This window comes from Phodopus roborovskii, unplaced genomic scaffold, assembly GCF_943737965.1.
Source record: "Phodopus roborovskii unplaced genomic scaffold, PHOROB, whole genome shotgun sequence".
NCBI lineage: Eukaryota > Metazoa > Chordata > Mammalia > Rodentia > Cricetidae > Phodopus > Phodopus roborovskii.
This window is the reverse complement of record NW_026126482.1, coordinates 26,573,761-26,645,849: the sequence shown is the minus strand read 5'-3', so window position 1 is coordinate 26,645,849 and position 72,089 is coordinate 26,573,761. Positions and strand designations below refer to the sequence as shown.

Here is a 72,089-nt window from a genome sequence, read left to right as displayed (position 1 = left end):
AAAGGGATCCCTGGTTGCTGTTCCTCCACTTCTCTGACCAATCAGATTATTACCCCATATCTGACTCCTGAGTTTCTATTAATAGAATAATTTAGATAATCATTATCCCATGCTAACAGATGTGAGGTAAAAACTCATTATAGTATTGACTTGTTTGTGTTAGCCCCCTATCAGATATGTGGTTAGCAAACATTTTTCCCAATCTGGAAGGTGCCTTTCGTTGGACTGACAGCTGCTTCCTTTGCTGTGTGCGGCAGTTTGAATGTAATTGGCACCCATAATCTCACAGGAAATGGCACTATTAGGAGCTGTGGCTTTGTTGGAGTTGGTATGGATTTTTTGGAGGAAGCATGTCACTGTAGGGGTGGCCTTTGAGGTTTCCTATGGTCAGGACATCACCCAGTACTGCCTGCCATGATAATAAAGGTCTGAACCTCTGTAAGCTGCCACCCCAGTTAAATGTTTTACTTTATGAAAGTTGCCATGGTCATGGTATCTCTTAACAGCAATAGAATTCCTAAGACACTATGTGAAAAGGCGTCTTTTTCTTTTCCCTAGATGTAGTAACATTTGCCTCTTTTTATTTTTGTTGTCTTGAGTATTTATTGTCCTTATTGAAAAATTATCACAGACTTATGTCAGAAAGCTTTTCCTTTCATAAATTTTAGACTTTCAGATCTTATATCATTAATTCACTTTGAGTTGATTTTTGTATATGGTGTAAAATAAGGATCTAATTTCACTCCTTAGCAAGTAGATATACAATTTTTCTTAACATCATTTACTGAGAAGACTCTTCTTTCTGTACTGTTTCCTTTTGATATCTTGTTAAATATTAGTTGACTTTGGATAGTGTTCAATTTGTGTTCTGTGTCTGGTTTTATGCCAGTAACATATTGTTTTGATCATGATGGCTTTGTAGCAGATTTGGGAAGCAGGATGGGAACCAGAACTTTGTTCTATTTGCTCAGTGTTGCTTAGTCTATTCAAGTTCTTTTGTGGGTCATGTGAATTTTGGGATTTTATTTTCTATTTCTGTGGAACATATTGACTTTTTGATGGAGATTGCATTACATCTATAGGTTGTCTTAACAACAGTTTTTTTTTTTCTAATCTGTGAACATAGAATATCTTTTTTCATTTATTAGGGTATTTGATTTCTTTCATTGGTATTGTTTTTGTTTAAACACTTTTGGATAACTTCACTCCTAAGTATATTATTTTTTTAATATAAGTCTAGGTGAGAAATGTTTTTCATGTTTTATAGTTATCATATGGAAATAATATTTATTTATGTTTTTTAAACATTGATTTTTATATTCTGCAATCTTGTACAAATTGTGTATTAGTTCTAGCAGATTTTGGTGGAGCCTGTAGGTTATAGCTCATGTCATGCGCAAATAGAAATGACTTAACTTATTACTTTCTAATGTGAGCATGTTGTATTTATTTTCTTGTCTACCTTTCTGGCTAGGATCAGTATAATGTAGAACAGAACTTGCAAGTCGGGGATATCATTGTATCCACCCTGACTGACTAATCAAAGCTTTTCCCTTTTTCACAACTGAGTACAGCACTAGATGTTAGCTAATTATGTATGAACGTACATAGGGCCTTAGTTATGTTAGGATATGTTACTTCTATACCTCATTCATTCGATTTCAAATTGTGTTTTAGGGACAGGGTTTTTCTATATAAAAGTCCTGGTAGTCCTGGAACTTGCTTTGTAAACCAGGATGACCTTGAATGAACGTACATAGTTCTGCCAGCCTCTACCTCCTATGTTCTGGGATTAAAGGCATATGACACCATGCCTGGTTCAATTTTCAATTTTTTTTAAGGTTTTCTAAAATTTTATTTGTGTGTTGCCTACACATATGTATTGTACTACATGTATGCCTAGTATCTGAAGAGTCCAGAAGAGTTCATTGGATCCCCTGGAATTGAAGTTACAGATGTAAGCTGCCATGTGAATGTTTGGAACCAAGAGTAAAAGTAGTTCTTCTGCAAGAGTAGAAACTGTTCTTAACCACAGAGCTATCTCTTCAGCCCACATTCAAAATATATCACCCTAAAAAATTGTTAAATTTTGCCAAGTGGGTTTTCTACATCTATTAATATGATTATGTGGACTTCATCCTTCACTTGATTGATGTGGCACAACCACATTTATTGATCTGTGTACTTGAGCCATTCTTGCAATATGGGAACAATAGCCTTTTTCCAGTGCTTTGAATTCAGTGCCGGACTTGTGCTGAAAATTTTTGCGTTTTCATTCACCAGAAATAACGATCAGTAATTGTCCTTTTCTCATAGAGTCCTTGTTTATATTTGGTACCAGAGTAGTGCTGGCCTTATTAAACAACTTGGGAAATAGTCTGTCCTCCTTAATATTTTAGAAGAGTTTGAGGAGGATTGATTCAACAGTAAAATCATCAGGTGCTGAGATTTCCTTTGTAGAGGGTATATCAGATCCAATCTCTTTGCTGATTTTTAGTCTTTTAGAATTTGTGTTTCTTCATAATTCAGCCTTGATAAGTTATGTATTACCAAGAATGTATCCATTATGGATTGTCCAGTCATTGGCGCATCACTGCCCAGTTTCTCACGTTCCTCTGCTGGCTTTCATTTTTGTTTTCATTCACTTATCTTCTCTTTTTTATTCCCAGGCTTACAGTTTGTTAATGTTTCTATCTTTCTGAACCACTTACGCTTTTAAAGTATCTGTTAAAGTATTTTCTGGTCTCTACTTCATTTATATCTATGCTGATATTTCTTATTTCCTACACATTTGGACTTCCTTCATTCTTCTTTTTCTTGATCCCTGGGGTTATTGACGGAAATTTGACTTGATACTCTCAATTTGGGAGACCAGACCTGCAGCTTCAACTGTTCTAGCACTGAGCTATACCTCAGGCCTTTGAGATTTAACAGTCACTGTGATCTTTTTTTGCTTCTTAACTATCTGCTTGTTAGGATAGACATCCTTCTTAGAACTGTTTCCCTTAAGTCTGGTATGTTCAGTGTCCTTGTTTATGCCACAATATTGATTTCCCATTTGATTTTTAAATCCTTGTGTCGTTTGGGGCAGTTTTTTTTTTAAATGTCAATATCTTTGTGAATTTATTAAGTTTCCTCCTGATATTGAGTTACAGTCATGCCATCATTGAAAAAAAAAAAAAAAAAACATACAACAACAAAACAAAACACCCACCCAGAAAAGAAACAAAACTCCTGAAGTTTCCTGATTGACCCAGGCTCTAGCCTGCCAGGGTCATGGTGCTCTTTGAAGCCAAGCCCAACAGACAGACTTCCGTGGCTCTGTGAGCCTGAAAAAATGTTGTCTCCTCGAGCACAAATCTGCAGGTTCCTAGTGACCCACTGCCTCTGGAAAGTGGCCCCCTGCCAATTTTATTTTTCCACTACTTTTAAAACTCATGCCACAAGCTGGGGATCAAGTGTTCAATGAATGAGCCTCGCAGTAAGTTAAAGAGCACAAGCAAACAGCATACATCAGCCTGTGAGGGTCCTTTCACACTCAAGCAAGGACAGGGTTGCTCTCGCCCCTTCCTCTTTACCTGTCAGTATCTCTGTGTGTTTACTTTGCAGTTACTTCAAGGCTTCAGGACAATTTTAACCACACACCCAAAGCACTGCACTTTACATCTGCTCCCTCTAGTCTATGTTCTTAGTGTCACAATTTAATCATTATTTTACCGTATTTCCCTTAGTTAATTATTGTGATTATAATTGTTTTATAATAATAATACTAACAAAGGCAAAACAAAATACAATAAAACATTTTAAAGGCAAAATTAAGGAGAATCAAGACAAAGAAAAATCGGAAAAACAGAGTAAAAGAATTTTTAAGAAACAACAAAAAGCAAAACATATAAGAGTGAAGGACATGTTTTTGTTTTTGGTTTGTTTACAAAATAAGAAAAAGGAAGAACAGAGGAGTGAAAAGCAAAATAGATGTGGGGTAGAGGGGGAGTCTAAAGAAAAATAGTTGAAAAGGTCACAGTCTTTTGGGTCACCAAAAATCAGCTCTCCGGATTCAAGGGACTTCATAGGTGACTGGCCTCTTTAAGAGGCCAAAGACAGAGGGAAGTGTGAGCCTGCTGAGATGGATTATGGAGTAACTGTGCTCCCTGCCAGCCTGGTGGCCTGAGTTTGAGCCTCTGCATGATCTAAGTTGTTCTCTGACTTCCACACACATGCTGTCATGTACACACAAACACATACACAAACAGGAACACACACACACACACACACACACACACACACACACACACACACATACAAATAAATGTTATTTTTAAAAGGAAAAGGAAAGAGTCATTCGTGGCTAGTGAGCATTCACAGTGCTTCTCTCACTTCTTAAACTCCAGAATCTCTGCATCTCAGAAAGTAAGAACATAGGAACCCAAAGGGCATTTATCTACGAGGACTGTGGCATTCAGTACTCCCTGTGTTAAAAAATTACAGTCCACATAATGCTTTCGCTCTTTTGCATTTCTAACTTGAATTATTTTTCTTATAGCTTTTTAAGTAGTTTAACTTGTGTACACCCCAAAGTAATTCAGTTCCTTTGCCCCATTGAATAATTGGTCTCACAATGATGTCTGAATGTAACTGACATGGTGATATTACAGTGGGCATCGTGGTCATTGGCGGTGTAGCCTCAGGAGATTGTGGATCCCTGCTCCCTTCCGCTCTTACTCACTATTCCACCATGAAGTGAGTGGTTTTGCTCTGCTGCATATTCCTGCCCTGACACGATGTCTCACCACAGACTCAAGAGCAGGTCCAGTGAGGTTCGGTCTGGACCTCCACAACTGAGCCAAAGTTGACCTCTTCTTTTTTGAAAGTTCACAATCATAGACGTGAACAATACATAGTAAGGGAAAGATGGCCAAAACAATAGGTTTTGTCCTTCCTTGCATGGTTTCTTTGGAGAATTCTGATGTAATTTTCATCCTCACCTCCGTAAGTAACGTGTTTTCTTCCCTCTGCCTCCTTTTGAGATTTTTCCCTTTCTCTTTGATTTTCTTCTGCTTCTTCAGAACAAACCTACATGTATATACTTTTTAATTGTTTTCTGCTTTGTATTTTGTGGACTCTGTGGTGTGGTGCTTATTATTAACTATAGGGAGTCCTCAGTTGTTACTTCTAATCATATTCATACTTCTGTCAATTTCTTGCCCTTTGCTAGCCCCATGATGTATATGTTACCCATTCTTTTCATTGTTCTCTGGTTTTAAAATATTAACTCTGTGCCTTCTATTCTTTCCCTCTTTTCTGATTTAAGATGTTTTCAAGGAATGCTTTGAGATTACCACCTTTCCCATTGACGAGCTTAGACAAATCTAAGTTGACTTAAATTTAAGGACGTTTATTTGAGCAAGAATGTTTCTGGGGCAGCAATCTGGAGCATAACTGGTTCAGAATTCCTTCCATATGATTATATTTACAGTCTGAGGAAAAGAAATGACTTAGGGAAATAACTTTGGCTATAGTCAGCACTTGTCCTACATAGATATGGTGTGATCAATTGGTAGCCTGTGATTGGCTGGAACTAAACAGTTGTGATTGGCAGAGAATGAGCTGTTATAAGAGCATACTTCTAAATTAGCTTACAGTTGATTTACACACCAAGGCTAGAGTTTGTTACACATAGAGATGGTTTTTGGCCAAGTTTTAATGGAGATACAGACCCAAGCCAAACTTACCACCTTACCACTGTCAGAAAATAAACAGATAAATAGTTGATGGAAAGCATTTAAATTAGGAAATACTTTTTTGGCTCATTATTTCTGAGGTTCAAGTTTATGATCATTTCATTCTGTTGCTTCTTGGCTCAAGGTGAGGAAGAGAGTATCATGGTGGTAAGAACATGAACAGTGGGTGGAGGAGGAAGAGGAAGTGGAGGAGTCTGGTCATATCTTGGAGGCAGGGAATCATAGAGAGTAAGAGGAGACAGCCAAGGACTATAGTATATTCTTCCCGGGACCTCCAATAATTTGCACCAACCAGGCTCCACTTTCTACAATTCCACCAACCCCCCACAGTCTGTTCACAGTATTCCATCCACTAGTGGATTAATCCATTGCTAACAGCAGAGATATCAGGATCCAGTCAATTGCTAAAAGCTCCATTGTGGTAGGACAATAGAGACTGGAAAAACCCACAAGATTAACACAGGAAGGAAGCTAATTGGCAGAGAAAGATCGGAAGTCCTTCCCTACTTAGAACAGACCAAGTTGAATAAAAGCATGTCCCCATCATCACCCCACTCCATACCAACATACAGATGTGGAAGACGCTGTGGAAATTGCCTACAAAGGGAAAGGGTCATGTAGTTCGTGGCCCGGGGCCTTTGAATGTGGGCTTCTCCCTCAGCTCACTAGCCTACTCCATTCTCAGGAGTACTTTCCCCTTTCTTAGTAAACTGTCTCTGTTTCTATGTCTTCCTAGTACAGTTCTTCACCCTAGGACACAAGAGCTTGTAAAACATCAGCAGATGCTCCTGGGCCTGTACCCTTTGAACACTGCAGCACTAGGGATCAGTACATGGAATTCCAGAGACAACTCATCTCTAAAACCATCACAAAATGAATAAACAAACAAACAAACAAACAAACAAACATGTTTTCATATTGTTAGTGTTTTGGATTAGGGCAATTTCCTTTCATTTCTTTGGCAGGGTCTTCTTTTTACCCACCCCATCCCCCAACTGATCTGTATTTTGTTCACTTTTCCCAGTAGCACCTCTAGCATCCTGTGCTTGGTTATTTCAAGTCATAGATCTGATAATCCCAACCTTCCTGTCCTATTCGAACCTGGTCCTGGTACTTGTTCCGTCTTTTCCAGCTACATTTTTGCCTTGTTGTATGGCTTGTGATTTATTTTGTTAAGGCCAGATGTGATGAACTGGGTAACAGAAACGGGTAAATATGTAAGTGAAGTTGTGTTCATCTGTTTAGAGGTTAAACCTGTTTTTCTCTTTGTCCCTCATGTGGGTGTCAGAAGCTAAAACATCTTCGGATGCCACTGCTTTTCTCTCCTGTTCTCTTTGTGGTTCCAGAGATTTTATTAAGCAAGGTCTCAGGCCTTTCTTCCAGCTGTGCTCTGCTCTTGTAGAGTCCTGACACAGAGGTGAGGCAAGAAGTGGAGTGTTCTACAGATGTGGGATGAAGTCTGTCTTTGATAGAACCCGTGGCCCTGAACCATGACCTTCAGGAGGTTCTCAGCCACCTGCACTCCACCGCCCACAAGAAAGCACTGCTTAGGTTGAGACAAGGGCTGCAGCTGTCTGGCTTAAAGCAATAGACCCTAAAAAGCTGAGATTTCTCCAGACATCTCATGCTGATAGAAGGACAAGATTGAAGTCTCATATCAGCTGGAGGTGGTAGGCAAACTGTCTCCCAGAAAAAGAGTTCGCATGTCTGACAAGTTGTCTGAGCACCTCAGCAGGAAAGACTGACTCTGAGACTATGATGATGACACCTTCACTGGGACCCTGTAGCTATGCATACCTTTTGCCCTGTAATTGAACTTAATCCTCTGTGTCAAGGCCCCCAAAATGGTCTTGGGAAGGAGGGGTGGTTGTGGACCTCTTTGTTCCTCTGCCCGACGTGGCCACATTCATTAAATCCTCTTTCTACTCTTCACTATTACTCATTGAGGATGAGGATGGATGGCCAAGTCTGGCTTACTAGGGATTGCCAGTGCCAGGCTCTGACCCTAACTGACACCTATTAGGTCATTTTAGGGTTAGGGGTTAGGATTAGGTTTAGGGGTTAGGGTAAGGCTCTGACTCTGACACCTGTTACTATCTTCCTGTGTTCTTATCACTAATCTACAGCACTTTCTTTGTCCGAGACTCACATGTTCACAAACATAGAAGCCTGTGGGACTGTGGCCTACTGTCTCTTCTTGTTTCCTAATACTATAAATCCTGTGGCTTTATATTAAATGTCTGTATCCATAACATGAGCTCAGCTCTTTAATTCACCTCTTCATTGCTAAGAATTATGAGACCCTTTGCAGCTCTCATAATGTCCAGAATTGGATTGCCAGTTTAATGATAGTAATAGTACAAAAACAGTGCCTATTCATGAACCCTGGACTCTCAGGGTTTTAATTGATTGCAAGGGAGTCTGTGAGTAGTGACCCCAACCAGCAAATGTAAATCAGATCAGGAAGGACTGTCTTTACTACTGGTGGCAGAAATTGGTAACCTCAGGAACCTGGTAGCCTCTAAAGGATCTGAGGTTCCATCCTACAGCACTGGCTTATGAAAGTGTAAACACAGCCTATAATTAACAGGTCAAAAGCTAGCTGTTTGTTGATATTTTTTAAAATTCCTTTTAAGATAAAGAAAATAAGAGTCAGGCAACAGGGTCTCTAAATGATTGAAAATGTCACTGGGGCTGCCATGCCAGACACAATGAATAAATTAATTTCTTTGCACAATGTCAGAATGTGCTGAATAATGATAAATTTCAAAGTGTGTCAGTTTCCCTGGTAGCAATTTGACATGTTTTTTTTTTTTTTTTTTTTTTTTTTTTCCTACAATCATTTACTCAGAAATAAAATGCAACTGTTTTGACTCTTGTACTTCCTGGAAGATTCTGTTGGGATACAAAAGCTGTGAAAAAACACAAGAGGACAGAGAGAGACAATAAAGACAGAAATAATAAAGAGAGAGAATAAAGAGAGAAAGAATAAAGAAGGAAATCATCAAGAGAGTTTGCGAGTGCCTTTTTCCTTAACCCACCTCAGATAGAAAAGTTTAGCCTTGCCGATTCCATGGATTCCTGTCAAAGCCCTGTGCTTCTAAAGACTGGCTCCCCAGAGGTAGATTTCAAAGGCTGAAGGCCATTGGCAAACATAGCCTCTTTTATTCCTATGTTAATTACTTTATGATCTCTCAGATCATATGTTAGACACTACACAGTAATTACAGTTTGTGCATGTAGGCTACAGAATGGTTTCAAAGGGGCTACAGATGCATAGCAGAGTTCAAAGCAGCCTTACTGGAGGCAGAGGTAGAGCTGAAATAATAGAGTTTAAGGAACACAGCTGAAGAGCTACTGGAAGCCCACTTAGTCAAGCTGGGAAGTGTGGTTACAGGGTTGAGCTTGGGCACAACTGAGTTGAGTTGAGCTGCAGTTGATGGAGGGAGGGAGGATGTCCTTCTGTATGTATGTTTCTCCTACTGGTTGATGAATAAAACACTGATTGGTCAGTAGCCAGACAGGAAGTATAGGCAGGGCTATGAGATTAGGAGAATTCTGGAGAGAGGACACAGAGAGGAGTCATGTAGAGACCAGGGAAGACAGGATGTGCTAGGTGTTCTCTAGTAAGATAAGGTCATGTAGAAATACATAGATGAATAGTTATGGGTTAATAACTATAAGAGATAGCTAGCCAGTAAGAAGCCTGAGTGATTGGCCAAACAACTAGTAATTAATAGAAGCCTCAGTATATTTATTTGGGTCTGAATGGTCAGCAGGACCAGGCAGAACAGAACATCAGCCTACAAATGGCACCTACGCGTGGAGCAAGAATTCCCGCGTAAAACCTGGCAAAAACTTAAAGGATTCTAAACACAAAAGAACAGTTTCTAGGTAGCAGCATTTTCTCAGGAGAGCTCTGTTTCCTAGAGGCAAGCAGAGGCTCATAGCTCCTTTAAGAGAGGCTTCCTTACTCAGTGTTAGCAGCAAAAACTGTAGGGCTCTTTTAAGAGGTTGTGCTACCAAACAATTAAGTGGTGTTAACAAACAGCTGGGTGCATGCTTCTTGGTGGTGGCATGAACCTAGAAACTCTGCCATGAAGCTATTCTCAGAAAGCCAAGGGATAGATCTAGGCCAGCTGCTGCTTTTATTTTAGCCATGCTGTTTAGCAGATAAGACTCATGTAGTCGAAAAAGATAGAGATATACAGTAAAGACTGATTCAGCTGAAGAAAAACCTCTAAAGGGTTTGCTGTATATTTAAAACTATAGGTAGGCTTGGGACAGAAAAGAAGGATAAAGTCCCCATAAAAGAAAAGGAGTAGCTGGGTGTGATGGCACATGCCTTTAATCCCAGCACTTGGGAAGCAGAGGCAAACAGACATCTCTGATTTCAAGGTCAGCCTGGTGTATAGAGTGGGTTCTAGGATAGCCAAAAATACACAGAGAAACCCTGTCTCAAAAAACAAAAACAAAAAAATAAATAAATAAAATAAAATATGAAATTAAAGAAACAGAGTAATAAAAAAGCCATGTAAAGATGGAAAATATACAGAGAGTCTGGATACTGTATGTTATTGTGGTGTTTTTAAACTGTTTGATTGCTGAGGAAAGAGCAACAGCTGCTAACAGACATTTGATTATAAATGCTGCTGCATTAAACCAATTTATATATTTTAAAAATACTTTGACCTCAAAATTTAAGTCTAAGGACATGTTACTTTGAAAAATAGATTCTGCTTTTAGTACAAGGACCATGAAGGGTGTAGAGGCAAGTTAGAGGGTTTCTACTCAACTAGGTCAAAAGAAATAATCCCAAAGGATAAGCAACTCAGTCCTTGGGGATTAAGAGTGGGGATGCAGTAATTCAGTGGCCTTCCTAGGAAGGATTGACCTGACTCTCAACAACTTCTAGAGGAGTGCTCACGGTGTGGCATGAATACATCCTATGGCCATGGACCTTCAAGGAAGGCAACCCTGTCTTCTCACCACTGCTGATAAGGAGGAGACTTTGGCCCCAAGAGAGCCCACTTACAACATGACTCTCATGTTATGAAGAGGACTAATGGGAAGTCTCTGCCTGGCAGGATATAGAATAACTGCTTAAGGAAATAGGCTCCTCTCCAATGGGATTTGAATTTGGGTTGATGGGATGAAAGTATAACATCCAAACTATGCTGCATTGACACAAGAATAGTCTTGCTGATGAGAATTGAGAAACAGCAGTCATAATGAAACTTACTACCCTCCTACTTTCTGCCTAAATTCAGAGCATACATTTTTCTCTGTGAAAGAAATTTTGCCTGGGAAAATAGCTCAGCCACTAAAGAACTTGCAAGGTAAGTATAAACACTTGACTGCAGATCACTCAAAACTCATATAAAGTCAAGTTGTGGTAGGTGTGGTGGTTTGAAAGAAAATGCCTCCTCCCCCAAAGGGAGTGGTACTATTAGGATATGTGGCCTTGTTGGAGTAAGTGTGATCTTGTTGGAGAAAGTGTGTCACTGTGGAGGCAGACTTTGAGGTCTTGTATATGCTCAAGATATTACCCAGTGTCTCAGATCACTTCCTGTTGCCTGTAAGTCAAGATATAAGAATTCTCAGCTCCCTATCCAGCACCATGCCTGCCTGCATGCTGTCATACTCCCAGCCACCATGCTCCCGGCCATGATGATAATGGACTAAACCTCTGAACTGTAAGACAGCCTTTCTACCTCCCTGCTGTTGTTGTGGTATGTCAAGTACTCTTAGCCTTAGCCAAAACTGGGTGTACCAACATTGCTGTGAGACCTTGGGTGACTGTCTAGGTAGCTTGCTGTTTCTGTCCTCGCTGCACCTTTTGGAAGTTTCCCATCCACACTTCCTGTCTACCCTAGGATCGTTATTTTCCTTCTCATCACAACTATTATTCTCTCTTCCTAGTTAGATATATTAGGTACTAGACTTAAGTTTTCCAGCTTAGGACAACTCTATTGTAAACTCCGTTATGCCTTCACCCTAGGACTAGATATGTAGGTCATTTTGTTCCTGATTTTCCTTTTCTTAGAGCACACTTGTTATTCACTTTTTTGTATATAGTTTTGTATCAAGCCTAAATCTTTTCTTTAGACTAAAAGGGGAACTGTAGTGGGATATTTACTTTATCTCCTTCTGTGGCACTGACCATGCCCATTGGGGGGTGGAGCCAGGGGCCGAAGTGACCTATGGAACTAGGTCTGAGGAGGAGCTGGGGAACGCTCTCTTGCTGGCGGGTCACGGAGAGGAAAGCATCCGGTGGAACTTGCTGGTGTTCATCTGTCTAGGTTGTAAGTTATTTCTCCCTGAATAAATATCTATTCAGCCTATTTGTTTATCCTGATCCTTATTAAACCTCAATACCAGCCACCTCAATTAAATGTTTTCTTTTTCAAGAGTTGCTGTGGTCATAGTGTCTTTTCACACCAATAGAAACCCTTACTAAGACAGTTGGTATGTTGATCTGACTGTAGGTCCTGCCTCAGAAGGCAGAAATGGAAATCCTCAGAGCAAGGTGGCCAGCAAGAATAATGATATAATTATATTGGTGAGCTCTGTTTTGATTGAGAGCCTGCCTCAATGAATAATGTGGAAAAGTCATCACGAATTATTCTTGACTTTGACCTCAGGCTTCCACATATACATGTAGACACATGTATATGTATTCCCATACACATGTTCCCATGCACATTCAAAAATAAATAATAAATACATAAATGAATAAAGGATCACCCTTTCCTTGTCTACACCCCAAAGAGAAGATAAGCCTACCAGTAGGGCAAGCTTGAATTCACAGGGATGAACCCTACCAAATTGTGTCTACATATTACTTGGTTTTCACCATGTATATATCACTCACAGGTACCCCACTTGTTTGTTATTTCCCCACACATGTATCCTCTTTTTAAAGAATGGTACATATAAACTCCAATATTTAACCACATTCTATGGTCTTCTCTTCCTTCTATGAGAACCTCATTGTGATGGCTGTTCTTGGTTGTCAACTTGACCATATCTGGAATGAACTTCAATCCAGAAATGGAGGGCATACCTGTGGTCCTGATCTTGAGGCTGGAAGACACAGGCTTCTGATCTGGATCTTGAGGCAGGATGGCACATACCTTTAATCTAGATCTCAAGGGTGAGAAGGCACACCTTTAATCTGGGCCACACCTTCTGCTGGAAGTATATGGACAATGGAGAAAGAAAGGGTTTTTCTAAGTCTTCAGCTGCTTGCCCTGGCCTTGTAAGCACATCCATTCCTTCACTGACATTGCCTACTTCTTTGGGATTCTAGAATATACAGAAGATCAGGTGAGAAACAGCCTTGTGGAACAGAGCAACTACTAGACTCATGGACTTCGCATGTACAGCTAGCACCATTGTTGGATTGCAGCCTGTAAGTCATTCCAATAAATTCCTGTACACACACACACACACACACACACACACACACACACACACACACGCACGCACGCGCGCGCACACACACACAAACACACATACACACACACAGAGAGAGAAAGAGAGAGATTTATTCTGTAAGTTCTGTGATTCTAGAAAACCCTGACTAATGCACTCATATATGTGTAAAATCTTAAATACGGACATCAAGCAAAATGCATGCTTCTTTTCTCTTGTTCATCTGTCTTTAGCCAGATGAATTCATAGACACTGAATTCATGACGTTAAAAGGAAAAGTTGTTCTCCCTTACAAAAGCCTATTACAGTCTCTGTATGCCACCCCCAGTCTGGACAAAAGCACAAGGCAGACAGAGTGTGGCAACAGAAAGACTGAGCCAGGACAGACCATCTGCAAGAGAGGCTGAAGTAGCCATCCATGCCTTCATAATAGCAACCTTGGCTCTTACAGTAGCAATCATCAGTTTAATGAGTGGGGTAGCAGTGGTTTTTGAGTAAAATCTGTCAGAAAGCTGAATCTAGATCCAGGTCTTGTAATCCCAGTACTCAGGAAGTTGAGGGAGGAAAGTTGTGAGTTCAAGGCCTAGATGACCCAAACAACCTAATTAACAAATGTGATAATTCGGATCTCTCTGACTCATTTAATTCAATTGAATCTTCTAAATTTATCATTGTTCCAACTGGACTTTCTCTAATTTTGTTTTGCTCAGCAAAATTTTATTACAAATAATTTAAATTTTGTAAGGGGAATTTTTGAACTTTTTCATCTATTAAAAATGTATGATTCAAGAAACCAGTTATGTAAAATAATTATTGATAATTCTCATACCCCCACAACAAGTATTTACTGATTCTTTCTATGGTTCAGGCTCTATATAAAAGTAAAAGACCATGGAAACAGATGATCACAATGGCATGGTATACCATGTTTTCAATCCCAGCACTCAGGAGACAGAAGGCAACCTGGTTTACAGAATGAGTTCCAAGACAGCCAAGGCTACACAGAGAAACCCTGTCTCAGGAAAAGAAAAATACTTAAGGAAAGAAGAGTTTGTTTGGATATACAAATTAATGAATTAATCTATACAATCTATTAATCCATTATGTCTGGGATGCCATGGCCACAGAAGCTTGAGGCAGCTGGTCACGTGTGCATGATCAGGAAGCAGAGAAAGCAGTCAATTTACTTTTTTATTTTCATTCAATCCAGAATCCCATCCCATTGACCAGTGCTACTCACCCTTAAGGTGGGCCTTCCTGATTGAACTGATCTGATCTACACAATCCCTCACAGACATGCCAAAGGAGTGTGTCCCAAGAAGTTTCCATGTTGTTGATTCGTTGACATCGAGCTTGTTACCATTGCTCTAAACTTTTGCCTGAAGAGGCTTATCTGACACATCTGTCAGGCATGCTTCAGCCTTCCTGTACTGAGAAATAGCAGCCAGCACCTCAGCATGATGCTGGAGGCCCCTAGAAATAGTGAAACACCACAAGAGGAACAAAAATATGAAACTCAGTGCAGAATAGGATGCAGAGGGGACAGATGTTCACAGTGAGAGCTGGAACAAGGAATGACCATGTCATCCTAATTCAGCTTACCTAGAATTTACCCTGAGCAACTCTGTACATGTCTGCAAATGACTGTGATACACAGAGTACTGTTTTGGAGGTGCTGGTCTTAGGGTTCTCAGATGATCCTAGCCAACAAGCTCCAGGCAGGAGGAGCTCTGTGAGTTTAAGGCTCTAGTGTACATACCACGTTTCAGGCCAGCCAGAATTACAGAATGAGACCTTGTCTCAAAACAAACAAAAAAGTAATTGTTTAATAATCTCCTTCCTGTTTAGATTTTGAACTTATACTGGTTTTTATACATTTTTCCACTGTGTTGCCTGCAAGTGACACAGGACATTGTGTGTCACGTGTACTGTGATAAAACACTGGGAGTCTTGTCTGATAGTCAGAAAAGGCTCAACACTGCTTCATTTACTCCATGTTGAGTAGCAAGGCTGTAGAAAATATGCTTATAAAACCAGAAATAGCACCATAGGTACAGGGAAAATACTAAGGTCCTAACAAGTAAGAAATTACTTTAGAAAGAAATTATTTGGGGGCAAGGAGATGGCTGAGTGGATAAAGTACTTGCCTTATAAGCTTGAAGGCTGAAGTTTGGATCTCCAGAAGCCATGTATGTTGGGTGCAATTCTAGCACTCAGAAGGCAGAGACATGGAATACCCAGGACAAACTGGTTAGCTAAACTAGCCATACCCATCACAAGTTCCAAGCTCAGTTGAGAGATCCTGCCTCAATGAATAAAGTGAAAAGCAATCAAAGAAGACATCTTGTAGTTTGCTTGTAACTAGCCCCCATAATCTCCTAGGGAGTGGCACTATTAGGAGGTGTGGCTTTGTTGGAGTATGGCTATGGTCTTGTTGGAGGAAGTGCGTTACTCTGGAGGTGGGATTTGAGGTTTCTTATGCTCAGGATACCATCCAAAGTCACAGTTGACTTCCTGCTGCCTTCTGCCTGTGTACAACACCTGCCTGTGTACCTCTGTGCCCCCCATCATAATGACAATGAGCTGAACTTCTGAAACTATAAGTGAGCCACCCCAATTAAATGTTTTCTTTATAAGAGTTGCTGTGGTCAGCATATCTCTTCATAACAATCAATAAAAGCCCTAATTAAAACACTCCATAAGATGTCAGCATCAGGCCTCCCTATGCATGCCCACACATGTGTACCTGAAGTCATATACATATGTACATACATACACACAGAGAAAATTTCCTTTGGAAAAACAAGAATAATTTTGTTAGTGAGATACCATGTTTAGTGGTGGTACATGTGAACATGCTCATCCTAGGAAGGCTGTGTCTGAATCCAGCTGAGCTCTTTGCATAGCAGGAAGAGAATGGCCACCTTTGTCAAATTTGCATGAAAACTCTACAGCTCTTAAATTAATTTTCACTTAAAAGAAATGAAGGTATTTATCTCCTTTGAACAGAAAAAAAAACCTATTTGGTCATTCAATTTCTAATTTTTAAATATGTGTATGTGGGTATGTGCCATGGAGGCCAAAGGTTTTTAATCTCCCTGGGACTGGTGTTTGTGAGCTGCCCAACACGGGAAAGGGAATTTGTCAAAAGCGTTTGTCACAAGCTGTTGTAGGCCATGATACAATTACAGCTCCCAGCAATAGATAATTCAGATGTCAACCAATCAAACCAATGGATCTGTTGGAGGAAACCTACCACACAAGACCTAAAGGGCCACTGACTCTCAAAACTTGCTTTCATCTGTAATTTCACTTGAACAATAACAGCTATGATATCTCCCCATTACCATGCATTTTCAAGTAATGTGTACATGTAAGCTCACTATTACATGTCAATTTTATTGGCATATATATTTGGGGATGATCAGGAAGATTATTTCTCTCTATACTACATAAAAAAACCTCTCATAGTCCAGTCTTTATTCCATATTATGGTGAGAAACTTTGAAGCCTGTTCTCTGTTAATAGCCCGACTGACAGGGCAAATTGGCTAGACAGAATGTCCTTGTGGATAGATCACAGGAGGAACTTACACAGAGTGGAGTTGCAGGTGTCTGTCCTTGTTATATCATAGTCCTTCAAGAGATTAATAGCACCTATGTTGCTCTAAGCTTCCTTCACTGGAACCTCCTTCTCTGTCTCAAAATAGAAATTAACACAAAATAGCAATTAACACTTTGTAGCAGTTTTTTATGCTGGACTTTAGATTCAGTAGACTGTTTTTGTTTAGGTCCTGAAATTCAGGTGATAAGAAAAGGCTGTTTACTGACTAACTGTGTCCAGGTATTATTAACCACACTTAAGAAATGTAAATAGTGCATGTATTCTGCATGTATTCTTTGCCTTTTCCTTAGATCTCTCAATAGTTTAGTTTTCTCCCTTTGTAACCTGTAGTGGCCCCTTTTAGAGATGGCTGGAACTCCCCACAGCTGCAGCTGCAGTAGGCTGAAAACTAGTTAAGTTTTGCTACAAGTCATCAAAGAATGCCCTTGTCCCTGAGAATTTGCCTTGTAGGTTTTTTTTTTTTTAAATTATTATTAGCAAGTTGCTAATGAATGGATGTAAATATGCTTGGGATTTTGTAATGGCAGAGGAATAAGAATGTAGAATGTTGAGGAATAAGAATAAGGATGTAGAAGGATAAAGGGTGTAAGAAATTATGGACAATTAGGACAAGAGAATTAGAATTAGAGAAGAATAAAGGAAAAAGACCATTAGATTGTATGAAGTTATAGAAATATTTCAATCCCTGCTCATGAGAAGCATTCTCTGAGTTACTCTGGGTAGTGACCAGGGAGCTGGACTTCCAGACTGCTAAATGAACCGAACTGAACTTTTACAAGAGTGGAATGTACTCTTAACACTGAGATTAATATATGACTTTAAAATTTTGTTTTTTGAGACAGGGTCTTACCATGTAGCCCTGGCTGGCCTGAAACTTTCTATGTAGATCCAACTAGATATCTGCCTGCCTCTGTATCCCCAGTGCTGGAATTAAAAGCATGAGCTACCATTCTAGCTTTATGACCTTTTAAAAAATGCAATTATCAGCCAAGCATGGTGGCATACATCAGTAACCCCAGCTCTCAAGGGGCAAAGGCAGAATGGCTAAGATTAAGGCAAGGCATAAATAACTACATAAATAGAATAAAAATTTTAAAATAGAGAGGACAGGAGATATAGCTCAGTAGTAAAGAGTTGACAGTATGCAGGGAGGCTCTTCTAAAATTAATGCTAAATGCTTTGAGTGGCTCAAAGGTCTTCTAAAAAGTTAATCTTCAAGTGGCATTTGCTGGGCTAGTGTGTTGGCTCCACCCTCTGAAGGCACACGGCTTGTTCCGTGTATATGTGTCCTACAGTATGCTCATTTGAAACTTGCACTCACAATCTTATACAATATGAGTGACTCTTCAGATTGAGTGTTCCTCATCGTTTGGTCCTACAGTGAAGCACTGAGGACAGCAGCACAGATCACTTTCCACAGACTGGAGCTTGCCAGGCAAAGACAAGGTATGATGTCAGCATCAGAGCTCACTCTGAGCAGTGCCTCAAGCCTTCCTGTGAACCAATCACTGACATTCAACCCCAGCAGCCTCTCCTGCAAGCATTTCCTTATTTTTCTGCTTTGTTGGGTTAAGCCCCGAATAAATGGTCTTTCCCGGGTAGAGGAATGCTATAAGAGAACAAAAAAAACTAGAAAGAAGCTGAGAAGATGAACTAGCAATACAATACATTTTAGGGCTTTGGCGGCAACTGACCTGTATTTTATTCAGAAGGCCACATCAAAGGATAGAGATGTTGATCATGAGACATTGTAGTTGCATAACAGCTTGAAAGCCTACATTATTTACAGCCTCTGTCAAGTGGGCATGGTGTATGCCTTTAATCCCATGAGTAGGAGGCAGAAGCAAACCAATTTCTCTGAGTGCCAGGCCAGTATGGTAAATCCAGGGGGTTTCAAGTCAGCCAAGGGTACATATAGTAAGACCTTGTCTTGAAGAGAGAGAGAGAGAGAGAGAGAGAGAGAGAGAGAGAGAGAGAGAGAGAGAGAGAGAGAAAGAAAAAAAGGGAGGAAGAAACAAAAGCATGGGGGGATTAAAAACATTGATAAGAATTGGGCCATGTTGCATAGCTTTTCCTAATATACCAATAGTTTAAGGTTGAGACTGTCTGCATCTATGAAATGGAAAGATTCATCCTATTCATTAGCCCATAAAATGCTCAATGAAGTGAAATCCATGCCCAATTAAAATGATGCTATTATACCTTTCAAAGGAGCTAATTAAAGATCTTATGTTCCTGAAAGTATAAATGTGACAAATGACTAGCAACACTGCTATTGTCAACACTGTAGAATTATACATACAGCCAATGGATCACTGGAGTAAATATTTTAAGTCCAAATAGCTACACAAATCTTTCCTTCTAAATATCTGTCCTTCTTAATAGCCCAAAGACACAATATCACATTTTGTAAGAGAATAATGGAGCATATACCGAGAAGAAAACCCACATGGCTTCTTTTCTTGTGGTCATTGTGATAATAGGACAGCTTTCACTACCATGCAAAGACAAGAAATCATCCTCTCACAGACACACAATTTTAAATTTCATTGGAGACCTTAGATTAAAATTACAGTATCAAAATTGTTGACAATGTTCACACTTGAGTCTTCATGGTTTGAATGTGACATGTCCTCATAGAGTCATATGTTTGAATACTGGGGTCCCCAAGTGGTTTAGAATGGGTAGAAAATGGAACTTTATGAGAGAAAGTAGGCCAGAGGGGAATGGCCTGGAGATTTACAACTTGGTTCCGCTTTCTGTCTGGTCTCTACTTTCTAATCTGAGGAGGTGGGGAGTCAGAGCCACACCCTCTCACAGCCATGGAAATGATTGCCCCAATGCCTTCCCATATGATGAATCATATTCCCTCAAAATATGAGCCAAGGCTGGGCATGAAGATGTAGTCCTCTAATCCCAGCACTCAGGAGGCAGAGGCAGGAAGCTAGATATCTGTGAGTTCAGATCGAGCCTGTTCTACACAGTGCATTCCAGGCATCAGGGTTATGAGGTTGCCATTTTTCTCACTTATCTTTGCTTTAAGGAATATATATATATATACATATATATATATGTATATGTATATGTATATGTATATGTATATGTATATGTATGTATGTATATATATATCCACATATATGCAATAAATATTTACTTGCATAAATATATGTGAATCTCTCTATATATAAATATATTGCATATAATATATATTTCCCTAAAGGTTAGTTTAATATGTATATAATTTAATTTTATTTGTATATAATTTAATTTTAATATCTATAAATGCATTATTTAATTTTCATATATACATATTTGATATGTATGTATGATACACACACACACGCGCGCACACACATTTCCCTAAAGTTTAATTTTAAAAATATTTCCTTGGTCATTCCTTTCCATGCAAGTATTTGTTATCTCTTACCCCTAACATTTTGAAATTAGTTAATGAGTGTAAACTCAAGACTATCTATGTAAATGCTCTGCAATGCTCATGGAAGAAATGTATGGGTTTGACTGTGCACACTCTCCAACCAGACTAAGTAGAGCAGCAGTAAACAGCATTCAGATACAAGGAACAGTGTGAGCTTTACTGCTCTACAGGAGTGAAAATGCACACGCTTACTTTAACAGTCTCACATGAGATTTCTATTTAAAGTACTGGACACTATTTTTAAATACAGTATAGTTTTTCTGAACATACAATTCTCCACACATTTTTGTTTGTTGCATGGAGCTATAATTTAGTTCTGTTTCCCAAACAATCTCTCCCTTTATATACCATACCTCTAAATCTAACCTACACGAGTTCAGGTTATTTATATAACAGACCATTCCCTGTTTAATTTGCCAGTCTAAGCTTTGCTTCATTTAGAAGAAGCACCGGAGGGAATAAACTCATGGAAATGGAACTTTCCCCATAATGTCATGTGTGGGCAGACAGAAAGACATCTGTGTAGCAGTGATGTGGTAACTGGGGCATTCCACTTGCTCCCGTTTTTTCAAGGATGAAAGAAGAGATGAGTGTAACCATGGAAATGTTCCCTCCAAAAACACAGATCTTAAACAGATCTCCAAAGCCTAGAAAACACAGGAAACCAGGAGCTCCAAACTCAGCATCACTAAGATAGACAGTAGCTGGCAGGGATTCCGTTCCAAAACAGAGAGAAACACCTCTCTAAGATGCAGCCTTTGCTTCCAGTGTGGCCAAGATGTTTTTATTCTATTAAATTAAATGTTTGTTCACAACCATGGAGATGAACCAAATGTCTAATTTTTTCTTTTAAAATTATTATCATTATAGTTGGGGTGGAGGGTTTACTCATGCCATGGTACATGTGCTGAGGGCAGAGGCTAACTTTCAGGAGTTGATACTTCCCTTCTACTGTGGGATCTGGGGATCAAACTCAAGCTATCAGACTCATGAGGCAAGCACCTTTACCTGCTGAGCCATCTTGTTGACCCTCAAATTTTCATAAGAATTATTTAGTGTGTAGATCTAGTTCCGGTCTGTTGGATACATTTAACCCTAAATTAAGGTTAGGTATGTCTTATGGTTGAAACAGGAGTAATCCTACAATGGACATAGCTCTTTCTTGGTCTAGATATAACTGAAAACAATTAAGACTTGAATACATTCATGTAATTTTTGTCAAAAAAGCTAAAGTATGGGCTCCAAGTGCTGAAATTAATAAAACAAATATTTATCCTATGCCTGTCACGCTAAGTACTGTCAGATGCTAAGGAAACAGCTATCCGTAAAAAATAGACAAGATCCCTGATGTTTCAGCACTTACATCTAATTTAGTGGCCAGTGATTAAAGTAAAATAAAGAAATAACAGGGAAAGTGGATAATGATGTAAGTATGAAAATATAATTACAAAAATCATTCTTTTGTATAAACTTGTAAAAACTTAACTTAAAAAAGAAGTTATTTACTGTATAAGTAGTAAGTAGTATAAAAGAAATGAAACGGTAATAGGATGTTTGTAAGTTAAGAGTGGGAGGTGACTTTAGATTGGATGGTCCCTGGCAAGGGGTCTTTGAGCTAAATTGAGAGCCAGAGGGGTGAACCATGTTGAAAAAGAGGACTCTGGGCAGTGGAACAGAAAACACAATGGGTTTTGGAATAGGAATAAACTCCATGAATTTCTGGGAACGACAGTACACAAAGTAGACACAAATGAAGGAAACAGCTATATAAGCTATAAGGGACACAGAAGAAGAAAACAATCACTCAGCATGTCACGATTTCCATCTAAGATAGAGATGGATGAACCAACTAATTTTCTAACTTACACTTATAAAACAGATGTTTTAGAACAGAAATAAATAGGGCCAGAAAGATTGCTCAGGGATTAAGAGTGTGTACTGTTCTTGCAGAGGATCTGGGTTCAGTTCACAGCACTCACATCAGGCACCCACAACTGCCTGCAGTTATAGCTCCAGGGTATCTGATGCCTCATCTGGCCCCCATGGGTTCCTGCACATATAAGGTGCCCATAAACTCATGCAGGCATACACATATACACACAAAAATAACATGCTTTTAATAAAAAAGAATATGAAGAAATAACCATCACAGCTAGGCATAGTGGTATACACCTATACTCCCAGTACTTCAGAGGCCAAGGCAAAGGATCATGAGTTCAAGACCAATTGAACCACATAGTGAGACCCTTCTGAAGGATCACAGCATTGAAAGTAATCTGATGAAAAATAATTTTATATTACATAACCAGATTGAAATGGATTTTGAAGCTATGAACATCTCCAGTATTCCCAGTTATGCTTTGTGCTGTGGGACACTTTGTTAGAGACTTTTGAGGCATGTGTAAGCACCAGTCTCCATAAGCTCTGAGGCATTTTGTACAGGTACACGAGAGCCTAGGAATTTAGAAAGCTCTATTTGTGAGCTATCTTCCAACAAATGTCTGAACAAAGAGCAACTGTGAATTATTAATCAGGAAACTTCTTTAAATTTGGAATTATAATGCATATTGCTATTATCACAATTTTATAATTCAAGGAAGGCAGAATTTATGGTGGTGATTGTAGACAAGATGCGGGGAGCATATACTAAAAACAAAAGGAACGAAAACAGAAGACTTCCAGGTAAGGTTCAGAGTGGATCATGGCAGACACAGAAGCTGTTGTTACAGTTTGAATGTGCCCCTTCCCAAAGCATATGCTGAAAGTGTATTCCCCAAGAGACAGAGTTGGGAGTTGGGACTAAAAGCCTCCTGGGAACTTTTTTGGCCACAAAATTAACTCCAGGGGAGATCAAAACCTCCCCTGTAGTTGCCAGGACACAGTTCTAAAAACTATTGGTATGTATGAACAACAGGCCATCTAGTAACAAGACAAAGCCATAGAAACAACAGAATGTTCCCTTTCAGCACTGACCAATGAAAATAATTGGTACACAGATAATTCATGCCAAATTATGATTTTGAGAACTCTCCCTAATTGTTCCCCAAATGTCAACCAATCAGAAACCAACCTGTACCTGCTGATGTAATCCTGTGATTTGTGCCTTTAAAAAACTGGTAGTAGACAGGGAGAACTAACTTCTGGTGGCTGCTGTGTCAGCCAGCTAGATGAGGTCCCTGTCACGGTTGGATGAACAATAAACCTTATACATTTGCATCAGTGGGTCTGTCTCTCCCTGGTGGTCTTTGGGGATCTTCATGACTTGGGTACAACAGGTGGGTGTCTGTGAATTTAACTGAGGTTAGCCTGGTCCACATAGTAAGTTCCAGGCCAGCCAGAGCTATATAATGAGCTATCTGTCTGTCTCTTCTCTCTCTCTGTCTCTGTCTCTCTCACACACACACTCATACACTTCCTCACAAGAAGATAAGAGAGGTTGCTTCTTTACTGGCAGCTGGCAAGTAGACTACCCTGACTTTGAACCCATTATTGGATTAATTAAACTTTGTTTAGATCAGAGCCCTCATGATCTAGTGACCCTTGGAGATACTCTCTCAGAAACACTCAGAAGGTGAGCTTCAATACTCTCTTAGGTGATTCACAATCCAACCAAGTCCACAATCAGGATTAACCATTGTTATTACCCACCACCCCCACCAAGCCTGGCTTTGAACTTACAGTAATCTTCCTGCTTCAGTCTTGTTTTGAGTTACAACACCCTTTTAACTGTCATGATTATTAAAATAAAAGCCTTGTTGTTCATTAAAATATATTTGCATGGTACTTTTAAAAAGTAACAAATATTTAGAATAAACAAGACTGATAACTAATGTCAATATTCAAAGATTTCCAAATTAATAAATAGGCATAGGCAAAAAATATAAATGGTCATTGTAAGATGAGAATAAGCTTTGCTAGTGACAAAAAAGTGTCAGTGAAGACAAAAATACGGTAATTTTTAACTCTCTTTCCAATGAGAGTATCAAATGGTACAGAAAATGTTGACTGTTGAATCTCCTAGTCTTTCCAGCAGAGTCTAAAATGATAGCCACATTTCTGGGAAGTATTTATTACTATTTATACATACATATTTGGCTGAACATACATGGAAATTCTCTTCTGGCTTCAAGCCCAAAAGAAATTATCACCTACCCTAAGCACAACCGAAAGCTATAATAACCTAGAAATGATTTAAATATGTATTAGTAGAATGGAATATATATCCTGGCATATTCACACCATAGTGTGGTATCCAAAAATCTTAAAAGATTATACCAGAATGATTAAAAAAAACAAAAAACAAAAACAAAAGATTTAAACTAATAGTACTTCAGGGAACGGAGGTGAAAATAAGTCTTGTAAGTAGGAGAAAAAAAAAAAAAGGTGCATCATAGGTGGTAAATAGGAAGACTAAAGAGTTGAGTGGGTCAGCACTTGCAGGGAAAATCAACCAGTGTGAAAGTGAATGATAAGCAAGGGCCTGAATGGATTGTCAATGTGAGTGTGTCAACAAAGGCATGTGTGAATTGTCAATGTGAATGTGTCCACAAAGGTCTGTGTGGATCCTTAATAAGAATCCGTTCTGAGTCTAATGTTATGAATATCTATTTCTGTGTACAACTTGATGTACAATTTTCAAAAGTGAAAATTAAAACTAATAACAATTTCAGATTAAAGTTTTCTTAAAATAAGTTTTATTATAAAGAAAAGATAGAAAAAGAAGTCTAGCTACATTAAGCATCTTCTTTGCATGCTGGAGAAGATGAGATACTGATTAATTCCCACTATTGACAGGAAAGTAAAAGGCTAGTAGAAATATAAGCACAGCAGATTGAAAAAGAGAATCTAGTCAATAAAGCTGTATAGGCAAAGGAAACAATAAAAACGCTTAAGGAGGGCGATGCACAAACTGTCAGGAGAAATACCAGTTACCACAACAACTTCTGAGAGTAAAAAGAAGGTGAAACAAAGCTGGACATAGTGGTGGGTGCTTTCAATGCCAGCAATAGGGAGGCAGAGGCAGGAGGATCTCTGTGAGTTCAAAGCCAGGCAGAGCTACATAGTGAGATCCAGTCTTGAAAAAAACAAAAAAGACAGTGAAACCAACATTCTATATTATTATTTTTTACTTATTCATTTAGAAACTTCTAAAATGTGCCCAAATTAAGACATGCCATTTGAGATAATAACATTCATATAGTATTCATATGTATTTATTTTATGAACTTTAGGAAGCACATGAACAAAATGGTCAGTGTACAAATCTATGTGACATAGCTAAAAAATAAAAGTTACCACAGAGTAATGGCCTATTCTTTACCAGATTCCAAGGGGAGACTTCCTAAAGTAAAAAGTGTCTACCCCAGATTGACAGGCCCAGAAAGCATAAGTAATCTTTCCATGTTACAAAGCCCTTAAATCATTTTTTTCAGAATTCAAGCCCTGAATACTGACTCAGGATCAAACATTTAATGGACAGATTAGCTCTGATATCTCAGTCCTCAGGAAATAATAAAACCCATATTAGACTATGTAATACAACCCAGGGATGAAGGAAAATAGTATTTGTGTACTATGTTTCCTCTTTCTCTTTGAATACTTCCATTTTTACAAGATGGGCCAATGGCTGCTGAGATTATGTGATAAGAACAAAATCACACTGGTCCTTTACTGCCCTCTGATGGAAGATGCACAAAGATACCAGGATGCTCCAACCAGTAACTCTGGGCTCATTTGCCATAGCTGACATAGTTTAGCTCTCTTTAGCTTTTGCTAAGTGCTCTCCTTAGCATTTACTGCTCTTGCAGAGGACCCAAGCTGGGTTCCTAGCATCCATGTGGTAGCTCACAACCATCTATAGCTCTATTTCAAGGGGATCCAACACCCTCTTCTGGTCTCCACTATTATTCCATGAGCACAACTCCTAGACATACATGCAAGCAAACACTCATACACATAAAGTACAAATAAATAAATCTTTAAAAAAAAATCTTTGTAGCACGTAAATTCATCCAAATCATCACATTTACTTGATATTATATTAAATTACATCATGTAGCCAGTTTATACACAGGTAGAAACTGATATGATCTAAAACTTCAGTTTAATCTTTTGTTTTGAGCACCATTTCCTTATTAAAAGCTGAAACCTAACAAATAGTGAAAACGAATGGTTGAGGGGTTTCCCGTTATCTTCTCTTCAGTTAGTTTGTCGGCTGTGGCTATAATCTCTCTTAGGGAAGTTCAGGTAGCCTGGACTTTGAAATGAGCAGGCCTAACCAGTTATCAAAAAAAAAAAAAAATCTAAGAAGAACCTACATAGGTAGTTACCACAAATTAAAAAAGAAGAAAGGAAGAAAGGAAGGAAGGAAGAACGCAAAAACTTGCTGGGATAATATTCAGTAATATTTCTTGGATCCTGCGCCTGTTGCCACAACCCATGCTGACAATCCGTACCACCTCCTTCAAGGGCTTTGCTTGCTCCTCACTTCTCCTCCCTACTTTCTTTTCTCTCGAGTAATTTTTTTTATCCTTTTGAAGTTTCCGATGTAGGTAAAATGAAATTTAGTCCTCCATGATTTCAATGACATCATATAATCAAGGTTCTTCTCTTCTTCCATGATTTCATCGAGTGTACTTCATGGATACCTAGTACTGTGTTCAGTATTGTCAGGACCTACATACTGAATAATAAAGAGGTGTGGTCTAATGGCAAAACCTTTTGTAGTCTAGTAAAACAGAAATAAACATACAAGTGGAAATACTGAGTGCTAAAATGTCACCCCAAACCGTGTGCACAAAGCCTGGATTTGTGCTAAGAATTTTGGGGAAGTGACTGGATCCTGAAGGCTCTCAACTTCATCAAATGATTCACCTATTCTGGAGGCAACAGAAACTTAAGAGGAGGGGCCCAGGTGATGGAAGGGGCCTTCGCAACTACATCTTGCTCTGGTCCATCCCTTGTCTGCCTCTCCCACTCCTTTCTCTCCTGCTTCTGTCTACAGATGGATAAAGCAGGTCTGTTCTAGCACATTTCCTCCATCCTAATGTTCTGCCTTACCACACACCCAGGAACAAGGAACCAAAGATGGCATCCTGAAATCTATGACACTTAGTCAAAATAAATCTTTCTTACTGAATCAATTACTCTACTTGTTTCTGTGACAAAATATCTAACAAAAGAAACTCAAGGAAGGAAGGAGGGAAGGAGGAAGGAAGGAAGAAGGAACGAAGGAAGAAGGAATGAAGGAACGAAGGAAGAAGGAATGAAGGAAGAAGGAAGGAAGGAAGGAGGAACGAAGGAAGAAGGAAGGAAGGAAGGAGGAAGGAAGAAGGGAAGAAAGGAAGAAGGAAGGAAGGAAGGAAGGAAGGAGGGAGGGAGGGTTACTTGTGGGACAGGAATGGCAGCAGGTCACATTGCATCATGCAGCTAGGAATCAGAGAAGGATGTTTGTGCTCAGCTTGTTTTCTCATTTTTATTCAACCCAGACCCCAGCTCATGGAATGGTGCTACTCACATTTAGTGTGGGTCTATACCATTTTTTTACATGCATGTCTTCAGACCTGTTTTCATAGTGATTCTAATTATTGTCCAGTTGCCAATCAAAATTAACTACCATACACACTTCCTTTAACTGACAACTCTGGCTACAGCCCAGAGTTTTGTTAGGAAAACAACCGTTTTAAGGAAAGCATAGGAAAGATAGGCCCACATGTATATCAGGATCAGAGGAAGGCATGGAAATAATGTTTAAGACGGTGTCTAAAGAATGAGTTGTAGTAGTTATGATGAGGAGAAATTTGTGCAAGAAAAATATGAAAAACTTTAGGCCTCCAGGGAAGAAAAAGTATGGCATATTTTAGGATTACCATAAGCACACGTTCATGATTCATTGAATTCTGTGGCTGAAAGCTGAGAATGCAACATTGGCAGAGCTAAAATCATCAAGGCCCTGACAAGGCATGTTAGAAAGTTTGACTTCATTTGAAGTGTTAGTCTGAGGACAGGGTGTGAAGCTAGAAGGTGACATGATCACATTGTGCTTTGGCAGAATAACCTGCTTTCTGGGTGGAAAATAGTTTGGAGCAAAGACAGAAAGAGAAAAGTCACAGAAGAGATAACTGCAGGAATGCATTTGAACACAGTATTAGGGTTCTCCAGAGGAGCAGAGCAGATAGTATGCAACTAAAAGCATTTATTAGAGTGGCTTACAGGCTGTGGTCCAGCTAGTCCAACAATGGCTGCCTACCAAGGGAAAGTCCAAGAACCCCGTTGTTCAGTCCACGAGGCTGGAAATCTCTGCCGGCCTTCAGTATACGCCGTAATTCCAAAGTCAGCGAAGCGATGGACTTGGCAGTAGCAAGAGCAAGCAGGTTCCCTTCCTTCTTCCATCACATAAGCTGTCACCAGAGGGTGCAGCTCTCAACAAATTCAGCCTGTTAACTTCCCCTCACTGAGAGTGGTGGGTGGGGGTATCACTGGACCTTCAACTGAGATCCTAGCCACTCCTTCCCTAATATCCCCAAGTCCTGCACAAAATTCTGCCCCCAAATTCCATGCCCTTGGAAGTACTGGAGGACATAGAGGATACAATGTGAATAAGAAAGAAAGGACTCCAATACACAGCTTTACCCAGGTGGAACTGTTCTGTGGTGAGACACTTTTGGGGTCATTCATACTCCCTCACATTTGCTCCAATAAGTAAACCCAATAACTTAATTGGTTTACAAGCTAGACTTGGATGGAATCATTTCTTTGGTTTGGTTGCTGGTGCTCTACATGGCGAAAATAGACACATTTGTATCTCATGAAAAGTAACCCAGCAAAGAGTTACAAGTCCATGGCTTGGATTGAGATGGTGTTACTGGAATTTGGGGAGGCAGAAGAATTCACTGCTTTAGTGGTGAAATTAATAGTGCTTGCTAATACTTGATGATAATCCTGACGAACTTGATAATGACTTGTTTAAACAGCCAGTGAATGAAGCTGGAATGTACTGAGGTAAGGGAGACAGGAGACAATTCTATTAGTAGAATAGGAATGAGAATAGAGTTTTAGTCAAGTTCCTTGCAATGTTCCTTCCCTCTCCCTTCATTTGATTTTTGAGATTTTGTGTAGCCCAGGTTGGCCCTTAATTTGCTTTGTAGGCAGGGATTATCTAGAACACCCAATTTTCCTGCCTCCTCCTACCAAGTGCTAGGAATAGTGGTACGAACCACTATGCCAAGTTTCAGTATAAGATCTCTATTAGAAAATATAAATATATCAAGAATTCAGCATATAATTGACAAAAGTAGTGCCAAGGCATGAGACTTTCTAAAAGAATGTGCAGAGGAAGAAGCTTGTGACTTAAGTGGAGTATACAGGAGGAAGAGTCATTGAGATATAGGTCAGAAGGAAGCCAAAAGTACAAGCTAGGTGCACACCCCTTCCCTTTTGTAAACATCCCTTAAACAATCAAGTTCTCTCTGGGCAGTAATTTCAGCATCAACTTCATGTTTTATTATACAGAGTTGTGGCCACTTAGCCAATATGGCTCACTGGCAACCTACACCCATGTATACCTCTCTCAGGTAATGCAACACATTCTTTTATCCTTCAGTCATTTTCAAGGCGTTTCCATATTTACATGGTTAATACCATTCATCAAGTAGGTGTGTCATTCCATACCACATAGAAGACAGGCCTGGACTCTCTTTATGGACACCACATCCTCAGCTCATCCATGGCTGCATGTCCTACCACCCATTATAGTGAGCACACAAACACTATTATAACAAAGGGAGCAACCAATCCCAAGCCACAAAGGAAAAGACATATGGGGATTGCTCCGCCTTCACACCGATCAGCCACTTGAGCATCTCTCAGCACCTAAAACCATACTCTTACAGATGGCGCCCACGTGGCTAGTAAGAACTTCCACTTAAAATTTAACAAAAGCTTAAAAAAGGGTTTTAGAAATAAAAGAACAGAAATAAACAAGGTTTCTTGGTAACAACATTTTTCTCGGTTGGACTCTGTTTTGCGAGAGACAAGCAGATATTTACACGGCTCCTTTAAGGGAAGATTCCTGACTCAACATAATCGACAAAAAACCGCACAACTTTTAAATAACTCAGCTAACAATGTATTGGTGTGTATGAGAGATGGCAATGGCAGCGACCAGATCTCCAAGCCGGCAGCATGCTTGCTGAATGGCAGTGCAGACCAAGGCCCTGGGCACAACTTTCAGTGCTGGTGGTAAAAGCACCTGCCGCCATCTTTGGTAAACCACAGCAAAAACAAATATGACTTTCATTTCAGCAATATTGTTGTTTACCAGATAAAAGAATCATGGCCAGAACAATATAAACATTTACAGTAAAGACAAAATCATATTAAGAAAAACCTCTAAAGGTTTTCATTATGTTTTAAAATATACATAGACATAGGGAAAAATTACATGGTTTTAAAAAGACAAAGAGGAACTGGGTGTGGTGGCACGCAACTTTAATCCCAGAATTTGAGAGACAGAGGCAATCAGATCTCTTGTGATTTCAAAGTAAACCTGGTATGCAGAGTAAATTCCAGGACAGATAAGAGTTACATAGAGAAACCCTGTCTCAAAAAATAAAATGTAAAAGAAATAGAGAAATAATAAAGCCACGTAAAGATAAAAAGCTCAGAGAGAATCTGGTTACTATATGGTGTTATATTGTCTTTGTATCTTTTGATTGCTTAGGAAATAACAACTGTTAAAACAAATGGTGCTAAATCAATCCAATTTATATATTTTAAAAATGCTTTGACTCAAAAATTTAAGTTCAAGTACAAGTTACTGGGGAAAAGGATTTCTATTTTTGTTTCCACAGAAAATGAAAAGCTGTGGATTCCTTCCAGACTAATGTGGTTTGAGCAAGCCAGACCCCCTGAAACAGTGTACCAGGTGATCCTTCATTTAAAACAGCTTGAACAAGCCAGCCTTGCAGACTACAACCAGGATTTCTGTGTCTTCTTAGGATCCCTATGACAGCGCCCACTATCAGCAGGAAGTAGTTTGGAAAGAACAATGCCCAAATTCCAAAATATTGTTTATAAATGTTTGTTTTCATTTTAATGGGGTTGGTCATAAATGGTTAATAATCACAACCAATATGTTTTTAAAGGCAAAAAGGGGATTATGGTATAGATATGATTACTTTGCTTTGGAATGTATTTTTATTGATACAAATTTAAGGTCAATTTTGTGATATGTATATTTCCCCTCTTGTTTAGGTATTGTGTTTATATAGCTCATTTATAAATGTAATGTATAATGTATGTATAATGTATTACAGATTATAAATAATTACCTAGGATAGTCAAAGCTTAGAGTTAAGTTAGTTAGGTTTTTCAAGATACACAGAGATGTATTTGAGAGAGATAGGAATTCTTCAAACCTTTCAAAGACCTATAGAATATGGCATTTAAAATGGTTTAGGGTTTTTCTTGACAGTGAGATATAACTGCCCTGGGCAACACCACCTACATCAGAAACGAAGATGGACATCGAAGAAACGGGTTATGAAGTTTGATTTCAGTATGGCAAGACTAGCCATTTGGACAAGATACTGCTCTTGTCTGGACTGTTTGACTTTATGCTATATAAACTGGACTTTCACCACCCACAAAAAAGTGACTTCTGATTCAAGATGGACATTGCTGCAGAGTTCCTGCTTCATGGAAGAGTGCCAGACAGTCTGCAGGACACAGAGAAAATTACTGATGGATTGCCAGTACAAGAAGACAGTTTAAAGTTTCCTGCTTTAATGAAGAGTCTTCCAGACACACTATGGAATATGGGCTGAAGATGGAAGATTACAGAACTTCAGGTAACTGACAAGGCGAGATGTCTCCGTCATTTCTAGAGTTTATATATTATCCTTCTGTTGTCTTTGATGGAGTTGAAGGCAGATAGTTATGGTTATAGTGTTCCTTAGTTAGGCTTAAAGATTAGTTACATATAGGACTTTAGACAAATAAAGATAGGATAGGTGATGGAATATTTTCTTCAAATCATGCTAAATGTTAATGGACTAAATATTGTTAACTGTGATTCTTACTTGGTAACTGTTGTGCTATATATTTTGCTATGTTAAGGTTAAAACCCTTCTTTTTATTTTAGACAGAAAAGAGGAGATAATGGGAGATGCCATTATGTATATATGTTTCTCATACTGGTTAATGAATAAAGCACTGTTGGCCAATAGGGAAGGAAGATAGGAGGGACTAGGAGACAAGGAGGATAGAGGGAAGTAGGAAGGAGGAATCAAGATGGAGAGTCTGGAGAAAGCAGTATGCCGCTGGCTCCCCGGTAAGAGAAATACATAGATCAGCAGAAATGGGTTAATAATTAAGGCAGAGCTAGCCGATAAGAAACAAGTAACCAGGCCAACAGTATTGTATCAAATACAGAGTCTCTGTGTATTATTTGGGGCTGGCGGCGTGGCGGCGTGGCGGCGGGACAAGACCAGCGGCGGCAGGCAGAAAAACTGTACTCCTTACATATACCTCTCTCAGGTAATGCAACACATTCTTTTATCCTTCAGTCATTTTCAAGGCGTTTCCATATTTACATGGTTAATACCATTCATCAAGTAGGTGTGTCATTCCATACCACATAGAAGACAGGCCTGGACTCTCTTTATGGACACCACATCCTCAGCTCATCCATGGCTGCATGTCCTACCACCCATTATAGTGAGCACACAAACACTATTATAACAAAGGGAGCAACCAATCCCAAGCCACAAAGGAAAAGACATATGGGGATTGCTCCACCTTCACACCGATCAGCCACTTGAGCATCTCTCAGCACCTATTGCATGGTCATCTAATCATTCCTTTCCAAGTCACGTTGGGCACTGTCGGTTGTTGCTTAGAAGCCAGTTTTGTTGTGTGGATCTTCCTGGGGGTATGTGAACAAATGTCTACTCATCTCAGATAGGGAACTATGACAGAGCAAAGAAACAGTTCCATCAAAAAACCTAACTTTGCAAACTAACAAGCTGACCTACCTTCCAGGCAGGTCAACAGGCCAGAGAATCTCCTTAGCAGTGGGTGGCAGTGAGCCGTAAGAGTCTTGTGAGTACTTTACTTCCTGAGTTTTAAGAAACCTTTCTGAGTCTCTGTCTCTTTCTATCTCTTTGTCTTTCTGAGACAAAAGTCTCACTATGTAGCCCTGGCTGATATAGAATTTATAAAGATCCTCCTGCCTCTGCCTCTTGAATATTGACATTAAGGGCCTTGCCCAACACCAGGAACTTCTTGAGTCTTAAGGAATCTCCTTTAACACAATTAATAAAAGACCCAGAGACTGATATTGTGGTTCAAGCTTTAAGCTGAAGATTAGAAAAGCAAAGCAGGGGCCACTAGCTCTTACTTCTAGGTCAGGCCCAAAGGGCTGACCCAGGAGCTCTCACCAAGCCTCAGACTGCTGCCTCTCCTGAGCATGGCTGGAGAGAATCCTGAGACTGAGCCTACCGAAGACCCTGCTCCTACTATATTTTATACACCTCTAGTGCTGGAATTAAAGGCCAAGTGCTGAGATCATCTTTATGTGAGCTGTTTCTCTTAGCACTGGATCAACTGTGAGTAGTCAGTGTGGCCTTGAACTAAGAGATCCATCTACCTCTTAACTAAAGGTGTGTGCCTGGCTTCTATGGCCTGTGGCTGACTGTGCTTTCTGTTTCTCAGGCAAACTTTAATAAATCATAAATAATATATCACCACACCTCCAACTAGGATTTAACACCACTCCAACTCTCTCTCACTCCCTCTCTTTCAGCAGGGTCTCTCTATATAGTCCAGGAATTATGAAGACTAGGGTGGCCTCCTGAGTACTGGATTAAATGCATATGCCATCATGCTCTGGCTTCTGCCATAATTTCATCTTCACTATCCTTAGCAAATTACTAAACCAAATTTATAATTCTAGTTTGAAAACCATAATACACATATGCATAAATCTGAGGATATTCTCAAACATGAATAATCATGAGTAAAAAGATTACAATTAATTATTTAATGTAAAAATATTAATTTCTAATCCAACATGTTACACCAAAACAAGAAAAGCCATCAAACCTCTTACATCTAGAGTGACAATACAGTAACAGGCTCCCAGACTTTAGCACAACTGATGCCATGTTGGAAGCACCATTATGACCTTAGAACCTGGCACACAGGTCCCAACAGCTGCCAAAATGGGAACATGGACTTAATCCATCAAAAACCTGGTTCCAGGATTTAGGGAAGTTCCTAAATGTACTCACTTTGCTTAGACTTCTGTAGTTTACCTTCCTTACTGTTCTTGTTAATCAAAGTGTGTCAACCAGGATGTGACTTTTGTACATAAAGGACAAAAAAGGGTAAAGCTTGGCCTGGATGATTTGGGTAAGAGCCCTGTGCAGTCATTAGCAGGACATACAGACTTTCTATATGTTCTTCAGTGGAGATACCATGCAATGATAGTACTTAAACTCAGAATATAGAAATAAATCATATGTCACCAAAACAAATCACACAAGAAATACTTTTCTATATTAGTAACTACTATTTATTAATATAGACATTTTGTTCATCATTTCATTTTCCTGCAATTATTTTCCCCATATTATTGATTGGTAAAACTAGAAAAATAAAAAGATGAGCTACTCTTAGTTTCACGGTAAATGAAGAAGCCTTTTATTGACATAAATCCTATGTTCTTTTAAATTCTATTACATCTTATTTTGTGTGCTCCTCAGGCCTCTTGGCAGGCATCCGTTTCCACTGAGCCACCTCGCCAGCCAGCCCCCTTGCTTTTTTCTAAACACTGTTGTAGCTGTGTCTCTTATAGTTATAATAATGCAAAGTTGATACAATCTAGACATTTAGTAACAAGGACAACAATGTAGTTGGGAGGTGTTTGCCAAACTAGAATGACATAAACATTGAGAACTGTTACTTGAGAGAGCAAACTATGACACTGTGTACACGACAGTGAGAAAATCGGTATTTCTTACAGAAAAAGGCGAAAAATAAAACCAACATATTCTTGTTGGTTCAATGTGGGTAATGGAGGGTGATTTATTCTTTGCGTTTGCCCCGTCTTCATAATTGCACCAGAACTGCTTCAAACGACTAAATTAAGACAGCAAGTTAACATCAGTTTGGCATCTTCCCACAAAGCTCCAAACTAAAGTCTAAACTCAAGTGCAGTTCCAAATGGCATCCTACATTCCTCTAAGACACCTGAAAACTACAAGAGTCAAAGGATTTTACGATGCTCGTAATTTGTTGGTAGTCTGACATAATGAGCCTATTGAGAGCTTTCTGGGATTAATGACCTCTGTGTCTTTTAGAAGGTACGAGTTTAATAGCTTTCTACAGGAATAAGCTTATATTTTCCAATTATTTTAGGAATGTGCATCTCGTTTAGACTAAGACTTGAAGCAAGTACAGATGGTAGGAAAAGATGAAGCGTTCACTAAGACGCGCTTGCCTCCAAAGCCTCAACTTTTTGCATTGTCTACTCGCTGCGTGCCAAGCGCTGTCGTCTCCAATGTCACCGAACAGGATGGGCCTCTACTGGAGGGAACCTGAGGTCCGCAAAGAAGCGCAGAGCACAGACGCAATCTCCGCTAGCGGCTCCGCTGATGTTGCCAGCAGAGAGGGCTGGGACCTGGCAGGCGGAGACGCGTTGGGCAGGAGCCCGGAACTAGCAAGGCCTTGCTACCGCCGCAGTAGTGCCGCAGCAATCACCGCGGCCCGCTTTGAACACGCCCACGCTCTGCCCAGGACGCAAGCACGCATGCGTCTTTGTAGCACGGCAAAGACTTCCGGGAAGCTGCTTCCGCCTCGGAGCGTTCACTTCCGCCGCGGTCCGCGGAAACTGTGGTTATGGGAGAGGGCGTTCCGCTACCAGTGCTCCCGAGGCGGAAAAAGTACAAGGGACTGTTTGTCCCCGTCTGTCACTTTGTAAACGTTTCTGAATGATTAAGCTAACGTTTGATTCACCTTTACTGTTAACAGTAACAATTTGGGATGTTTTCAACCTCTCTGTTTCGCTCCCAAATTGATAATAGCATGGAAATGAACTTGATGGGAAAAAAAAATCTTCAAAGGAAAATTTTGCCTAGAAGTCCTTAATCTGCGTTATTCTGCTTTTTTTTTGAAGAATGGTTTATGTAACTATGAAATTGGCCACAGTTCGGTATAAGCACCCATTATTTATCTCCTATTTATCCCTTCCAAAAATAGAAAGCTTAATTCCCATGTAAAGCACACCACAAAGAACGGGTCAGAAGGGGACCTGAGAGATGATACTCTGGCGGTTTAAAGGCTTTCGGTTAATGACTTAGCAGCGATAAGTGACACAGAGGTATTTCCACCCACTTCTGGGCCTCATGGAGAATCGGCTCCCAGCAACGCACTCTCAGCACCAGCACCGCACCCCTTGGCTCCTCACTCCTGCAAGTTCCTACACGTAAACGCTCAGCAGCCATACGAACTGTGGCTCAGTCCGGGCCTCCATCTCCGCTTGTTCCGCCCACTGGCTCCGGAAATTACATCAAGGCCCTCCGCGTCCCGCCCCCGGACGTGGGGCTTTTTCTATCCGGATTCTTAGCGCGGACTCGGAGCGCCGCTTTTCTCTACGTGCTTTGCACATGCGCGACTGCTTTCCCCTTATTCCTCCGCTTCCACTGGCGTCCACGGTTCGCGGGGCCGCCGCCAGCGCGGCGGACAAGTCGGCAAGTTCAAGATGGCCGCCGCGGAGCCCCCGTCGCTGCGGGAGCAGCCGGAGTAAGTGGACGGCGCGGGGGATCGGAGCCGGGCCCGCGGGCCTCCGGCCGGGAGGCGGCGGCGACCTGCGCGACGGGCGGGAAAGTTCAGGCCTAACGGCGACAGCCAAACTTTGCCTTTCCGCGCGCCGCGGGTGGTGCGACGGGAGGCGTGGGAGCGGCCCCGGCTCTGCTGCCCGTGGGGCCGCGGCTGTTGGGGCGCCAGCGGCGCGGCCTGCTTGCGCGTCGTTGCCCCGGGAGGCGGTGGCACGAGCGGCCTCTACAGGTCCAGTTCGCGTGGCGGCCGCCGCTGCCCTGAGGTCGTGCCTTCCTGCCCTCCCTCGGGGACGGTGGAGATCTCTGGTCTCAACCCTCTGCGACCTCCGCGAGGGGCACCCGAGGGGCAGTAGGGGCTGGCAGGCCAAGCTCCACTTTCCCTAAAGCATACACTGTCCCCGCGGTCCTGTTGATGGTAAAAGCGGAGACGGAGGTGCTAGGGTCACACTTTTCGATTGTCCCGGAAATTGTCTTTGCTAGCAAAGTCTTTCGCCCTCTTATCTCTCCAACCACAGCCCGGTATTATATCCCTGCCCATTGGCAGCTTATCTCCAACTTTCAAACTTGAGGCAAAGTGGGGTAGACTGACTGGGTTTTGAGGCCTGACAATTTTTTGCCTTAGTTTATAATTTAGCCCCGTAGGAAGAAGACACTTGGGAGAAGTATTGGGAATTGTTACTTTCTGTACTAGTCTCTGTTTATAATTAAGCTAATGTAGAAGTTGTTGAGACCAAGAGAACAACACATTCTTGAATAGGCAAAGGCTAGTGGGTTTTTTCTCTCATGTTTATGCTAGGAAAGCTTAAGTTAAAAGAGAATGGCATTGAAGACTGTTGCAACAGCGTTCCCCCCTCCCCTTTATCTGCATTATCTAATGTTTCCAGCCTTTTTAGAAAAGCGTTTGATACCGTCTCCGGCAACTTGTAATAGAGGACAAATTTGCTACCGAATAACTTTACTTCTTTGCAAAGCGTCTATCTAGGGTTTCCCTGTCGTTTGCTTTACTCAGCCTGACAGAATTCAGCGGTTTTTTTGTTGCTGTTGTTTGTTTGTATTAAGTAGACTTTGTTGTGACATTTTGGCTTAACAGAACAGATAAGGGCTTTAACTAGACGTAGCTTATTGTTTCATAGAGTTCATGGTGTGGCAGTTATAGGAAGTCAGGCTGTAGAGTGTTCTAGTAATCTGAAAAGTTCTTAATAGTATGTCCATTTATTTAATTTGAGGGGAGAGTTCATTTTGAGGATGTCAGCCCTATTACGTTTGCATGTTTAAATAATACTATAGTTATAAACATGCTTTTGTTTAGGCTCTGCCAACTGCACATAACACTTGATGGTGGTTGATAATTTACCCTCCCTTCCCCCACAGAAATTGTGTAAGTGGAATTTTTTTTATGTTCTATTTTCACTAATTTGAAAGTAATCAATGAAGAAAGTGGCAGTATAATATGAAAGAAGTCACTATATGTGTGTGCTGACCATAGTGCTCAGACAGTGTCTAAATGGCTTGTAGTTATAGGGAAGCTATTCAAAATAGAAAATTAAGAAAGAATACATGTATTACATAGTTTTAAAATTCCTCAAAGGGCTTTTGTTGTAATGGCCTGTACATTTGTTAGCTTCCTTTAGTTCATTAAAACAAAAACAAAACTATTTGCAGTCACTAGGGACCAGGTACTGTTCAATTTGTTCAAATAGCTCATTAATTCTTGTAACAATACTGTTGAAGTAGATACTGTTATTGCTATTATGGGTGATGAAACTAACATGGAGAAATAAAGTAGTTTGCTCAAGGTCACACTGTGATGGACACATTTAAATTTGTGCAGTTTGGTTTTAAAGACCCTCTTCTGAGACACAGTTGACTCCCTTTTCATTTGCCCTTAAGATTTGAAATAATTTTTTGTTAGTATCCCAGAAAGATCCTTGTATGGGGCGAAGAGGAATTAAGGATCTGAGTTTGAGCCCTTTTGCACATGTTAATAAGCAAGTACTTTACCCCTGAGTCACATTCTCAGCCTGAGATTATTGAGAAGGGCCTGATACTACTAGGAGTGAACTCAGAACCTCACATATGCCAACCTAAGTAAGCACTCTACCACAGAGATGCATCCCACTCCCATGAGGATTGGCTATGTCCTTCAGGCCAGTCCCCCAAGCATGTCCTACCATTCCCAGCTAAAATATGATTTAGAAAATAAGGGCAAAAGATAGGTCTATGACTAATTTGTCTTCAGCATCCATTGTAACAGGTACATCAGTTTTGTTTTAAAAATATTTCAGTTTGTAAGAGCAAGTCATTTAGCTACTTTCTTTACATTCACTTTGCTCAACATTAATATATTTTTTAATGATTGTACTTTTAAAAATTAATTGTCTAGCTTGTCTCTAATGAAAAAGTTGAATCCTTCCTAGCTGGGCAGTGGTAGTGCCCACCTTTAATTCTAGTGCTCTGCAAGAAAAGGCAGGATCCCTAGTTCGAGGCCAGCCTGGACTACAGAGTGAGAGGCAGGACTATACAAAAACTCTGTCTTGAAAAGCCAAAAAAGTTTTAAAAAGAAAAAAAAAATTGTCGATAATTAAACATGACGGTGTACATCTTTAATTCCAGCTCTAGGGAGGCAGAGTTCTCCTAGTTCTAAGCCAGCTAGGGATATATAGTGAGACCCTGACTCGGACAGGTCTGACTTTGAGCTGCTTATGATGGATGGTACATGCTTATAATTCTAGTACTTGGAAAGCTGAGGCAGGGGGAATGAAAGTCCCAAGCCAGCCTGGGTTGCATTGTGATACCTCACCTTACCCTGTCCCTGTTTTCTGGGAGAAGTTTGTAAGAGAGAAAATTAAAAATAGCAATGCTTGGTAATTTGTGACTTTATATTATTTTGTATTTATTGTGCCAGATCCTCCCAAGACCTAGGTTGCTTACAGGGTAAAATTTTACAAGTGAGCAAACTGCTGAACCCCCTGTGTTTTTGTTCTTTAGATTAAGCGTTGATGCTGACTAATGTGAATAAATGTTAACCAATCCTTGTAGGTTACCAGTAAATTCTTGTTCTATAATATACTTGTTGTAGATATGGATGCACATTCATTTGTTATATTGTAAAATGCAAATGTAAAGAATAGATTTATATGTGTGGGATTTATATAGTCTATTGTCCATGTAAACTACCCAAGAAACCATCAGTTTTCTTAACCAGCAGCTTTTTACTGTTTTAAGAGAAAACTGTTGGTAGTGAAAGCTGTTTTTGCCACTTTATTTATATACCCATTTCTTGTAGTACTGGTATAATACCAAGGTTTGACACATATTGGGCACTATACCACTGAAGTGCTCTTGGAACCATAAACTATAACACTTGTTTTCTGAAGTTTGTTTTGAAAGATCAACTGAAGAAGATAGAAGTCTGCTGTATGAGTATACAGGATTATTTCAGTTAACATTGTTTATCATAAGGTAACATTTTTTAAAATCATGAAACTATAATTTGTAAAATGGATTTTTTTTTAAAACTAGATAATGTCACTATTTCTAATGGAACTTATTTCATACCAAAAGTTAAATGCTATGCATAACAGTCTGTTTCCACCATTAAAAAAATCAAACAATCAGGAAACTCCAAATTTTTTGTGGGGAGGAAATGAGTAGATTTGAATCTACTCATTTGAATTGCAATGAGTAGATTTGAATCACTTAGGTATTGCATATTAGGTATGTGTGCACATAGAAATCTTCTGTTAAGCACTCTGTCCTAAGGAAGCAAAAGTAGGGCTCTTAAGTAATTACTGTGACCACATTTCATGTGAATTTAATTGTCACAACAAACCTATGATTTGTCTGTGTTACTGATTTTATAGTTTTTATAGCTGAAGACAGTGGCATTAGAGGAGCACCTTCCCCAGGGTTACAATAGCTGTGTTATGTTGGGGCAGCAACTTGAGTCAGGTAGTTTGATTCTAGAGTCATCCCCTTTTGATGGTATTCCTTCAATAACTCAGTAACTACCCAGTCATCTCCATAGGGTATGTTTGCATATGTGTAATTGTCTAATATGCATACAATAATATCTGGGGGGGGCAGTTCATGCTAAACTCTGTTACAAATAAGGATTTAATATCGTTTTAGGTAGGTGCAGTTGTTTTCCCCATCCGAAATTACAGCAGTGGGCATACAGAAGCAGGTGGATCTCTTTAAGTTTGAGGCCAACCTTGTCTACAAAGCAAGTTTCAGGACAGCCAAGGCTACATAGAGAAACCCCATGTCAGACTGGGAGACAGGGATCCTTACCAGATTCTCACTACTAGTACAGTAGTAGAACCAAGTTTAACTGCAGCAGTCTAGCTTGGGAACTGCTTACTTTAATTTTAAGAGCATTTTTATGTCATGTGACTTATGGTTACTTTGACTAAAATTTTTTTACTATGGATACTTACATTTTATATACATTTAAAATGAATGTTTTTTAAAAGATTAGTGTAATTTTTCTAAAGCTTTTCCCCCTAATCAGTCAAGATTCATGGAAAACATTTTGTGATTCAGGGAACCATATTATATTTGTCCTGTATTTGTCTATTAGCAAGGAATTGACCCACACTAAAACCTGACATCATAGGACATTTTCTCTTTAATACACTATCAGAAATTGAAGTTGTAGATTTCGGGGTCCCTTTTGATTAATACCATGTAATGGCTGTATGTTTTCCTCGCCTTTCTTGTTGTCAGCTGATAGATAGCTTCTTACCCAAAAATATTCTGCCTCCCTCACCCCTACCAAGCAATTGGAAACTGCGGCCTGCCAGAGGACAAGACTATGTACCCACCTCCTGCTACAATCCCCAGAAATGACAGTGCTTTTCTAGACAACCCAGCCAACATTGTGCCTTTGGGTTTTTCAGTGGGCCTTTCCTTCTGTCTCAGTCACTCATAGAATCAATCACATACATGCTGTCATCTGGAGGTGTTTCACTTGAGATCTTGGCCTCTGTTAGATCAGATCAGAGTCTTCCATGAGGTGCACTGACTACAGCCATCTGAGTGTGGTTTTTCTCTACATGACACACTTGTGTGGCCTACTTTCTCTATCCCAAGTGCCGTTTCTCCACATTATTTGCTTACTCTCAAGAATACTCTAACTGCACTTTTAGTCTTCAGCCCATATCTTTCTTAGTTAACATCTTTTCTTTAATGTCCCTACTTATTTGGCTACCACCCCTCCCCCACGCCACACACACACCTCCTTACCCCTGTGTTATATAAAACACCCTTCTTGTCTGTTCTCAAAAATGGGTTTAGGTGACCCTTGCATGTTCCAAGACCCCCTTATTTGTGCTTTTTGTTATTGGAACTTCTCTAATGTTTTATGTTTTTTTGTGTGTGTGTGGTGTTCTTTCCCACTGGACTGCTTTCATTGAGGGAAACAAACATGTCCCTGCACATTTTTATTTTCTGGTCTCCTTGCTGAAAATCTGCATATAGTAGCTGGTCATTTAAAAATGTTCAGAAATTGATGCATAGCGCATAGATTCATGATTCTTCCTTTTTTTTTTTTTTTTTAAACTTATTTAAAAGCACCAGAAATATATCATTTGGAGGCAGGTGAAATGTATCTTCCTTCAAATTAGTGTGGTGGGCTGAACCCAAGACTATCTCGAATTTGCTCTTGAGTCCCATCTTGTAGACAGCAGCAGTGAAGTGCTTTCAGAGGGAGAAGTTACATGCTTACTGCTTATCAGAGCTATGACGTTTGGTGGGATTGGTACATTCAATATGTTATTTCACTTAGAATGTTTTGAGTTGAAGTGGCTATGCTGGGACACAACCTCACGGAAGTCAAGGAGCACCTGCAATGCTGTTGAGGCTGGAATTACTGAACACTTAGTCTTGATAAGTTGAGAGTCTCAAACTCTCAGTAAAACCCAGGCATTTAAAACACAGAACATCCCTTAGTTCATTCTTTTTTGCATCCACCTGCAATATGAACATAATTTGGTATAACAGTTTCTATTTGAAATTTAGAGAGTGAATAATTTGCTTTACAAATACTGGATCAAAACCTGCAAAGTTTCTGGTGTTAGACTACTGTTAACTTCCAGAATGTGTCTTTCATCATGGTTGTTGTAGCAAGGCAGCTACAAACCAGGTTTATATTGTTACTGACTGCTTATTTGGAGCTAGTCAATGTTAGCCCTTGAGATTTTTTTTCTTTTTTTCCAATCAAGAGGGATGATTAGATGAGATGTGTTCACAAGTCGTAAACTGCTAGCTAGGCTTATTATAGAGACACCAAGTTTTCTGAGTGTCAAGTTAAAGAGATGAGCTTCCCACTATGTAGTATCTATGCCTTATGAGAAGAGAAAGTGGGCCTTTTGTTTTTAGTATTTGTGAGAAGTGCTAGTTTAAAATAAAATTATTGGAGCTTCCGTGAAACTAAAATTAATGGGATTTTATTGTTGCTGGTTTGGATTTCATTTCAGTTAAATGATTTTTTCCCCTTACTATTGTTATAACTGAACACTGGATAAATGCTGTGATTGTAAAATATGTTTTGTACATTTGTAGAATGGATGATGCTGATAATTCTGAAAAGAGTATAAATGAAGAAAATGGAGAAGTATCAGAAGACCAATCTCAAAATAAACACAGTCGTCACAAAAAAAAGAAGCATAAACACAGAAGTAAACATAAGAAACATAAACATTCCTCAGAAGAAGATAGGGATAAAAAACACAAACATAAGCATAAGCATAAGAAACACAAAAGAAAAGAAGTTATAGATGCTTCTGACAAAGAAGGCCTGTCGCCTGCAAAAAGAACTAAACTTGATGATTTAGCTTTGCTGGAAGACTTGGAAAAACAGAGAGCCTTGATTAAAGCTGAGCTTGATAATGAGTTAATGGAGGGAAAGGTCCAGTCTGGAATGGGGCTTATTTTACAAGGCTATGAGTCTGGCTCCGAAGAAGAAGGAGAGATTCATGAAAAGGCAAGAAATGGAAATAGGTCCAGTACCAGGTCTTCCAGTACACGGGGGAAACTTGAAATTACGGACAACAAAAATAGTGCAAAAAAACGAAGTAAGAGCAGATCCAAAGAACGGACTAGACATAGGTCGGACAAAAGGAAAAGCAAGGGAGCTGTTGACGTGGTGAGAGAGAAAGCAAACAGGAGCAAGTCCAAGGAGAGGAGGAAATCCACAAGTCCGTCCAAAAGAAGCAAATCTCAAGACCAAGCAAGAAAATCAAAGTCCCCTCCCCTTAGACGGCGGTCCCAAGAAAAAATTGGGAAGGCCAGATCTCCTACTGATGAGAAGATTAAGATTGAAGATAAAGGTAAAATAAAGGATAGGAAGAAATCGCCAATTGTAAATGAAAGAAGTCGAGATCGATCTAAAAAATCCAGGTCCCCAGTTGACTTACGAGAGAAATCCAAAGACAGAAGGTCAAGGTCCAAAGAGCGAAAGTCAAAACGGTCTGAAATTGACAAAGAAAAGAAGCCAATTAAATCTCCTTCAAAAGATGCCTCTTCTGGAAAGGAAAATAGGTCACCTAGTAGAAGACCTGGCCGTAGTCCTAAAAGAAGAAGTTTGTCTCCAAAACAGCGGGACAAGTCAAGAAGAAGTAGGTCTCCACTTCTCAATGACAGAAGATCTAAGCAGAGCAAATCGCCTTCTCGAACTCTGTCTCCAGGTCGAAGGGCCAAGAGCCGATCCTTAGAAAGAAAACGAAGAGAGCCTGAGAGGAGACGACTCTCTTCTCCAAGGTAATCTGTTCACAGAACATTCAAGCTTTTAATAGTGCTTTTTATTTTAAAGGAAAAAATACAGAGTGAAGATCATTTTAAATGACATGGTGATTAGTTTCATAACTTTAATGTAATTTAGTACATTAATTATATTAACACTGGAGTGTTTGATAGTAATTTATGTATGTTGTATGAATAGTTGGACCGTTTCTTTCAAATTCTTGACTTAATTTAGCTTCTAATTTGTTCAGTCAACCATTTAAATTCAAGCAGTTTATTAAATGTGCATGGAATTTTCTTAGCTCAGTGGGGAGGATATCTCATGATCTAGCTGTGACTGGCTTCCGGGTTAGTGTTCTTACTTCAGCCTCCTAACTGCTGGGTGTAGAGGTGTGCTCCACTATGCTGACCCTAAGTCAGTACAGTATACAATCAAAGAAATAATTTATTAGGATCATAGAAGTAAATTTTGGGAAAACGAAGAGGCTTTTTAGAAACTAGCTACTGTGTATATAGGAATTGTGCATTTGAAATTATCTTAAGTGCCAAGTTTTCCTTACTAAAAAGATGTTGGCTTGTAAAGATGGTATGAATTTTAGCTATTTAGTCATTCCTTTAATATTAATATGTTTAGTGTAGCCAAGTTGATCTTGAAGTTGAAATCATAACATTCTGAGAACTTTAAAGAGTTTTCAAGTGCCATCTTAAGAGATTCTTTGCTCTTCACTTCTAAGTAGCCTTGTACTAAAAATGCTCACGTCTCCCCTTTACTTCAGGACTCAGTTTTGAGGCTGGCTCTTTACTGATGGTCTTTATCTGAAGTGTTTCAGTCATCCCAGTTTTCTTTTAGTTCAGGGTTATAGAAGACCAAACATGTATTCATAGCACCCCCCCAACCATAAAAGATAGGCGGAAGAAAAGACCAAATAATGCAGAAGCTTCTGAGGTTTTGGCCTCTTTATCCCTTTACAGTCTCTCCCAATAAGTTTGTATCCTGCTAGCCCACTTCATGTGCATATTATAGTTGAACATAAGTGTTTTCTTATAAATGGAGTCTTAATACAATTTATGTCAAAGTACAGATGGTATACCATTTTTGGAAAAATGCTTTGGTGACAGTATATAGGTTTTTATATATATATATATTATATATTATATATATATATATATATATATTATAGCCTCAGTAAGTTCCAGTGTAGCTGTTCCATATTTTGCTGATGAACATTGGATGGGTTTATTTTTCACTGTTGTGTACAGGGATGTCTGTTAGTTATATTTGAAGCTGTGAATTTGCCCAGTCTCCTTATATGTACGGTTGTATCTTAGAAAGTTCGAGTTAACCCTGCTCTCACACCTGTGTCAAGTCACAGGCATGCACACATACATACAATGAACAAACAAACAAAAAAGGATTTCTCAACCACAGAAATATCAACATATAGACACTTCAAAATGAGAGAATAGAATATTATGACCCATTTAGACAAAATTCCTTTTAGTTATACATCCAAAATTAGAATTTCTTTTTTAACATGAATAGCTTTTAAATTCTTATATTCTGAGGTCATGGGAAGTACATTCATTGTATGCCTTCTGTAACGCCATAATGCCAGTGGGGTCATCTGATTTTAAATGATAATTCAAAGCAAACTAATCAGTTACCCTCATTAAGTTCTGAATCTTATGCTCTTTATATGCCAAAAAGATTAGTTTGTTGTATTTTTCTCCTAACTTGCATTTGTTGTTCCCCTTAAGAACGCGACCTCGAGATGATATCCTCAGTAGATGTGAACGATCAAAAGATGCCAGCCCCATTAATAGGTGGTCTCCAACCCGAAGAAGAAGTAGGTCTCCCATTAGAAGGAGATCTCGTTCTCCATTGAGACGCAGCAGGTCTCCAAGAAGAAGAAGCCGATCTCCTCGGAGAAGGTAAATTAACTGACAATGATTCCTTAACCTTTGGCCGTTTTTGAAACTTGTGTTAGCTGTATTATTAGCAGCACATTTTAATTTGTGACCTCATAGCCTTCTGTTAGCATGTGGTACCGCATACCATTTTACTTAGTGCAGTTTCCTTTGAAACTTATACAGGCCATTTAAGGAGCTAGGGAGATGGTTTAGCTACCCTTCCAGAAGTTCCAAATTTGGGCCCCAGCATTCATGTCATGTGACCAAAACTGCTTGTAACTCCAGTGCCAAGGGATCCAATGGCCACTTCTGCCTTCCTGGATATCTGCATGCACATGGTATACAGGCACACATAATAAAAGGAATCTTTAAAATCGATAATGAATTATTATTATTATTTTGTGGATTTTGTTTTTCAAGACAGTTTCTTTGTATAGCTTATTAGACCAGGCTGGTCTGGAACTCACAGAGATCCTCCTGCCTCTGCCTCCCAAGTGCTGAGACTAAAGGCGTGGCCACCACTGCCCAGCTGATAATGGATTTTTTTAAACAAGCAAGACCTTTTTTTAAAAAATGAATGTTGTATAAATAACTTGGTTTCTCTAACTAAACCATTTCAACTTACTGTTAGAAAAATTTTACTGTTTTTTTTCCTCTTTCTGTGCTGCCGGTGTGTATAATCACTGTGATCTTCCTGAGCAGACTGGGGCAGGTGACGTTCCTGCTGCCATCGTCTTGCCAGCTCTCTTGTCTTCTTGGTTGTGGGTCCATTTTCTGTTCATAGTGTTATCTTTTCATGTGTGCAGGTGTCCGACATGGCCATAGGGCATTGGATCTCTTGGAATTGGAGTTACAGGCAATTGAGTTACAGCAAGTTGTGAGCTTCCTGCTGTGGGTGCTGAGAACTGAACCTAGGTCCTCTGTTAGAACTGTGAGCTGGGCTGGAGAGATGGTTCAGTGGGAAGAGTCCTGGCTGCTTGTGCAAAAGACCTGGATTTGGTTCCTAGTAACCACATGACCCACATGGTAGATCACAGCCCTACCCCCCCCCCATTATAAATAAATAGATTAATTAATATTCCAGTATTTCAAAAGGAAGCCTTAGGTTCACATTAGACTTACGGGTGTTTGTCTTTCCTATACCTAATGAACACTAGTGTGCCTTAAATTGGTTTTCTTAAAACATAATTAGGTCAGTAGGGTGGCTTGGTGGGAAGAGGTGCTTGCACAAAGCCTAAGTTAATCACCAGATGCTACAGAGTGTCAACTGAGAACCAGCTCTTGAGAGTTGTTTTCTGACCTCTGCTCATGTGCCTGTTAGATGCATACATGCAGGTGTGAATAATAGTTTTTAAGACTTCATAGATTAATTCACGGTTTTTGGTGTGTATAAAGTTATGAGTTGTGACAGGCACATTTAGTCACCACAGTCTAGGGAAAGAAGATTTTATCTCTTGGTAATCAGTGTCTCCTTTGACTTTAGCAATCATCTGAGTGTTCTGTCCTTAGGTTTCACAGGAAACTTCTTTATGCTCCCATTTTTGAAGTTTACATAATTAGTAATACAGTTTAAAGTAAGCACAGCTGGCATGAACAGCTTAGAAAACAAGTGTCATTGAGACAGAAAAGAAACCTCATTTTTACTATACTAATAAATATATGGCTGGAGAGATGTCTCAGTGGCTGTGAATGTGCTACAAGCATAAATACCTGAATTCACATCCATAGTACTCAGATAAAAAGCTGAGCATGGCTACACAGCTACATTTGCTGTTCTAGCAGAGGACCTGGGTTTGATTCTCAGCACCCACTGGTGGCTCACTGTTATCTGTAACTCTAGTGGGTAGCAGTTGTACACACACACACACACACACACACACACACACACACAGACACACACACACACACACTCTCATTTAGGCCCTCACAAACACAAATCTTTAAAACCAAATTTTTATGCCTCTGGGTCTTGCAATCTAGTCCTCACAGCCTCCCTAGTGCTGGGATTATGTGGTGTGCCACCATGCCTATATACTTTTCTTTAATAGAATAATTTTTGGAGACATTTGGGTTCACAGAAAAATTGAGTATAGAGTTCGGAGTTCTTCTTTAATTGATACTTTAACAGTCTGTCCCTTTTTTCCCTTCAAATAGAGATAGGGGTCGAAGGAGCAGGTCACGCTTGAGAAGAAGGTCTCGATCAAGGGGTGGTCATAGAAGACGAAGCAGAAGCAAAGTAAAGGAAGATAAATTTAAAGGAAGTCTCTCGGAAGGAATGAAAGTTGAGCAAGAGTCTTCATCTGATGATAAGTAAGAATGTAACCATGTCCATTTCATGTTCTAGTTATAGGAAATTGATGTGCTGGAGATCTTTAGCTTCTACCTAAATGGTATAAGTGAATCCCTAATTTCATGCAGAAGTTAACCATCTGCGGTTATTAGGTAGACTTACGGCATAAGTAATGCTTTTTCTGATATTAGGGGGTCTGTTTTGTCTAGATTTGAATTGAATTTTGGGTCATCATTTTACTGAGTCTTCCTTTTGTTTTTATGAGAAAGAAAAGACCAGTTTAGGGTCTGTACAAACTTCTATACAAAGTTTAGACTTTTCGGTTTATGTCAGATGTTACCTGCTTTTCACTTGGACTAGTTGATAGTGTGTCTGTTATGATAAAGTAAACATTTGAATGACTTAAGTTTTCTAAAGTGCAAGTTTCTAAAAGCACTGTTTCTGAATCAAAGCTAATTTAGTAAGTATTTCTCAGTAGCATTTATTGCCTCCTTGGAGACATTTGTTCCTGTCTGAAGACATTTGGTTGTTACCTGGTGCCAGAGATAGTAGATCCTGTAATACACAGGCTAATTCCACCTTACAAAACAAACCATTCCCCCAAATCAGTAGTGCTTGGGTTAAGGAGCCCCAGTTGGTTCTATGACTGAGGAAGTTGAGAAAAAGAGAGTTCTGCGTAGAGCCTGGCATAGTCACAGAGTGTACTTGCAGATGTCATGAACTACTCAGCAGACACTAAGCATCAAAAGGACTGCACTGAGGAGGCCATAAAATTGGGGAGGCCCTTGAACATGTAGGTGGACAGTTGGAATGGTGTTGGGCATTGAGCCTCATTGCCCTTCTGAAAAGAGTCAAGTATTTGTATGTATACTTTTTTGTTGTTTTTTCGAAACAAGGTTTCTCTGTATAGTCCTGGCTATCCTGGGACTTCACTTTGTAGATCAGGATAGCCTTGAACTCAGAGATTCAGAGATCTGTCTGCTGCTTCTGAAATTAAGGCATGCACCACCACTACCACCCAGTGGACGTATAATTTTTTGGGTTTCATGTTGGTTTCTGCTGGGTTTTCAGGTGACATCACAGCCTGCTTGCATTTTTGAAATTTTAGAAATATACCAGAAGCTTCCACGATCTTTCTGTGATCCAGAAAAATAATAACAGCTTACCTGTTCCAGCTTTTATTTAGAGATGAGAAAACTCTTATCAGAGCAGGAAAAAAAAAAAAAAAAACTCTAAGTAATGATCTCTTGTTTCTAGTTTTGGTGCCATGAACAAGGTGGGGTAAAGTTTGCTGGGCTTCCATCAGGCAGCTGAGAGACGGATCAGCAGTGATGAATTGACTGTGGCTCCAACTTTAATTTTAAAATGTGTAAGTTAACAGTTTGGGCATCTGCAAAAAGTGTGAAAACCTTTTTTTTTTTTTTTTTTTTTTTTTTTTAATTAAAGCCTTGAAGATTTTGATGTAGAGGAAGAAGATGAAGAAGCTCTGATAGAACAGAGGAGGATACAGAGGCAGGCAATTGTGCAGGTATGCGATGTTCCTTGTAGTGCTTGGTACTCAGAAGAAAGGATTTCAGTTGAGCAAAGAAGGGGGTAGCGACAGTAACCGTGGCACTAGAAGAGCTTACACATTTGTGATGACACTTGCATTTCTTTAGTTATTAAAGATGTCATGTTGCTCTTTGTTTTATTTACGTAGAATTGTAAATTTTTTGTATGAAAATTTAAAGTATTCTTTTTTAATAAACATGAAATTCTTATAGTGTAGGATAAATTCTAAGTTCATTTAGCAAAATCAATGATGTTACTATACATAAAACGCTAGTCATAATGGCAAGGTTTATAATTGCAGTTTTGCTTTAATTTGTGTGTGTATGTACAGTGCGCACACACATACGTGTATCTGCATCGTGGCATGAGTTTGGTGATATGGATACTTTGGAAGGAGTTGGTTCTCTTCCTCCATGTGTGGGTTTTGAAGATTGAACTTGATTGCCAGCCCATAATTGGGGTTTTAAAATGAAAGTTGAATGAGAAAGGCGTTCTATACAGGTCTCAAAAGTCATGAAGTGGGGCTGGAGAGATGGCTCAGTGGTTAACAGCACTGATTGCTCACTACCAAAGGACCAGGGTTCTATTCTCAGTACCCACATGGCAGCTCACAACCGTCAGTAACTCCAGGGGACCTGACATCCTCACACATACTTACATGCAAGTAAAACAAACACTAACACACATAAAATAAAAATAAATAAATTATTTTTAAAAAGGTCTTGATTAATAAAACTTACCGCTTTGAAAGACAAACCACATGCCCTTGCCTGTCCTGAGACAAAAGCCTGGTATAGCCACTGGAACAACTGGGGATAGCAATCCTTTTGAAATGCCTTCTCAAACGACAAAGATAAGCGCAGCCATGGCAGCTCACCTACACACATGTAGCAGGTGGTAAGGCAGGAAGCCAAGGACTGAATCAACTACAGAGGAAGCAGGACAGACCTGGAAGGTTTTTAGTGACACTGTAGTAAATAAAGTCTTTAGTAAGCTGATACTCCTGAAAACTTGGTTGAATCTGTTTTGCTCTTAGCCAGGTTCTCGACCCCTTATCTGGCACCCTTGCCAGATGGGCTTCAAAACTTAGATATTTTTGAATGTTAAAACAGTAATACAGTATACGTCTATGCACATCAGTTAGAGCCATCTGAGAGATCTAAAACAGATTCTGTAACCAACACATTAATATTTCTAAAATGAGATACAATGATAAATACGATTTCATATGGTCAGGTGTTAAAAACCTGATGAATGTACACCAGACATAGAAATACTTTTCAGAGTTTGTGGAATTTGGAATTTTGTAGGGATTATATGACTGAAGCAAGCCAGGTGTGGATGCCTTTGTCATTTTACATTTGTGTGATTTCCAGTATCTTAATGCAGCAACTTGTTGAAAGTAATGTATTTAGATAATTGGTCTTTTGAAGCTAATGTGTCTATTATTACAGAAATATAAATATCTTGCTGAGGATAGCAATATATCTGTGCCATCTGAACCGAGCAGCCCCCAGAGCAGTACGAGATCACGTTCGCCTTCTCCAGATGACATCTTGGAGCGGGTGGCTGCTGATGTAAAAGAATATGAGAGGGAGAATGTTGACACGTTTGAGGCCTCAGTAAAAGCCAAGCATAACCTGATGACGGTTGAACAGAATAATGGTGAGTTAGAGTCGTAACAATGCCTTTCTCTGGCGTTTTATCTGTATAACCTTAAATAATTAGATTTGAGGGGAAATAAAAGGAAATAGGAATATTGTGCCCCAAGTAATGTTCTACAATATGCTTTTTAGCTTACTTTGTGCATATATGTGTCTGTACGGTAGGGGTTGCATGTTGCAGGCCAGAGGACAACCCCAGATTTTATTTCTCATTCCCCATTCACCTTTTCTTGAGACAGGATCCCTCACTGTCTGGGAACTTGCTGAGTAGGCCAGCCTGGCTGGCCATGGAGCCCACCTGTCTTTGTCTCCCCAGTGCATGCAGCTGTGGTGCTAGCAAGGCGAGGACTCAATTCCTATTTCTTATCCAGGATGTCTGTATGCAGTCATCTGACAGATGTGTACCAACTTAATAGTATTAACTGCTCATCAGGTTGTTTTTAGTGCTAAGCCACAGAATTTTGGAATGGTTTCCTGGAAAGCCAATATGCTAGAAGTATAAGAAGTTTGATTAACACTAACTGTTTTTCTGTTGACTTGGGTTTTAGTTTCTGTTTTTATTTCTCTAGTATTAATGCATATTTCATTTAAGGTTCATCTCAGAAGAAGCTTTTGGCGCCTGATATGTTTACAGAATCTGATGATATGTTTGCTGCTTATTTTGATGTAAGTAATTTTAAATCAGTGATTTAGGAAAAGGTCTGTTTAACTAGTACATATAAGCAGTTTCGGAGAGAAATGATGTCCACATTAACAACATAGGAAGTGTTAACAGGCTATGTGAATAGTATCTCAAACTGAAATGTACTATCTTTGTTTCTCCCTGAGGCCAAAACTGTGTCAGTTTTTATAAGATGTACAACAGAAGAATTGGATAACTTCACCGAAGTTGCACACCTACACAGAAGCCTAAATGTGTAGTGTGTGTGCGTGTGTACATATCCCACCTCATCACGTGGATAGGAATATATGCATGTGTTAGATACCCTGAGGGTTAGATACCCTAAGGTTAAGTAACCTTAGTCACTAGTTAGGTTTTTGGTTGGTTGCTTGATTTTCTTTTTTTTTTGTTTGTTTGTTTTATTTTTGTTCTTGTTTTGCTCTAATGTTTAACACTGCCTGTTGCAAATAGACCTGGGAGTTTGAGGTCATTTTCAGTTTGTATTTAAAGGGTCCTAAGAAATACAAGGCCTTAGTAAAAAGAAGTAGGATAAATGTAACCAGAAAAATCAAAATGAGGCAGAATAAACAATGTATGAGACCCTGATTAGCCTAAGTAGTCTGTAATGCATCTCATGGACCACAGCAAGCACACTAGAAGATGAGTTAAGAGGAGATGAAATGAGTATTGTCCCCAATGAAGTATTAGCACCCATCATTTACTTAGGTGGTACTTCTGTTCCCTTTCTGTTACTGCAGTGAAACACTTGGACAGTTCATTTATAAAGAGAAAAGATTGGTTTGGGTTCCAGTCTATAATCAGCCTTGCCACTTAGGGTCCATGAGTAGGCAGCACATCATGGCGGGAGCAGGTGGCAATAAAATTGCTCATCTAATGGTAAAGAAGGTGAAGAAAATGGAAGGCTACTGAGTGTCAAAATCTTTGAACTTCTACTAGATGTTAGCTCTTTAACAGATCCCACTGCCTTCCAGTAGTGCCAGTCTGGGGACTAAAGCTTTTGTCACAAAGACTTGGGAGTATGGGTTGGGGGTGCTTAATAACCAAACCATAACATTATTGTAAGACCTGCTGGGTTTCTGGAGAAAAATATATAGAATAGGGTTCTTCACAAATACTAGATAGATGTTATTTTTAATTTTCCACACAGGCTCAACCTAGTACAGCCAGTGAATGTTACTACATTTCATGCCTGTGTGGTAAGGGTACATACAACTGTCTCCATGGACAGGGAGGCAGAGAAAGAAATGATGGAAATCGGTAGGTAATGTTGGATGGACACTGTGGTAGTTAATGAAATTAAGTATGTAGGGGTTTCTCCAGTCTGTCTTACCAGCTTAAGGAAACCAGACCTGATTTTTAATTTTTATTTTCAATTTTAGTGCCCTAATCATACCCAAAACCTTTTGGAAATCTTGAATGTTTTTCCTGTTATTAAAATATATGACATTTTGGTAATTATACTTTAGCTATCTTGCATTTATATAAGCAATAGTAACCATCAACAAATCTAATAAAATGTGAGTTTTGCTTTTTTTTTTGTTATTAAGGAGGTTTGCAGTTGCCTTGTAATCACTTATGTGCCTTCCTCATTTCAGAGTGCTCGTCTCCGGGCTGCTGGCATCGGGAAAGATTTCAAAGAGAATCCCAACCTCAGAGATAATTGGACAGACGCAGAAGGCTATTACCGTAAGTTTGCATTTCTCATCAACTTTAAAATTCATTGTGTAATTCCATAAATGCATACTGTTCAATGTAATCACATGTTGTCGAACTCTTTGAGTAGAAAAGTGTGGCATAGGAACTTTTGTTATATTCCAGTTAGCAGCCCAGAAGCATTGCATGTTAATTAGATCAAGCCTAAATGTGTGTGTAGATATTTTTAGCCATGAGTGAATCTTCTAGAGGCCGGACGGAGAACAACATACAGAGGATCTCGAGTGCCACTCACACAGTATTTGTCATGCAGTTCTGCAGCTGAAGTCACTTGATTGAGCACATTTATAAAGTTGTCGACACTTGATAGGACCACGAGAACTCTTCAAGTTGTCTGAAATAGGCATGCAGCTGTCACATTCTGAAAAAATGGCCAACAGAGGCAATGACTGTTTTTTCATTGTGTATTGGAAACAGGAAATTTGAACCAATTTTTAAATAACTTCAGTGTGGTAACGACTTCTTGATTTTGGTTTTATAATCAGACTTAAGTTTTAAATTTGATTTTAGGTGTGAACATCGGGGAAGTCCTAGAAAAGCGTTACAATGTGTATGGCTACACTGGGCAGGGTGTGTTCAGCAATGTTGTACGTGCCAGAGATAATGCAAGAGCCAATCAAGAAGTCGCTGTGAAGATCATCAGAAACAATGAACTTATGTAAGTAACTCAACTGAGAACAACAAAACACCCAAACATGAATTTTAGTTGAGTAAAATTTTTAGAAGAGATTTTTTTTTTGACTGTAGACTTTAGCTTATAGCCATGTTTTACATGGGGAGTTGTAGAACCATAGATTATTATCTTGAACTCATTTCAGTATGTACTCTGCATCAGTGTGTCCTTGGATCTCCTCCCTCACCTAATACCATCCTCTGTGACAACCATGATCTAGAAGGAAGAAATGAAAGTATATTGATTGTTGAATATACATCAGCCAGCTAATCAAAACAGGTTGGTTAGCTGCTGACAGGAATTATTTGTGTCTTTTATCTCTTGACTTTTTTCACAAGCATAAGTAATTGCCATACCCATATATTTAAATCTGTGCCACACACTGAATGGTAGTAGAGCCAACTTTTCACTGGCCTTCAAATCTTAGAAGTCTTAGAGATTTTTATTGACGTCTTTGATTGTCCTAAGTTTAGAAAGATAACCTTTGTTTGGGTAGGTCTAACACTCTGTATTGTAGACATTCTTTTTTTTTTTAATTTTATTTAATTTTTTAATATTTTTTCTTATTTTATATATGAAACCCAGTTCCCTTTCCATGCCATCCTCCCATTCCCCCCACAGGCCTCCTATCCACTCCCCAGGGAGAGTGGGGCCTTCCATGAAGGATCATCATTATCTGTCAAGTCATTTTGGGTAGGGCATAGGCCCTACCCTGTGTCTCTAGGCTAAGAGAGTATCCCTCCATGAGGAATGGGGGAAGTTCGTTCCTGCACTAGGGATACATCCTGGTAACATTGTCAGAGGTCCCATAGACTGCCTAGGTCTCCTAATGAGACTCATATTTAGGGGGTCTGTGTAGGTCCTATGCTGCTTTCCCAGCTATCAGTCTGGGGTCCATGAGCTCCCCCTTGTTCAGGTTTCTCCAGCCGGTTCTTGACCCTTTACTCATCACTCCTCCCTCTCTGCAACTGAATTCCAGGAGTTCGGCTCAGTTTAGCTGTGGGTGTCTGCTTCTGCTTCCATCAGCTACTAGATGAGGGCTCTAGGATGGCATTTAAGGTAGTCATCAATCTCATTATCAGGGAAGGGCATTTAAAGTAGCCTCTCCACTATTGCTTAGATTGTTAACTGGGGCCAGATTTCTTTGTAAACCTATAATGGCTCCCTCTATTATGTCTTCTCTTTTCCTGTTCTTATCTATTCTTCCCCAACTCAATCTTCATGCTCCCTCATATTCTCCTCCTCTTCTCCCCTTCTTTTTCTCCTACCTCCCACCCTCACTTGTTCCCAATTTGCTCAGGAGATCTTGTCCCTGTCCCCTTCTGTGAGGGACCATGTATTTCTCTCTTAGGGTCCTCCTTATTTGGTGATCCTTTGCTCTGTGTCTAAAATCCATGTATGAGTGAGTACATACCATGTTTGTCTTTTTGTGACTGGGTTACCTCACTCAGGATGGTTTCTTCTAGTTCCATCCATTTGCCTGCATATTTCAAGACTCCATTGTTTTGTTTTGTTTTTCCCACTGAGTAGTACTCCATTGTGTAAGTGTACATATTTTCTCCACCCATTCTTCAGTTGGGGGGCATCTAGGTTGCTTCCAGGTTCTGGCTGTTACAATTAATGCTCCTATGAACATAGTTGAACCGATGTCTTTGTTGCACGAATGTGCATCTTTGGGGTGTATGTCTAAGAGTGGAATTGCTGGATCCTGTTGTAGACTGATTCTCATTTTCCTGAGGAACCACCATACTGATTTCCAAACTGGCTGTACAAGTTTGTACTCCCACTAGCAGTGGAGGAATAGTCTCCTTCCTCCACATCCTCTCCAGCATAAATTGGCATTGGTGTTTTTGATTTTAACCATTCTGACAGAAGTTAAGGTGGTATCTCAGAGTTGTTTTGATTTGCATTTCCCTGGTGGCTAAGGATGTTTAGCACTTTCTTAAGTGTCTTTCAGCCATTTTAGATTCCTCCCTTGAAAATTCTCTATTTAGTTCTATACTCCACTTTTTAATTGGATTATTTGGTGTTCTGGTGACTAGCTTCTTGAGTTCTTTTTATATTTTGGAGAACAACCCTCTGCCAGATGTGAGGTTGATGAAGATCTTTTCCCATTCTGTGGGCTGCTGTTTTGTCTTGTTGACTGTTTCCTTTGCCTTAAAGAAGCGTCTTAGTTTCGGGAGGTCCTATTTATTAATTATCGATCTCAGTGTCTGTGCTACTGGTGTTATTTTCAGGAATTGGTCTCCTGTACCAATTCATTCAAGGGTACCTCCCACTTTCTCTAAGAGATTCAGTGTGGCTAGATTTATGTTGAGGTCTTTGATCCATTTGGACTTAAGTTTTGTGCATGGTGATAGATAGGGGTCTATCTGCAGTCCTCCACACTCCAGCACCCAGTTATGCCAACACCATTTGTTAAAAATGCTTTTTTCCCCCCCATTGTATAATTTTACTTGCTTTGTCAAAACTCAGGTGTTCATAGGTGTGTGGTTTAATACCGGGGTTTTCGATTCGATTCCATTGGTCCAGCTGTCTATTTTTGTGCCAATACCAAGCTGTTTTCAGACTATATCTCTATAGTAGAGCTTGAAGTCAGGGATGGTGATGCGTCCATAAGTTCCTTTATTGTACAGGGTTGTTTTGGCTATCCTGGGTCTTTTGTTTTTCTACATAAAGTTGAGTATTGTGCTTTTAAGGTCTGTAAAGAATTGTGCTGAGATTTTGATGGGGATTGCATTGGATCTGTAGATTGCTTTTGGCAAAATTGCTCTTGCCTGTCCATGAACATGGGTGATCTTTCCATTTTCTGCTATCTTCTTTAATTTCTTTCTTGGAAGACCCAATGTTCTTGTTATACAGGTCATTCACTTGTTTGGTTAGTGTTACCCAAGATATTTTATGTTGTTTGTGGCTATTGTAAAAGGTGATACTCCTCTTTCTTTCTCAGCCCCTTTATTGTCTGTATATAGTAGGGCTGCTGATTTTTTTTTATATATATAGTTAATTTTTCTATCTTGCCACTTTACTGAAGGCACTTATCAGCTGTAGGTGTTCCTTGGTAGAGTTTTTCGGGTCACTTGTGGAAACTTTATATCATCTGCAGATGGGCTTCCTTTCTAATTTGTATCCCCTTATGTCCTTTTGCTGTCTTATAGCATTAGCTAGAACTTCAAGTACAATATTGAAGAGATACGGAGAGAGTGGACAGCCTTGTCTTGTTTCTGATTTTAGAGGAATTACATTGAGTTTCTTTCTATTTAGTTTGATGTTGGCTGTTGGTTTACTGTATATTGCTTTTATTATGTTTAGGTATGTTCATGTCATCCCTGATCTCTCCAAGACCTTTATCATGAAGGGTTTTGGGTTTTGTCAAAGGCTTTTTCAGCGTCTAGTGAGATGATCATGTGGTTTTTCTTTTTCAGTTTGTTTATATGGTGGATCACATTGATAGATTTTCGTGTGTTAAACCATCCCTACAACCCAGGGATGAAGCCTACTTGGTTATGGTGGATGATTTCTCTGATGTGTTCTTGGATTCGATTTGCCAGTATTTTATTGAGTATTTTTGCATTAATGTTCATGAGGGATATTGGTCTGTGTCTTCGTGTGGCTTGGATACCAAGGTAATTATAGCCTGGTTAAAAGAGTTTGGCAATGAACCTTTAGCTTCTATAATGTGGAACACTTTGAGGAGCATTGGTATTAGCTCTTCTTTGAATTTCTGGTATAATTCTGCACTGAAGCCATCTGGCCCTGGGCTTTTTTTGGTTGCGAGACTCTTGTTGACTGCTTATATTTCATTGGGGGCTATAGGTCTATTTGAATTGATTATCTGTTTTGATTTAATTTTGGTAAGTGATATCTATCCAGAAATTTGTCTATTTCCTTGAATTTTTGAATTTTGTGGAGTACACATTTTCAAAATTTGACTGACCTATAGAGTCTTAAGATATACGTTATGACAATTTATAGTCAAGATTTCCATTAGCAAAATTATACTTAAGAAGACATGTCCAACAATTACATTCTTAGAAGAACCAAAATAGTAATTATGTCAAGATACTTTGAGATTAGTTTTTTTCTTGTTTTGCCTGCATGTATGTCAAATCCCTTTGAGCTGAATTGCAGACAGTTGTGAGCTGCCCTGTGTGTTCTGAGAATTGAACGTGGGTCTCCTGGAAGAACAGCCAGTAGTGCTCTTTCGCTGAATATCTCTCCTGTCCCACAATTTAAAAATTTTTAATAAGTTAAAAATAAAACTTAGGTACTTATGTGTGTTACCAGTGGCATAGCAGCCCCTGTCTACAGACAGACATTACTCCTAAATTCTTGTGTCCTAATCTTCTTCTTCATTGCAGGCAAAAGACTGGTTTAAAAGAATTAGACTTCTTGAAAAAACTTAATGATGCTGATCCTGATGACAAGTTTCATTGCCTGCGCCTCTTCAGACACTTTTACCACAAGCAGCACCTTTGTCTTGTATTTGAGCCTCTCAGGTAAAGTGTAAAAGTCTGAGCAGTCTAGTGCTCATTCTGGGTACATGCTGGGGAGATTTGGGGAACTGCTCAGGTTTTTCCTGCTGGTTCTTTTTGTTCACTGTATTATCTTGAAACCATCAATGTATAAAACAGGAACTGACTTCTGTTTGTGTGGCAGACAGTAAGTAACCTCAGGTACCCTCCAGGTCAGCAGTCTCTGATGCATGGAACTAGGAGTGGTGGGAAGAGATACCAGTTTTACCTTCAGCAGTATGGCTTCCAAGTTGTATTTTCAAGGAGAGGCCTTTCTCAAAGTAGGAGTTACTATGTACTAGCTCTCCCTTTGTTTATTTTGAAAAGTAAGCTTTATTGTGAAGTTGTACTATGGATATATTGTTACTCTCCCATCTCAGTGACAAGTAGTTTATCAAGCATTAGGATTAAAGATAATCAAACAACTACATAAATTGTATTTTGCACTTTATTTTACTGTATGCTTGAAAATAGTTTTGCCTTTTGTATTTGATTTTTGACCCCATTTTCTTTTCTTTTGTTTCCTCTCCTTAAAGTATGAATTTGCGGGAGGTATTAAAGAAGTATGGTAAGGATGTTGGCCTTCATATTAAGGCTGTGAGGTCCTATAGTCAGCAGTTGTTCCTGGCATTGAAACTCCTTAAAAGATGCAACATCCTGCACGCAGATATCAAACCAGACAATATTCTGGTAAGTCAATGAACTAGGCCATCTTGTATGTATGTCTACATCTCTTCCTACTAACTAATAATAGGATTATTGTTATGCTGCAAAATAATACTTTAAAAGTATAATTCTGTGTATTAATAACCCATTATGATCAACTTTGCTAAATTTTATCTTGACTTGAAATTGAGCTTTGAATTTCATAGAAAACTATGAGGGATGAGGAAATGAATTATCCCTTTTTACAAATTTGATTGATGGAAATATAGTATGCAGTGATACCAAGAATGATGATGATAGTTTTCTTGAATAGCCAAAGAATGCTGTGTTGAAATGTGCTCTGATGCTGTGAGCACTAAAGAAGTTGCTCTGCCCTGAGCAGCTATTTGAAGTTCAATTTAAAAGGTGCCTGTTTGGTTTGTTTGATATTTTGAGAAACAATCTTATTCTTTAACAGCCTCAAACTTACTATATTTTCACCCCGCTTTCGAAATCTCATGCTGAGATTATCGTACTTGGCTCCGTCTTTCATTTTCTATTGCCAGTGAAGTTGGGTTTTGGGCAGTAAGGCTCAGCTCCGTCTAGGTGTTAGTGTTGAACGGCTTCTCTTTGAAGTCATGGCATCTCTTACTAGTGATTTCTGCTATAGTGTAACCAGACTTCAGTGTCTCTGATGTTTTTGAGATTTGGAGACACACCATCGTGGTGGCAGCATTAAGCACAAGCATCCCTCTCCCTTCCTGGTCCCTTTCTTCACCTTTCTGTAGTAGTCACAATTTAGTGGACTGCTGGATCATCTGCCAGTGATGTGTTCTACAACATATTTCTTTTTAAAAATGTTTTCCCCTTTTAATTCTTCTTTTATGTTTGTAGGTGTTTTGGCTACATGTATATACATACATGTATTCTGAGACAGTGCTCATAGAGGGCAGAAGGTGTTAGATCCCCTGGGGACTGACATTATAGACTGTTGTGGGCCACCGTGTAGATTTTAGGAATCAAACACCACCCTCATCCCTGGCTCCTGAAAGTGCAAGTCGGTGCTCTTAACAATTGGACTGTCTCTCTAGTCTTAGCACCCAGTTTTTCATTGCTTTAGTTTTTTTTTTTTTTTTTTTTTTTTTATTACTGCTTTTTTTAATCACTTCTAGAATAATGCCTCAGGAAAAGCCACATATGTAAGGTTTTCTTTATTGGGATCATGTTTGAGATGTGATAAACTAACTTCTTAAAGAGATTGTGATTGGACAGAGGTGTTGTAGCTAGGAGGTAGGGTAGAGTGCTTGCTCAGCATGCATGAGACCTTGAGTTCACGCTCAAGTACCATACCTCAAAATTTGATCTCATAAAGTTTAATGCCCACCGGAGCTCTTTTTAGTTCACAATTGTCTTGTGTGGGTACATGTATGTGGTGTATGAATATGTACATGTGTGCATAAGGGTTACTTGTGCCCATGTCTGAGCATGTAGGGCCAAAGGTCAGCATAGAATGCCTTTCCTCTATTGTTCTCCATCTTTTTTTTTTTTTTTTTTTTTTTTTTTGGACACATAGTCTCTCACTAAATCTGTAGTTTACTCATTTGCTAGGTTAGTCAATGGGATGTCCTGTGTCCGCCATCCTAGTGCTGACAATATGAATGCTCACCACCACTGTCATCTTGTTTGTGTTCTTGGAATCTGAATTCTGATCCCCTTACTTGTAAAGCCAGCATTTTACCTACTGAGAGATACATATACCATCTATCTTAAAATAATTTCTTCCTGTCTGTTATATTAGCAATGATGCACATTCCACCTTAATACATGGTTTGTGTTTTATTGTATCATATTCTGTGTCTAATGTAATGGGTGGGATTGCTGAGAAAATTAAGTAGCCAACTTTATACTTTTTTACTTCAGATTGGCCTTTTAAAAATGTTGAAATACTGCATACATGTCAAATAAACACCTGCAGTTAAGATGTTTGTTAGTACCCTAGCTTTTTGTTTTTTTAGCACCTCTTTTTCCTTTTAATGTTAGTTTAGATTTTCTTACAAATTTTGGGGGGGAAATTCTCAGAGAACGCCTCAATCTGATTTCATTCCTGACAATTTAGTGCTTTTAGCCACAGTGTGATTGATGATGCAATGTTCCTGTTAGGGAGTAGAAGTTGCATATAGCAAAATAAAGGGGGCAGTGCCAAGGGTGAGGGGCAGTGGTATATGCTTAAGACTACTTGAGGGCCCTGTGTTGTACCCAGCACAGGTAAAAACTCCACTGTCTGAGTGTGAATGCATTGTAGCCAGCTCAGAAGTTCCCCTGGTATATGGTTCTATGTGTTTTTGGGGTGTTATAACTTTTTCAGTAGCTGGGTGTTTTGTTTTTAAATATAAAAAGTGTTTCCATTATAAGATAACTTTCTACTGCTCTCTAAAGGAAATTGGTGTTGATGTTGTGTTGTTTAAAATAATTTGTATTTGGCTGGGCTTGGTGGTTCACATCTTTCATTTCAGCACTTAGAGACAGAGACAGGCAGACTTTGTGAATTCAAGGCCAACCTGGTCTACATTAGTTGAGTTCCAGGCCAGCCTGAGCTATATAGACAGACTCTGTCCTGGGCTGTGGGGAAGAAACTATTATAGCACGATTCTGTGGGTCCCAGTGACATGACAGTCCAGTCTGTTTCACTAATTACCCTTCCTGCCGAGAGTACTAGACCAGTTAAACTACTAATTATCATGGGGATGTGAATACTGGGCCAAGTTCAAGTCCCAACTTGGAATTTGTATGTGTCTCTTTTGAAGGGGGTAAGGGAACCCTGGAGTGTGATATCTTCACTTGTTAATCCGGCACATGCTTCTGACCATGAGTGGCAACAGTCATGGGAGCATCTCCAGCCTTTCTCAGCAGATGTCACTGTTACTGTGTATGTGGAAGTATTACGAAGGAGACAAGAACAGATGTCTAATGCAGAGTTATTTTTATCAATTTTGTCAGATACGTCTTAACATTTTCTTGACTAATACTTTATACTGAAGGGATTTAATACTTTTTTAAAAAGTGATTGCATTTTAAGATGATGTAACCCACGTAACCAGATAAAGCTCATCTGAATGTTTCCTTAAGTGCCATCCTCTTTCCACTGCCTCTGTAATTGTCTGACAACTGGTGTTGACTTAGTCAATTTTTTTCTCTGTTGAACATTCTCATGCTCTTTTTGAGATTGACTTGACTTTAGGTTTTCAAGGGAAGTTTAGAAAGGCTTTGCCTCATGAAGTGAGATTTTTATCTCATTACCCGACTCCATCTTAAATACCGTTAACTAAATTAAATGTACCCGGTGTTTCCCCAGGTCTCCTTAATGAACAAAAAAAAGTCTTAATTATTGTAATAGACTATCTCAAAAGCACCTTTTCATTAATTAGGAACTTGCATAATTTTTGAATGAGTGTTTTTTGTTCTCAGTATTGAGTAATGTTCATTTTTAAAGATGATTTTATTTTGCCTGATTATTCCTGGCATGAATTGAACTTCCTTGAAAAATGTTTTGCAGGTTAATGAATCAAAGACAATTTTAAAGCTTTGCGATTTTGGATCGGCTTCACATGTTGCAGATAATGACATAACGCCTTATCTTGTCAGTAGATTTTACCGTGCTCCAGAGATCAGTAAGTTTCTTAGAGTGCTCCTGTACCTGGGCCATCCTCTGTGGTGGAAGCAGCGTGGGTAATGTCTAAGCACTGTTTTCCATCGCACTTCAGCAGCTGCACCAGTTCATTCATGAGGAAGGGAACCATAGCAAGTTCATCCTCCTCAGGTGGAATGAAGGTAGTTGTGACAGGAGTCTTGATCATGTCGAGCAAGAGTAGCAAAACAGTTGTGGAAAACCCTCGACTTTAGAAGACTGCTCTTGATTGTTCAAGGTCTGATTATCACGTTTATGGATTGTGTGGGACCTTTGGTTTTCTCTTCCTGTTGCCTGGGTTGAGACTGACTAGCACCTCAGCAAAGGTGAAAGGAGAAAGAGAAGGAAGGCACTGTACTTGTCCCTCCGGTTCCTCTCCTCCCTGCTTTTAAACCTGTTAGCTTTTTTTGTTGTGCTTTTTTTTTTTTCTTTTTTTTTTTTTTCTTTTTGTATCTCTCTTAAGAATTAGTGGGAAAGAACATGAAACTAAACTGAGACATTATGGATGTAGCTATAGTCCAAATAGTCCATACTAAGTTAGTGCCCCATTACTGGAAGTAAAGGTTAAGGACTCATTCATTCTTATCCTCATGTATTAAAGCTTCCACTTTGTTTTCAGTTATAGGTAAAAGCTATGACTATGGTATCGATATGTGGTCTGTAGGTTGCACCTTATATGAACTCTATACTGGAAAAATCTTATTTCCTGGCAAAACGAATAACCATATGTTGAAGCTCGCCATGGACCTCAAAGGAAAGATGCCAAATAAGGTAGGATAAGTTCCTTCCTATAGATTTAAGAGACTCCTGTCATCTTAGACTGTAGCTTATAAAATAAAGCTCTCATAGGCAATGGGTAGGTGGCTATTGGGACACCTTAGTTTCTTTCTTGTTTTGGGGTCCCAATTAATGGTTCTAATCATCCAAGAGCTATCAAAGGGAAGTAACTCCCTTTTCAATAATGGTAGGAGGAAGAGGACACTTTTATTAGCGAGAAAGAATTGCAACTGTGAGACAATGAATGAAAGACAGACAAAATGAAAATAGTGGCATGTGAGTTAGCGTGTAAGGGAGTGTGCTGGTCAGAAGAGAAGGTACCTAGCTAAGCATGGCAGACTGACTAGCACTCTTGGTTTTGGTTACAGGGGCTTCTGGACTCCAGCAAGAGAGTCTTAAATAATATGTCATGCGAATTATTGCATAGAATCGGTAATGTGCCAGGCTGCTTTATAGTGGTTTTAAAGCCTCTTCTTTTCCTTTTTTTGTAGATGATTCGGAAAGGTGTGTTCAAAGACCAACATTTTGACCAAAATCTGAACTTCATGTACATAGAGGTGGATAAAGTAACAGAGAGGGTAAGTCTGGCTTAATTGTCATAGTGGTTGTTGCTAATTTTTCTTTTCAATGTGGGGACTGATAATGGGTTTCACATCTATTAGGTAAGTTCTCTACCATTGCACTAAATTCCTGACACTACTTGCTTTATTATCCATGTGGTGCATAAAGCTGTGATTATTTTCAAAACAACAAAATACTGTATTCCTGAGTAAATTGCATCAGGCTGGCAACAGTGAGGGACTTAAGATGTTTCTTTAAGGTGATAATAGTCCATATTTAAGGCCCTTGCCACTTCTTGCTTAGATCCCTTGATCTGGCTTCCCGTGTGTCTTCTAGATGGCTATTGGAGGACATTTTCTATATTTTGAGTTTTACAGTTTCAAGCCAGTTCTCCATGAACTCTGCCTTCTTCAGCATTTTTCTTCTCCTTGTGAGTTGTTGACTCTGGACCAAGAAGCACACCGGTTCAGGCTGACCTCAGGGCCTTTGCTCAACAGAGTCCCAGGAGCTAAGTCATATCCTGAGTTTCCTCCTGTCTTAAACACATTTATCCAGTATTGCTGAAATACACCTTCCACACCAGCCTTTCTAAAACTTACAGGATTTGCTATTTTTGATCTCTAATCCCAAGCCCTTTGTCAGAACACTAAATATGTCCTAATACTGACATTGTTCAGACTGTCTCTTGCCACTCACTGAAGAATAACACTAGAGAAAGCACAATTCAGGCAGCAGATAACTCACTATGTTTTCATGGCTAATTGAGGGTTTCTTGATTGCTCTTTGAAAAGCTGTGGAGGATAAAACTACTTAAAAATTTCAAAGTATTCTTGTTTATATTAATATTTTCATAGACAAAGTCTAATTTACATACATGTAACCTATTTAGAGCTATGCATTGTAAAAATTATTTTTAGGAGAAAGTTACTGTCATGAGCACCATTAATCCAACAAAGGACCTGTTGGCTGACTTGATTGGGTGCCAGCGACTACCTGAAGATCAACGTAAAAAAGTACATCAGCTAAAGGACTTGTTGGACCAGATCCTAATGTTGGACCCAGCTAAGAGAATTAGCATCAACCAGGCCCTGCAGCATGCATTCATCCAGGAAAAAATTTAAACGAGATGAAGAAACTCCAAGGGTTTGAGTAATTAAATACAAAGACTGAAGAAATTTCACAGCAGTTTATTATTAATGTATATAAACTTATAAATATTTCGGCAGCAAATTTGAGGAAGCATGATATATTTGAATTAACACCAAGGGTGATATTTCTTTTAGAAATGTTAGTTAATCTGTTTTGTGTCTTATGTGAAATTTCACTGTAGAAATGTTTTAATTGCCAAGACTGCACAAAATTACAGTGCTAATGTATATGGTTGCAGTTCACATAAAAGACAAAAGCATCTGTTATGAGTAGCAGTGCTGGGTGGTTGATTTGTTTTTAGCAGACTTGGCTTCATTTTGGTCTTCAGATACAATGGCCAGCATAAATGCTGTTTATATTCACGTTTTCCTAGGTGTGTGTGTGCGCAGGCCACAGCAGCATGCCCTTGGTGTAGTCAGTGCCGAAGGGAGTCTGTTCCTTCTTGAGCCTGCCTGCAGGGATGTCTCCTCTTTTAAAGCAGGTTGTGTACAACATTCAGTACACTGAAGGTAAGCTAAACCATCAACATCACCAGTGTTTAAGATGTTATTTTATTGGAATAATTGAAAATGAGGGATAGCTTTGTGGCAGAATTTCCTGCATGTGTGATAACTGATCTTGTTTTATTTTTGGCATTGCGACTGTGGCATAGTTACAGTTTCTGTTCTGTTCATCACATTTAAAATTTGAAGCGAATGCGCTTGATGGATAGAGCGCCTTCAGTGTACTGTTTCTTATTAAATTTACTTTTTTTTTAATCAACTTGCTATAGACTTTATAAACATTTTGTTAATACAGTTCTTAGTGACATAGAAACGGCATAGTTTTCATTTACTAATTAAAATGTTGAGGCCTACTTCTGAAAGTCCTCATATTTAAAAGATAGACAACATAATGAGATTTTTAACTATTTGTATGTCATTTTGAAAGTGTACTGCTTTATGGTAAAAGTGTTTTTCATTCGTTCATTGTTTGCATTATTTGTGATCATGTTGTCTTTCAATACAGGCATAAACCTTCCACTCTTGAACAAAGCAGCTGCTTTTTAAAAGCGGTAATTGCTTCTTTACCTTTTATTTCTTTTGTAAATGAAGCTTTTCTTTAAAAATGTGACTTTAAAGTGTTGTCTATTGCATAAACAGTTGACACTCACGTACTGTAAAGTGGAGATTGTTCTACTGCATGGGAAGTGGACCATGCAGGTTTCTGTATGTTCTCAGTATGCATCACTAGATAATAAAGTCTTTTGTGAACAAGGCATTTGTAGCCATTTTTAAAAGATTTTGTCTTCAGTGCTGGTAAGTCAGGTAAACTATAAATAGTTAAAAAGTCTTTGTTTTTCTCCTGAAAGTATTACCTACTAAAGATATAATTCAGTCTAGCCTGATTTTGAAAATTTTCTTAGTAATTAGGGTCTTAATTAGTTCATCCAGATAAAAAGTCCTGCAAATTTTTGTCAGCTTTTAGTGTAGTGAGGTTATTCCTGTAGGTTATGGGGTATAACTCAGGATTTAACTAATGTTTCTGCTATTTTCTCACTTTTCCTTTTGATGGTGCGGAAAGAGAAAAAGGAAAACGGGGCACAGGCCATTCGACGCCTTCTCCAAGGGGTCTGATTTGCTGAGACACCAGCTTCACCTTCTTAACAAGGTTATTTCTGACAGCATGTGTAGATAAACATTTAGCAACAATTTAAAACAAATTCATGTAAATCAGCTTGGTTTTGCAACACAAAGGAATTTGTATTTTTAATATGGTAGAAGAGAATTTTCGAAATCCTATGTAATCTTTTCTGTTTGGGAGTGGGTAAACTTAACTGCTTGTCTCCCTGAGGATCGTGGAGAACAATACAATTTGGGGGGGGTTTAAATAATATTTTTACATTGTAAATGGGATTTTTTTATTCACCCAGGCACCTAATTACAACAAGCATGCACATTTTGGTGCATTCAAGAATGGAATATCAGAGTAGCAGCATTCTCCTGGTGGGTTATGCTCCATTTAAAGACATGAAATGAACTACACAGCCAGGAAGGTGATAGATGAGCTAATAAGCCACCTATGAATCTCCACCCCGTCTCTTCATGGTTAGACTTAACTAAAATAAATACAAGGTGATTTTCGTCTGCAGGTAGAGTGAGGCCTTTTAAATAAGGCATCACCAGCGCAGCAGCCACCTTAATGATAACGAGTAGTGATTTTTCCCACCATGATTTACTTTATTCTGGTGCTGGTATGCTGCATATTCAAGTCTTTTGTAGTTGTTTTCACTCAATAGTTAATGCTTTGCTTCTGGTGGTTTTCATGACTTCGGTTTATAGTTATTTAATAAGTTAATTTCCACTAGAAACAATTCATCTTATGCCTTCAAAGCTGTTGCCTGCTCTTTAAAAAAAAAAAAAAACAAAGTTGCTTGTTACTTGTTCTTTGTGTTTTAGGTGCGGCTCAATGGAAGATGAAGACAGCCAGAAGACATGAGCCAAGGTTTCTGTCCCATAAAAGATCTTTTCACTTCTCATTTAGTGTGTGTCTGGTTTTTAGTTTCGGCATTATAATTTGGGTTTCGTTGCTGTGGTACTTAGATAAATAGTTCTGTTGTGCTCATCTGTAAAGGGCTTGTTTTTATCACCTTTGCTGCAGCTATATTCTTCCTCTAAAATAAAAATCAGGCTTAGTCATCTAAGAAGCCCACATTTCATGGCTGTGAAAGATCACTAGGCAAACATAGCTGCCAAGTTAGTGTACATTGGAAAGTAATCTGCAAGTTGGGTGTGGTGCCACACCTGTAATCTCAGTACTGGGACAGTGATGGCAGAAGAAGAATTTGGAGTTCAAGGCCTTCCTGGCCTGTATGAGCCCCTCTTTTTTTTTTTTTTTTTTTTTTTTTTTTTAATTCTTTAGTTTTAAGCAGGTACCTAAGTTGCATGAGTAATCTAAGATTTTTATAAGCTATTTGACTCCCTTTAGTAGCTCTTTCTCTTAGTCCTTGGTGATCAGCTTTTTAATGTCAGAGACTTAAAATATTATAGCAGACCTTGGGGTGGTTTGAGCAAGGTGGTGCTATACTGTTACTTTTCCCAAGGGAATTCTATAACTATTAGATATACACTTCATTCTACTTGATGTCGTAACTTTGCTGAGGTGCAAGTTTGCTTGAGGTGCAATTGTATAGGACCTCTATTAGGTTGAGGTCATTTAGTGAGTGATCTTACTTAAACAAACTTGTGTTCATGTTTCTGAATAGCTGTATAGTTTTCTCATGAGATTATCATGAACTTTAGGCTTTCATACTTTACAGGAAAAAAAAAATGACAAGTGATTATTAGATTTGAGGTTCATAAAAATACTCTGTTTTTGAAAAATTTTAAAGCCAAGTTTTGTTCTTTTTAGGAAATAAAGAATTCCAAGATACATGGATATTCATGTAATCATTATGTACATGGGCTGTTAATCCAAAGATCTTTTAACATTAAAACCATTATTCTGGGCAGTGCATGCACACACCTTGAAGATCTTAGGCATGTGATCATGTAAGGTTAGAAGAGGGAAAGATAGTCAGGAAGCATCCATTATAGATGTGAGGTCTCTTGGCAGACTTTGTTCTCAGGGACCATCAGAAATGAGGGAGTTTGGCGTTCTGAACAGGAGCTGCATATTGTTATAAACAGCAACTCCCAGTATTTGTCTTTACACTGAAGTCCTGATTAGCAGCTTTGTGTTCCTTCATTCCCTGTGGCTACTTGCTCAGCTATTTTGTTTAGTAATAATGTGATTTATATCTTGCCATTGCAATTAAACCTTTTTTCCTAATGAAACTAAATAAATACTCAGGACACTTTGGAATAGAAAATACATATTTTATTGTGTGTAGCAGATTTAGTGAAATGTAGTATTCTCATTTTGGCTCCAGGTTTGCATTTCTCCTAATCTACTCTATCTGCATACATAGAAATAGACTCTGAAATGAAACAAAGGAATTAACATATATTAAAATTCAGGTTAAACATTTAAGGAATAAGTTTTTATTTGGGGGGTGAGATTATATAGTGAGATGTGATTGTGTAGTATATTTCCTTTTGTGACACCATTAGCAGTTGGACTCTAATTTTTTTTTTAGTATTGATATATTCAACATGAATTTAGTCTACATGCAATGTTCTTATACAAATGTTCACTGCAAATTCATTTGTGATTTACATGTCAATGCTATATACAAAGTTGACTATGAAATATGTTTTGTTTGTTGGTTACATTGAGAAATACTGTGGCATCCTTACTTTCTCTTCTTCTGTATATATAGGGTAAGGGACTGTTCTTCTGAAGAACCATTCCATTTAGTGATCAAGATACAGAAGCTGCTCTCAGAAAATGCTTGATTTGTATCCTAATTGTTCCTGATACCATTTGAGTTGTAACTTGCCCTGTAGCAGCAAATGATCCCCAGCAACTTATAGGAAGCTTAATAAAATATGCCTCTTGCTACCATATTGTCTACTGGTGTTTTCTTTATAGACAATATTTCTTACCTGATATTTCTGAGCTCATGTTTCACTAGTGACATACGTGTTTTGAAAAGAACCTCTGCTCAAATATGACTAGGGACTTGTTCATTAAAGTATTACGTAAAGGGAATCTTTACCTAACAAATCTTTACCTAACGAATTCTCAGAAGAGGAATTCAGGGAAATGGCTGAGTCAGTAAAGTGTTTGCCTTGCGAGCAAGAGGACCTGGGTTCACATTCCCAGCACCCATATAAAAGCTGGACACTGTGGTTTGTGTCTAACCCAGGGCTAGGAGGGCAAGTCCAGGGCTACTCTGAACTTGACTGTCTTAAAGAATCAGACACTGTCTTGGAAATAAAAGAGTGATATAGGAAGACACCCAGTATCAGACAGACTTGGTCTTCACATATGTGTGTGCACACATGAACCATATACACAAAGAAGACTTAAATGTGCCCCATGAGTCACAATGATGGGAAGGTATAGAGGGAAATGTCTAACGTAAAACTTGTACGCTTGAGAAATAGGCTATTGATTTTATTCACAAATGTCAAAATGTTTTCAGAGTAGGGTGCAGAATACAGAGTGTTGTATTCATGTTCCTTCTCTGATTTTCTCTTTGTGAGTTTCATCCCTTGGCTCATTGCAGTGTGAAAGCTAGACCTATTGGCCTCTCTTACGCCTCAATTCTGCCCTCTCAGTTAAGGAAATGTTTACAGCTTTTAAAAACAAGGGACAAATAAGTGCACATGCAAAACAGGATTGGAAGTTGCAGAAGTGCCTGTTGATCTTAGCTGGGTTAGCTAAGTGTCAGGCAGAGCTGAAGCTAGCCTGATTGGGTCTCAATAATGAACAGGTCCAGTAGCAGAGGCTCCTGAAAGGTTTTGTATGAGTCCCTGTTGTAATTTTCTCCTTGGGCTGGCAGGGGATTGAAGCTCTGTAGTCACTTCAG

General features: G+C 39.2%; 1 protein-coding gene across 6 annotated transcripts; it reads left to right on the top strand.

The window, feature by feature from the left end:
- The first annotated feature begins 36,805 nt into the window (after window positions 1-36,805).
- Window positions 36,806-71,119, top strand: Prpf4b (pre-mRNA processing factor 4B). 6 transcript variants are annotated; one of them, XM_051194459.1, is made up of 18 exons: window positions 36,809-37,041; window positions 43,641-44,837; window positions 46,578-46,751; window positions 48,885-49,040; window positions 50,467-50,548; window positions 52,026-52,236; window positions 52,828-52,901; window positions 54,513-54,603; window positions 55,141-55,288; window positions 59,665-59,802; window positions 60,354-60,507; window positions 64,016-64,130; window positions 64,767-64,918; window positions 65,416-65,502; window positions 66,403-68,284; window positions 68,547-68,619; window positions 69,073-69,118; window positions 70,935-71,119. In XM_051194459.1, the coding sequence occupies exons 1-15, from the start codon at window positions 37,001-37,003 to the stop codon at window positions 66,604-66,606; spliced, it is 3,024 nt and encodes a 1,007-aa protein (XP_051050416.1). In that variant the 5' UTR covers window positions 36,809-37,000; the 3' UTR covers window positions 66,607-68,284; window positions 68,547-68,619; window positions 69,073-69,118; window positions 70,935-71,119. The 6 variants fall into 6 exon arrangements, with proteins under 6 accessions (XP_051050417.1, XP_051050416.1, XP_051050413.1 ...); XM_051194456.1 differs by lacking the exon at window positions 68,547-68,619; XM_051194457.1 differs by having other exon boundaries at window positions 66,403-68,619.
- The last annotated feature ends 970 nt before the right edge of the window (window positions 71,120-72,089 follow it).

Coding starts and splice junctions, on each gene's coding strand:
- Prpf4b (XM_051194456.1), top strand. CDS start 37,001: ATGGCCGCCGCGGAGCCCCCGTCGCTGCGGGAGCAGCCGGA. Junction 52,237..52,827: donor GACGGTTGAACAGAATAATG/GTGAGTTAGAGT, acceptor ATTTCATTTAAG/GTTCATCTCAGAAGAAGCTT. Junction 52,902..54,512: donor TGTTTGCTGCTTATTTTGAT/GTAAGTAATTTT, acceptor TCCTCATTTCAG/AGTGCTCGTCTCCGGGCTGC.